Source organism: Carex rostrata, chromosome 18 (assembly GCF_964058835.1).
Source record: "Carex rostrata chromosome 18, lpCarRost1.2, whole genome shotgun sequence".
Taxonomy (NCBI): domain Eukaryota; kingdom Viridiplantae; phylum Streptophyta; class Magnoliopsida; order Poales; family Cyperaceae; genus Carex; species Carex rostrata.
Window position 1 is genome coordinate 2,032,041 of NC_135935.1, and position 70,008 is coordinate 2,102,048.

At 34.9% G+C, this 70,008-nt stretch overlaps 7 protein-coding genes and 1 non-coding gene across 12 annotated transcripts; 4 read left to right on the top strand and 4 right to left on the bottom strand.

Moving 5' to 3' along the window:
• Positions 1-1,172: 1,172 nt before the first annotated feature.
• LOC144569340 (protein EXPORTIN 1A-like) lies at positions 1,173-11,243 on the top strand. Its single transcript, XM_078319638.1, has 32 exons — positions 1,173-1,613; positions 2,631-2,747; positions 3,102-3,194; positions 3,281-3,352; positions 4,212-4,319; positions 4,401-4,483; positions 4,768-4,906; positions 5,000-5,068; positions 5,189-5,266; positions 5,357-5,419; positions 5,518-5,562; positions 5,657-5,764; positions 5,859-5,957; positions 6,644-6,847; positions 6,985-7,044; positions 7,143-7,253; positions 7,363-7,460; positions 7,557-7,665; positions 7,824-7,889; positions 8,022-8,120; positions 8,209-8,289; positions 8,411-8,500; positions 8,619-8,704; positions 8,792-8,872; positions 9,143-9,325; positions 9,416-9,482; positions 9,562-9,672; positions 9,882-9,989; positions 10,083-10,220; positions 10,306-10,443; positions 10,546-10,650; positions 10,758-11,243. The coding sequence occupies exons 1-32, from the start codon at positions 1,518-1,520 to the stop codon at positions 10,878-10,880; spliced, it is 3,228 nt and encodes a 1,075-aa protein (XP_078175764.1). The 5' UTR covers positions 1,173-1,517; the 3' UTR covers positions 10,881-11,243.
• A 1,348-nt stretch (positions 11,244-12,591) lies between these two features.
• LOC144569341 (fatty acid desaturase 4, chloroplastic-like) lies at positions 12,592-14,034 on the bottom strand. Its single transcript, XM_078319639.1, has 2 exons — positions 13,472-14,034; positions 12,592-13,204 (listed from the first exon to the last, which is right to left on the bottom strand). Exons 1-2 carry the CDS (start codon positions 13,862-13,864, stop codon positions 12,722-12,724), a joined length of 876 nt encoding a protein of 291 aa, XP_078175765.1. The 5' UTR covers positions 13,865-14,034; the 3' UTR covers positions 12,592-12,721.
• A 5,976-nt stretch (positions 14,035-20,010) lies between these two features.
• Positions 20,011-20,121, top strand: LOC144570808 (small nucleolar RNA snoR97). Its single transcript, XR_013517032.1, has one exon. It is a non-coding gene; the product is annotated as a small nucleolar RNA snoR97 (small nucleolar RNA).
• A 6,493-nt stretch (positions 20,122-26,614) lies between these two features.
• LOC144569342 (2-oxoglutarate-dependent dioxygenase 21, chloroplastic-like) lies at positions 26,615-28,546 on the top strand. Its single transcript, XM_078319641.1, has 4 exons — positions 26,615-26,819; positions 26,892-27,115; positions 27,409-27,656; positions 27,782-28,546. Exons 2-4 carry the CDS (start codon positions 26,924-26,926, stop codon positions 28,377-28,379), a joined length of 1,038 nt encoding a protein of 345 aa, XP_078175767.1. The 5' UTR covers positions 26,615-26,819; positions 26,892-26,923; the 3' UTR covers positions 28,380-28,546.
• A 384-nt stretch (positions 28,547-28,930) lies between these two features.
• On the bottom strand, positions 28,931-33,995 carry CHL (chloroplastic lipocalin). Of its 2 annotated transcripts, none has more exons than XM_078319642.1 (6): positions 33,676-33,995; positions 33,256-33,370; positions 32,907-33,140; positions 32,108-32,398; positions 31,354-31,642; positions 28,931-29,010 (listed from the first exon to the last, which is right to left on the bottom strand). In XM_078319642.1, exons 1-5 carry the CDS (start codon positions 33,729-33,731, stop codon positions 31,367-31,369), a joined length of 972 nt encoding a protein of 323 aa, XP_078175768.1. In that variant the 5' UTR covers positions 33,732-33,995; the 3' UTR covers positions 28,931-29,010; positions 31,354-31,366. The 2 variants fall into 2 exon arrangements, with proteins under 2 accessions (XP_078175768.1, XP_078175769.1); XM_078319643.1 differs by lacking the exon at positions 28,931-29,010 and having other exon boundaries at positions 31,257-31,642; positions 33,676-33,751; positions 33,834-33,994.
• A 3,654-nt stretch (positions 33,996-37,649) lies between these two features.
• LOC144569321 (glucose-6-phosphate/phosphate translocator 2, chloroplastic-like) lies at positions 37,650-41,090 on the bottom strand. The gene is made up of 5 exons (XM_078319612.1): positions 40,316-41,090; positions 39,709-39,934; positions 38,909-39,131; positions 38,226-38,439; positions 37,650-37,891 (listed from the first exon to the last, which is right to left on the bottom strand). Exons 1-5 carry the CDS (start codon positions 40,814-40,816, stop codon positions 37,880-37,882), a joined length of 1,176 nt encoding a protein of 391 aa, XP_078175738.1. The 5' UTR covers positions 40,817-41,090; the 3' UTR covers positions 37,650-37,879.
• Positions 41,091-48,851: 7,761 nt separating this feature from the next.
• On the top strand, positions 48,852-57,494 carry LOC144569344 (AP-5 complex subunit zeta-1). Its single transcript, XM_078319644.1, has 16 exons — positions 48,852-49,039; positions 49,380-49,520; positions 49,944-50,035; positions 50,174-50,270; positions 50,393-50,436; positions 50,551-50,639; positions 50,786-50,880; positions 52,592-52,738; positions 53,009-53,156; positions 54,789-54,865; positions 54,961-55,032; positions 55,151-55,198; positions 55,319-55,446; positions 56,452-56,611; positions 56,936-57,137; positions 57,242-57,494. Exons 1-16 carry the CDS (start codon positions 48,932-48,934, stop codon positions 57,289-57,291), a joined length of 1,698 nt encoding a protein of 565 aa, XP_078175770.1. The 5' UTR covers positions 48,852-48,931; the 3' UTR covers positions 57,292-57,494.
• A 3,580-nt stretch (positions 57,495-61,074) lies between these two features.
• LOC144569345 (homeobox-leucine zipper protein ROC2-like) lies at positions 61,075-68,067 on the bottom strand. 4 transcript variants are annotated; one of them, XM_078319645.1, is made up of 13 exons: positions 67,803-68,067; positions 67,340-67,507; positions 66,565-66,821; positions 65,814-65,931; positions 65,453-65,641; positions 64,512-64,952; positions 64,278-64,379; positions 63,819-64,019; positions 63,496-63,670; positions 62,865-63,136; positions 62,377-62,472; positions 61,836-62,258; positions 61,075-61,464 (listed from the first exon to the last, which is right to left on the bottom strand). In XM_078319645.1, exons 2-12 carry the CDS (start codon positions 67,439-67,441, stop codon positions 61,881-61,883), a joined length of 2,331 nt encoding a protein of 776 aa, XP_078175771.1. In that variant the 5' UTR covers positions 67,442-67,507; positions 67,803-68,067; the 3' UTR covers positions 61,075-61,464; positions 61,836-61,880. The 4 variants fall into 4 exon arrangements, with proteins under 4 accessions (XP_078175771.1, XP_078175772.1, XP_078175774.1 ...); XM_078319646.1 differs by having other exon boundaries at positions 67,807-67,998; XM_078319648.1 differs by having other exon boundaries at positions 67,340-67,487; positions 67,792-67,930.
• Between the last annotated feature and the right edge of the window lie 1,941 nt (positions 68,068-70,008).

The window sequence follows — 70,008 nt, forward strand, 5'->3', positions numbered from 1 at the left end:
TTTAGACATGTATATAGCGTAAACTAACCACGTGACATTATTAGACAATATTCAAAATTTATGATAATATTAAAACAATATTTTTTATTTGGATTGTACGGTCTAAGATTATACGATATTTTCATATCTTATTTTGGCCATTTGATACTTATTAGAAGCTAAAAAAATTAAGATATCTACGATATATTTCAACCTTATATATTTACGAACTGTAAAGGTACGAATAATGGTTTGTCTGCTTTAGTTCGGCCAATGGGGAAAAAGTAGGTTTACAACAGTTTTTCTTTTTCATGATTGCCATGAAAAAAATTCCACACTCCACATTTTATGGGAAAAATATTATTTTTGTTTTATAGCTAATAAGTGATCACATGTGATATGGTCGGATGGAAATGAAATTTGTTGTTTCTTTTAGAAAAAAAAATGAAAAATATGTTTTTTTTACTAATTAAATAATCAGATGAGAAAAAACATGTTTCTAAACAAAAAAAAAATAGCATATTCTCTTTAGGCCAGATGGCTCCCAAAATTAGTATTGGGAGAAACTTTTTTCTTCAGCACAATTAAACACAATGCTTGATTTTTCATGATTTCTAAATAGAAAAAAAAATTGTTACTCATCAAAATATATGTCTGGTAACAAAATGACAACGCGCGAATAACTGGTTAGACTTAAAGCCGACCCAAATTTATTTCTCTAGCATACTAAAAGCATGCAATTTTGCTTTTTAAATCATTGACTATCAAATCATGTTGAGATAATGCAATCTTTTTTATTCTATAATTATTTTTCATCACTTTTGAAATTCGATATATTTTTTGAAAGAATTTCTACCATAAATTTTAAGGAAAAAGTTAATATCTACACTTTTATCGAGACCTGATTTTTTTTTTTTTGAAAAAATTGTTTATATTCAACAAACACAACCTTTATTATAAAAACTTTAAATTAGATTTTAAATTTAAAAATGAATAGGTCAAAACAGTACCGGACTTCTAGTATTTTTTAATATAAAGCTGAAATTGGGCCTTTTAGAGTTTTTGAAAAAAAATGGTTGAATCTCTTTTCCCTCTTTTCCCTTGAACAAGAGATCCGACCGACCGCAAAGCGTGAAAGGAACGCGATGTCTATAAACAGCTTGAGCGGAAATGACTGAAACACCCTCCCACTGCTCTGTCTTTCAAATCATCCAGGACGCGGTCAAACTATTTCTATTCTCGTACTTTCCTCTCTGGTGGCATTTTCGTAATTTGTATGGAATCACGATCCCTATTTACGTTCCTATTTGAGACACTTCCCGATTTATTTCTTCGCCTCCTCGCCACCGAAAGTGACGACGAATCGATAGAAAGAAATTAGAGAGAGAGAGAAAGAAGAGAGAGAAAGTGAGGGAGACACGAATCTTCTATTGTAAGACAGATAAAAAAGAAAGAGAACTAGGGTTTAGGTGAAGTATCCCTAAACCTTAATTTCGTGTTCTAGAAGCTTCCACTAGGGTTTCGTTTTTTTGCGTTCCATGGCGGAGAAATTGAGGGATTTGAGCCAGCCAATAGATGTGCCCTTACTGGATGCCACCGTAGCGGCTTTCTATGGAACGGGATCTAAGGAGGAGGTGAGGAGATTGATTCTTATGTAATGGTGTGGTTTTGGGTTTTGTCTACTAGAGTACTAACTTCTAAAGTGTTTCTGCCGACGTTGGGTTTTGGTCTGAAAGATTACGGGCGGGAAATCCGGTTTAGTTGGGATTCATTTGCTTTTTTTGCCCATTGAAGTTTAAGTTTTTAGTTAGTGCTCATTTTATTTCTTCCTGTAAGACGAGGATTACGTTGTTGTTGGTTATTTGATTTGTAATGTGGTTTATACTGCGGTGTTAGGGTTTTTGTATAGATTGAATTGGATGGTGTTTTAGGATTCTGCAAGTGTTGCTTGCTTTGGGTTTGAGAAATGAGTTTTTTTTTGTTTTTTTCTGCCTAGAGTACCCATTAACGTGTAACAGTAGTATCAATTTAGTCTTTAATGGTATTTGGATTGTTAGCGTTTGACATCATCCATCTAATTATTTCTCAGGAAAGGAAAAAATATGGATTATTTGGGAAGTAATGTTTTCATTAATTCCTTTCCTCTTGGACTTAATCTTTTGTCAAATGCTTTTATCTAAGGAATACCTATCTGTTCATCTAATTTGACATTTTGGTTGCCATGTGGATCTTAACTAATGTCCCGTCTCTGAATTTGTAATTCCTCTGGAGCTAGAGATGGTTTCCTACTAGTTAGTTTTTCATGTCTATTACTGATTTTTGCAAAGCATTCCTAAATTTGCTTGGGCCAAAAGAATTCACTGCACTATGCCTTTAGACTGTGATTGCATGTGGCCACAACTGTGTGTGATGGTGCAGGTCACTTTTCCTGGTCCCAACACTCACAAGGACAGGCCATACATGGTTGTGCACAGTTTTGACTTCTTGGTATAGTTCCGTGAAATCTATTTTTCCAGGCATATGAGGTTTCTTTTCGTTTTCCCCCTTCTTCCCAAAAGATGGAAGACATACTATTAGTTTCTGGCATTAAGATGAACTTTTTATTATTTTTTATTTTTGTTCCTGTATTGATACATTGTACACTGTGGCAGAGAGCGGCTGCAGATCAGATATTGCGGGAGCTGCAAAACAATCCAGATACATGGCTTCAAGTTGTACACATTTTGCAGAACTCCCAGAGCCTTAACACCAAGTTTTTTGCCCTCCAGGTAATCACCCACCTCTCTCATTATGTATTATACATGACTCACACAAAGATATTAAAGAATGCCTACTACCTGATAATTGTTTTCTATGGAGTGCCTCGGTCTAACATTTGTTAGGTTGTACTGGTTAGTAACATTAGGTGCAATGTTTAAATTAATATGAGGAAACTGAGTTGTGTTATTTTTTTTGGGCTTCACATAGATGTTTCTGAATTGCCAAAATAGAATGCGATGTACTAAATAATCCCCATTTTCTGAATTCCCTGTCATGGTTTTATAGCTTTATTTTTGTTCAGATTTTTATTCGAATTCTTACCTCATAAATTGAACTATAATCCTCCTCTATTTCTCCTCTAGGTCCTAGAAAGTGTAATCAAGTACAGATGGAATGCCTTGCCGGTTGAACAAAGAGATGGAATAAAAAATTATATTTCTGACCTTATTGTACAGGTAATATTGACTATTCATTTATCTCTGTATGTGGGAAAATATTCTTCCTTTCTTTTTTTGATGTAATTTGTTGATTTTCTTACCAGCTTTCAAGCAACGAAGTATCATATAGAAGGGAAAGGCTTTATGTCAACAAACTCAATGTCATACTGGTCCAGGTAAAATTTTTAAATGTCAGCTTCATGCACACTACTATGTAGTGTGTTATAAATTGGTGTGTACATGTTGGTACTTGCCTGGTTTTGCTCTGGAGTATATGTTGCATATAAGTAGATCAATGAATCTTATCCTGTGAAAATTAATGAGAACATATTTAAGAGAGCACAATTGGTCTTGTTTCCTAAATCTCTATCACTATCTGGTACAACAATAATAGGGAGAGAGAAATAAAATGGAAATATGAGTTCTGTGGGGCCCAAACTATTATCGAAGTAACTTTTTTTTTTTTTTAAAAACGAGACATGATATCTCACACCGGGAACACTGTAATGTCCAATGCAAGACAATGCATCAATTTGTACAACGACCTTAGCAAGTTGATGGGCAAGAGATTCCCTATGAAGGGGGGACACATGTACATGTGTCCACTTGGCATCTGGCATATCACATAAACAACGTAATTTATCACATGTGAATCCTTATTGGATAGGCATCCAACATGGTGAGGGGTAGGCTGGAGCACGCGTATATGGTGTTGATTTGGTTGGTTGTAGCATGCTTTTTTTTTTATAGGGGCTGATCAATCATATATCCTTGCTACATTTGGTTATGAATTATTACCAGTGAAGTCTGGCTATAAGCTATTAGAGGCTTTTCCTAGTTGTTCTAGACTTGTGCCAAGTAATAGCTCAAGTAAAAACCAGAAGCATCATCAAATAAGTAAATTATTATCAAAACAGACAGATACATTATCACTTGTTAACATGTGGTTTATGGTAAGAATCAAACAGAATTTCTTGAAACCATTTGTTAATTTTTGAAGTTGTTTATTTTTGTTGTTGTATGGTTGTATTTCAGGTCTTAAAGCACGAGTGGCCGGCAAGGTGGAAAACCTTCATTCCTGATCTCGTCTCAGCCGCCAAAAGTAGCGAGACTATTTGTGAAAATTGCATGGCCATATTGAAGGCAAATACCTATATATGTTATTTCTTGAACTTCTTGAGATACGACATATAGTTAAACTGACTGCATATTTAAAAATTTCAGCTCTTGAGTGAAGAAGTTTTCGATTTCTCAAGAGGTGAGATGACACAAGTAAAGATCAAGGAGCTCAAACAGTCTCTAAACAGGTAATAATTGGAGATTTGAAGTTGTCTAATTATATTTTTGATCTGTCCCTGTGAAATTTGGAATGAAAAGTTTGCACTCGATAGTTTGCGAAAAAGTGCTTACATTAAAACCAACACTTGTTAAGCGAGTTCAAATATTTATCATTTAGTTACAATAGGTACAAACTTAGATTTAGTAGGGTTTAGAAATGTTGAATTATGCTTGTAGTTCAATGCCTTCGCTGAGTTTCCATTCTTTTTAAACACGTTTCATTGAATTTTATTATTAAATTGTCCATTTACAGTGAATTTCAGTTGATTCATGAGTTATGTCTCTATGTTCTATCGGCATCCCAGAGATCAGAATTGATTCGTGCTACTTTAGCTACACTACATGCTTTTCTCTCATGGATTCCTCTCGGTTACATATTTGAATCACCACTGGTATGATCTCGTTACAATTAATAATCTCATATAGTTTTAAATTTTTTTTTTTTTCTGAAGAGTAGATCTTAATTGATACTCTGTTTGTAATAGCTGGAGACACTACTGAAGTTTTTCCCTGTGGCTTCTTACCGTAATCTTACTCTTCAATGTCTAACAGAGGTACAAGCTCAAAGTAATTGTTGAGAATGCATATTTATTATGATTATATTCAATCAGTATATTTGTTTGAAAATGCACCATTCAATGTGGCAGTTCTGATAATTCCTTTTTTATTTGTAGGTGGCTGCCCTTCAGTTTGGGGACTTCTATGACATGCAGTATGTCAAGATGTATAATATTTTCATGGCGCAATTACAGGTAATTACATGCAATGTGCTTAAGCTAATATTTTTGCTATCTTGATTTTACTTGCATTAGCTGATAGTGCTTCTTGCAATGTGCTTGTAGAATATTCTTCCTCCTGGAACGAACATACCAGATGCCTATGCTAATGGCTCCAGCGAGGAGCAAGTAATCTCTCTCTCTTTGCTTGCTTGCTCTCTGTGGTCAGTTATTTTTGTTAGCATTTATTAGCTAGCTAACAAACATTTTATTGTTCTCCTTTTCAGGCATTTATCAATAACCTCGCATTGTTCTTTACCTCATTTTTTAAGGCAAGTACTCTTTGAAAGTTTCCTAGTAATTATATACATAATGTTTCATTAGCAGTTGTCTGTACATTCTATAATTTGAAACTTGTATGCACAGGTTCACATACGTGTGCTAGAGACTGCACCTGAAAACCGAGCTGCATTACTTGTGGGTGTTGAATACCTAATTGGAATATCATATGTTGATGATACTGAGGTTTTCAAGGTATTAGTCATACATCAGAAAACTAAATTCTTATTTTTGTAATCGTACCTCGGTGTATTAACTTGTGTGTGTGTGTGTTTTTTAATAATCATAGGTTTGCCTTGATTATTGGAACTTATTCGTTCTGGAGCTTTTTGAAGCCCATCATCATCAGATTGATCCTGTTGCTGCTGTCAGCATGATGGGGCTTCAGGTATCTCTCTTTTCATTTTTTATTATTACAATTACAATTAATATAAAGCCAGAACAAATTCTACACTGATTTTGCTGCCTCTGGTATTAATATACACTACAGTTTGTCAGCAATCTTCTTCTTTACCATTATTCGATTCATATTGTATCATGCACATTTTTGCTGTACCACCATAGATGAGCCTTTAATATAATGTTCTGTGAACAGAATCCAATAAAAGAATGGTTGCCTTCCAAAAGTTTGATTTTAAAATTGCAAGTTATTTTTGGTGACTGTCAAGTTAATTGATTGTCAACGGATGCCAACCCATCAAAAATATGGATGCATTAACTACAAAACCTCCAGTAGATGGTATGCTTGGATGGGATTGAGTTAGCGCTAACCCAAGAATAGCACTCACCCGAAGTGCTATTCCATATCTGTGCACCCCACACAAAGCTCTCTCTCTTTTGGGTTGGTAGCTATTTAGCGATTGGGAGGTTAGCTCGGTTTAGTGTCTATTCTGGCTAACCCAGTGTCTCATCCAAATGCACCCTAGGAAATAGGCAGAAAGGAAATAAAACCAAAGCTATACTGTTGATTTTAGCAGCGCTTATCCGTAAATATTGGATCAATTCAACTGCTCCCTGTAATAGTAAATTTTGGCAATTATTTATCTATTTCGTGTTATGTTTTATGCATTGTAGCCTACAGCAATACCTGGAATTGTAGATGGAATTGGTTCAGCAACTACCCAACGTAGGCAGCTTTATGCAGGCCCCCTCTCTAAACTAAGAATGCTTATGATTTGCCGCATGGCAAAGCCTGAAGAGGTGCTCATTGTTGAGGATGAGAATGGAAACATTGTTAGAGAGACAATGAAGGATCTTGATATTCTCGTTCAATACAAGGTTTATTTACCTTCTGCTTTGTTTTCCTTGTTATTTTTGGTCTCATTTGAAACTTATTTGAATTTATGTGAAGTTTCTTGTAACTTCTATATTGGTTTTTATATTTGCTTATTCATGCGATGCAACCCATATGGTAGATCATGAGGGAAACACTTATATACTTGGCACATCTGGACCATGAGGATACAGAGCAGCAGGTATGATCTGACGTAAAAATGTTTTATGTCATCATTTGATGCTAGGATGTATTATAATTATTTGTTTAATTGATCATCATACGTTGAATATAATTTAGATGTTAAAAAAGTTGAGCAAACAACTGAATGGAGAGGATTGGAGCTGGAACAATCTGAATACCTTATGCTGGGCTATTGGGTCAATTTCTGGTTCGATGATGGAAGAACAGGTCTTGTATTACTTTTAGTCTTGTTTGTGCAATGGTGATATCTTTTAGCTGAATCTACTTATTAAATCCCTTTTTACTGCTCTGAAGTGTTGCTTTCTTAATTTATTAGGAGAACCGATTTCTGGTTATGGTAATTCGTGATCTATTGAATCTCTGTGAAATTACAAAGGGCAAGGATAACAAAGCTGTTATTGCAAGTAACATCATGTACACACTTTTTCTCATCTCCCTTTTACAAGTTGTTTATTGAATGTTGTTAGTATTTGCCCGTAGTACTTCCATTTACCTGGTTTAAATGATCAGGTATGTGGTGGGTCAGTATCCACGGTTTCTCAGGGCCCACTGGAAGTTTCTAAAGACCGTGGTCAACAAATTGTTTGAGTTTATGCATGAAACACATCCAGGGGTTCAGGTATACCTTGTTCATCTGCTTCTTTTCTCTATGCTTTTGAGTCCTAATTGTTTCTTTGGTTTCAACTTGAAACGGGCATATGTACTTGTTTTGCATCTTTGTTGTATTAGAATTGTTTTATCATTATGGATTCTAATATCTAATTGTTGAATATACAGGATATGGCATGTGATACTTTCCTCAAAATTGTCCAAAAGTGCAAGCGGAAGTTTGTGACAACTCAGGTACCTTTTTGTCCAACCAAATGCACACTGCACAATGTATTCGTTGAGATATTTGTTGAACATGAGTTAAGTGTATTTTGCCAATTTATAGCTGCTTCTGTGGAATGTCCTGACATCTGTTTTTATGATCAGGTTGGCGAAAATGAACCGTTTGTATCTGAGCTACTGAACAGCCTTCCAACAACAATTGCTGATCTGGAGCCACACCAAATTCATACCTTTTACGAATCAGTATGCTTATTTGAGTCCAGATACATGTTTTGTTTACTTCCAATTTGAGGCTTTTGCCCCTAATTCTTCAAACAAATATGTGTTTTAGGTGGGCCATATGATTCAGGCTGAGCCTGATGCTGGTAAGAGGGATGAGTATCTCAAAAGGTTGATGGATCTTCCGAATCAGGTAAAATTACTATGTTTTTATGACTGGAGATAGCAGTAATAGTAAATAATATGCTACTCATTTTTTTTGTCCGTCTTAAAAATAGATCTGTAACTTTGGGCCTGTCTGATGTGTTTTGTAGAAATGGGCTGAGATAATTGGGCAAGCTAGCCACAGCATTGATGTTTTGAAGAACCATGATGTCATTAGAACTGTACTTAATATTTTGCAGGTAAATTGAATGACTTTTAAAATAGTTATAGTAGCAGCGACAATTTTTTTCACAACACAGGTGCCTGTAGTTGGTAGCTAGTGCTAAGTATATTGTGTTATTACTTTGTTACTTCCAGACAAACACCAGTGTGGCTACTTCTCTCGGGCCATTTTTCTTTCCGCAAATTTCTGTGATTTTTTTGGACATGCTCACCGTTTACAGGTACTTTTGAATTTGATTCTTCTCAAAAGTACATTTTTAGTATTATGCATTTCCAACTATAATAACTCTATTTGTGAATAAAATCAGAATGTACAGCGAGCTTGTGTCAAACACAATTGCTGAAGGAGGACCTTATGCTTCAAAAACTTCTTTTGTAAAACTTTTAAGGTAGGAAATTTGTGCTATAACCTGCTTTACATTGTCTCAATTATGATTATTTCCGCAGCGCGCATTTCTTGTTTTTATTTTGGCAATTGTAGATGGTTTATGTCTTTTCATTAGATCTGTTACATTCATGGTAAATTGATACAGTTCAACATGGGATCCGTCTTTTATTCATCCTCAGAAGCAGTTTAAAAAATTTGGAACTTTCATAAGTTTTTGTTGTCTGTGTATTACATCTTTTTTAAATTAAAGCTTGAACTATTGTAATAACAGATCTGTGAAGCGGGAGACACTAAAATTAATTGAGACATTTCTAGAGAAAGCTGAAGATCAGCCGCAAATTGGGAAGCAATTTGTTCCTCCCATGATGGAACCAGTTCTCGCTGACTACAGTAGAAATGTACCTGATGCGAGAGAATCTGAAGTCTTGTCCTTATACGCCACTATTATAAACAAGTGAAGTTCATTAATTTTCAGCACCTATCTTGTCAATTTCTTAACATCATCTGTTCTACTCTCTTAAATTTTATTGTTTCTACTTGACAGATACAAGGGCGCAATGATGGAGGATGTGCGTGGCATTTTTGAAGCTGTTTTCCAGTGTACATTGGAGGTATGGGTAATCCACTGTTATGGGAAGGACTGATGAGATTTTTTTTCCACAGCTACTAATAATTTAACATTTCCTACAGATGATTACTAAAAATTTTGAGGATTACCCAGAGCATCGCCTCAAGTTCTTCTCTTTGCTTCGGGCCATCGGAACTCACTGTTTCCAAGCTCTAATCCAGCTTTCCAGTGAGGTTGGTTTCTTAATTTTTTTGTGGTCATGTTTGGTGGAGGGATAAGGGATAACTCTTATCATCCCCCTCTTACATGGGATGAGAGTTATCTGTTTACCCCTCTGCCAAACATAAGTGTACATAATTTTCTATTTATTTGTTATTCTTTCGAGCTTGGTCTGCCTCTCATCTCTGATTCGGCTCGTATATTTCATTTTTATCTCTGACAGCAATTAAAGCTTGTGATGGATTCAATAAATTGGGCCTATAGGCATACAGAGAGAAACATTGCTGAGACTGGCCTCAGTCTTTTACTTGAATTGCTGAAGAACTTTCAGGTAATGTTTTGCATTTATACTATAGTTCTTTATAAAAAAACCGTTCTTGTCTATTGGATTAACTGGGATCCTTTTGTCTTAAAAATACTGCAGATGTCTGAGTTCTGCAATCAGTTCTATAGGACTTACTTCCTAAACATTGAACAAGAAATCTTTGCTGTCCTGACCGACACATTTCACAAGCCGGGCTTTAAGCTTCATGTTTTGGTCCTACAACATTTGTTCTGCCTGGTAAAATTTCCAACACTCACATAATTTTATTTTCTTCGTTCCTTTTTTTTGTTACGAAAGCACCATTACCTTTTTATATTGTTAGGTGGATTCGGGTCGGTTAACGGAGCCACTATGGGACGCTTCAGCAGTGCCTCTCCCTTACCCCAACAACACGATGTATGTTCGTGATTGCACCATTAAGCTGTTGGGTTCTTCTTTTCCTAACATGACACCAGCTGAGGTACAAATCCTTGTTCATTTCCTTTTTTTTGTACTGAGGTACTTTATATAGGTCTGAATAAAATTAATGATGTATAGCTGTTTGTGTTTCTATTCTTGTCAGGTGACTCGTTTTATAGATGGGCTTTTTGAGTCAAAGACCGATCTATCAACTTTTAAGAACCACATTAGGGACTTCCTTGTGCAATCCAAGGAATTTTCAGCTCAAGTAATGTTATATTTACAATATTTTGGTTGCTTAAGGTTCTTATTTTGTAACGTGGCCAGTCGTACTCATTCTAGTATTCTGCTACTTTTTTTTTTATATTGTGGCAGGATAATAAAGATTTGTATGCAGAGGAAGCGGCAGCACAGCGAGAGAGGGAGAGACAAAGGATGTTATCCATCCCCGGCCTCATTGCTCCCAGTGAGTTGCAAGACGAGATGGTGGATTCATAACCTTATGTAAGATGAATTTCTGTTTTATTATCCACGTGATTTCAGGAATTTTTTTTTGCCCTTTTTGGGGATCCTTTTCTTTTAGTTTGTAGTGAGGAATAGTGCGAGAGAAATGAGAGACATGTGGCACAAAATGCTGTCAGGAAGGGCTGATACAGCTACTTGTGATACCTTTGTGGTTGAAGTAGTGTTGGAGGGCCTCTGTGCTAATTGTATTTTGTTCTGAGTTATGTTAGTAGTATAGATGGAGCACCTATATTTTTGTGTGTTGGTAGGAAGAGGCTTATATTTGTTGACCGCATATCTGAATAGTTGATGTTATCTTCTGTGATTCATGCTGCGAGGATGTGATGTGCTCTGCAATAATTATTTTGATATTTTGTTGTACTCCATACGTCGATTAATGGTTCTAATTGCTTAAAGTATCGTGGTTAATTCTTGTATTTTACACAAATTTTAAGATAAAAATTGGGTAGTATATAATTAATATTTTACACATTTATTTGGTATTTGTTGATAAAAGTTTGTTTATTAACATTTATATAACTTAATAGTTTGGACAAGTTGAGAACAGTTGTTGGACGGACATAGTATTGTCAAGCGATTAATTAAAAATAATCGATCATAATTGGAAATAATTAGTCAATTAGTCAGGAAAATTTATGACAGTTTAGTTACCGTTAATGACTAATCAGCCGATTAATCGGCCTAAAGGGGCGTTTTTTACAACACTGGGTAATAGTTGAGAATTGATACCTCCAAATAAACGTAACACAGTTTAAGCATGTCAATCTTGCCGGACTGCTTTCCTGGGGTAATACAAATGAGTTAAAAATCGTCAAAGGTTTTTCGTCAGAATGGTCATGTTCTAAAACCTTTATGGTGCAGATGGGGGTGAAAACAGAGCGGATAATGCTAATATCATTTTTGCATCCGCCTTTCAACGGATACGGATAGTAAATGGATATTAAAATTTAAAACAAAATCCGTTTTAAACGGATACGGATGCATAGCGAATAAATTATGAATACGGATATGAAACGCATAATTGTCGGATAATTGAGTTATACACTTTAAAGATACAAATAAAAAATATGATAAATAAAAAAAAGTTATAATTAACTAATAAAAAATAATATAAAAGAAAAAAGAGCCTTGTTGTTGTCTTGAAACAAGTTCTAAAATAACAGAGACTAAAAACATACTACAATCACGAATTAAAGTCTTAAATGAAAAACAGTAGAGAGTGAAGAAATAGAGGTAAAAAGAAAAGAAAATAGTACTATTATAGCACCATCATCAGTGAAAATAAATTAAATTTGAAACCAGATCGTATTATCATTTATCCCACAACTAAGATTAAAATGAATATGGGATAATTATATAACAACTTATATCCAAAGTAGCAATTTTGGATACGAATATATTCGGATATTCTCTCCGTTTACACCTTTATGAAACCATCCATATTCGTATCCGTTATTATTTCATCATATACAAAAAATATCCGTATCCGTAATTATTTGTATCTGTTTAATTCAGATTCGGATAATCTTCGGATACAGAGCAAATACGAAGCGGATTATTCGTATTGATTTACACCCCTAGGTGCAGAGCATGAAATTTATTTATTATTATTATTATTTTTCAAGTTGGAGTCAAACCAAGAACCATCCTATGAATCTCGATCCGGATTTTGAAACTATGAATCTCTCACACAAAAAATTGACTTTTTTTGTCAGTACATTAAAGGGTAAGGCTGGTTCTCGAGCATCAAAAAGTTTCTGGAAAAGAATATCCCAAAGAAGTACAACCGTGCAATAAAATGGTATTCTTATACATCATTTTTTAAAAGAATAGTAATCCTCACCAATTCGATCAATATCTGCCACTCTCCATTCTTTCTTAGGTTCACTCCACGACCTGGGCCTCACTCCCAGCTTGAAAAACAAAACCATCTCCAAAGTCTCAAAAACCTTCAAATCATCCAAGAAATCATTCCAAACCCCACTAACAATGCAGTAATCTGAATTGTACGGCGACCGGTGGTGAGTTGCATGCTCTGCGCGGGACACAAGCACACCTGCATCCTGCAGTGCAGCAACAACCGGAGGGAGCTTCCTCTTCTTTTCGTGAGCCCAAGAATGGAACTGCTGGCTCAACATTATACACCCGGCACATGCCCCGACGAAAGCATGAGCAGTTGCATTGTTGCCAATTAGGAAGTCGATCGGTGTGACTACGAAAGCCACAGAGCGGGCTAGTGCATGCAGGTTGTTGCAGACTTGCCGACGGGTAATGGTGTACGGGTACTTGTGATGACCCTGCGTTGTAAGGCTGGCATATCATTAATTATTTATTTGAAAGTATGGAGCCCAGAGTAGAAAATGTTATCTCAAATTATCAATTTTTACTTGAATACAGATAGTCTGTGTTGTATGTATGAGCTTGCAAGCTTCCGTTATAAAAGAAGACACATTAGAACAACATGATACTCTTAAGACTATTTTCCTTAATTAATAAGTGATTACCAATCAGCTCGAATTGGTTGTTTGATTCATAATTCAAGATCTGTTTACTTGATTATTTACCTGGAAGGCATCAATCTGAGAGCCAAAGAAAGGAGTGGATGCATCTCCATAGTTGTCAATGGCCCAATGGTAGAAGCCGGAACCGAGATCAGCCATGAGGTATCCAAATAGAGCTGCGATGACTGGCTCAAAAACAGCAACAGGTGATGGTGTCATGGCAACCAATGAGATTGATTTATAGAGGGGAGATAAGATGGCCACTGAACCGGCCGCAACCCACGCACGGTGTTGCCATGTGGATTGAAGGCTGATTGGGTCGGCTGGTTTGGCTTTAATATCTGCAAGAGGGGTAACCGTAGTGGTGGTGGTGCTTACCGCTCGGCATGTAATGACTGAGAAGGAATTTGGTCGGATTTCGAGGCGTGGCATGATGGTGTAATTTTGGGATATCATGTTCAAGCTGTTCAAGCTTTGTGGCGTTGCAAGGATAGAAGGAAGGAGGCGGACAAGGATAGAAAGATAAAGAGAGAGAGAGAGAGAGAGAGAGAGGTGCAAAAAGGATCCGTGAAACAGAGAGATGGAAAAGTTTGGGTTTGTGACTGTGGTTTGGCAAGCAAAGCAAAGTGTATTTGTGTGTGTGTCTGTTTGTGTGTGCTGGTGGTGAAGCGGGAAAGATTGTTGTTTGTGGTGCAGTCGGAGAATACGTGGGAGAATGAAAGCGCGCATTCATTAGAAAAAAAAGAAAAAAAGAAAAAAAGGTGTGGTGTTTAGGGATCTGTATTTTATATATGGCTGCGCCAGAAGTCCGAAGTCTGATTTTGTTACTCGTGATTTATGAAACACTAAAAAAGTTGGAGAATTTCTTTCATCATGCACGAGATTCAGAAGATGAGTTATAACTTATAATTAAAGACAGAAACATTAAATATAGTTACTCACCAAAGATAATTAATGTAAAATAAAATTTGAATTTTTTTTCCTTCTCATTGTCGAACTTCTTTTTGAAACAATTACAGTGTAAATTTTTGCTTATGTAAACACTGCATCGATTCAATGACTGATCAGCTCGAAAACATTAATTTCTTACAACTGAGAGAGAAAAATCCGAAATTTTTATTAATAGAAAATATAATTAAAAAATATCCAGATTAGGGGACGCTTTTCGTTATTTTTCAGATATAAGGAAAACGTATTTAAATATCGCGGCCAATGGCCGTTGTGGATTATAACGGCCATACTTAGTGCCTATAACTACACTAACCATGGTAATTGAACCAGAGTAATTGAACCAGAGAAAAAAATCGGAAAAAAAACCCTGTCCGTTATGGATAGAAACGGCCAGGCGGAAAAAAAAAAAAATTCTGAAAATGCTGTCCGTGATGAATAGCAACGGCCAGCAAAAAAAAAAAAAAAAAAAGAGTCCGTGATGGTTTGTAACGGGCAGGGGGCGGAAGAAAAAAAAAAAAATAGCGGGCCGTGATAGATAGCACCGGCCTGTCGGCAAAACAGTTAAAGATCCGGACGTAATTCTCTCTGAAGGGCGAAGTTCTGGACGTAATTCTTTCTGAAGGCCAGGACAAAACAGTTCTCTGAACGTAATTTTTCATGACGTCCATACAGCATATAAATTAGCATCAGCAGCTTGATATGTATCATAACTTCTTAATCTTCTCTTAACCTCCACTGAATACATTATCTTCTCTGAAAAAAAAAGAAAGTAACCCTCTTAGATATTTTTCAATTATGAAAAATAATTAATTTATTGTAGAAAGTGTTGTGGAGTTTTGCATCGTGAAATATATATATTAGATAATCATTCCCTCCGTTGCACCATCAACAGGTTAGTTTGCAGTTATTTATTGATAGTACGGTAGCAGAGACACAACCACAAGCTGTATATACCCAATACAGTGTTCCACAAACGGGTCCCAGTCTATTCCAACCCTATCAAACACAACCAACACAGAGGGAAGACCTTTATCGTGACCCTTATCCTAATGTAAACGAGTTGTCATTGCCTGTTCAGGCAGATATGGGTCAGGCAGAATACAATAATGACAACAGTCCATGGGTTGAACCACCAAGGGTTGGTAATTCTTGTCCTGACGACGACGTGCCTCAAAGTGATGACGAAGATGACGCTGACTCGTGTGAGGATGATGCTGATTGGGAAAATGAAGCTGATTCAGAAGGGGATGTCCCGGTTGATACCCCGAGACAATCGCAAAAACCCCGTGTTCGGGCTCAACATTTTCCCATATCTGATCGTGGTATGAGTCACCCTGTGGCAACTTTCAATGACACCTCAGCATTTCGAGAAGCAGATGTCAGCTACTTTGGTAGGACCAAACCCCTCTGTGATCCATTTGCTGTAGGTCAAGAGTACTCTTCGAAAGAGGCTCTAAAACATAAAATATATTCTTATCACATAAAAAACAATATCGAAATAAAAACTACTGGTAGCAATAGAACCAGCCTTACAGTCCAATGCAAGGACTGGCGGTGTGAATGGCGTTTATATGCCGTGTCTGGATTTTTTTCATCTAAGTGGGAAATTAGAACAATTTCAGGACCACATACGTGCAATGCCGATGCTTCTCATACTGATCATGCACAATTAACTGCAGAAATGATCGCCGATGTTATACGAGAAGATATTAGGGAAAATGTTACCTTGACCATTAAAAGTGTTAAAGGGCTAGTCCGTAAAGAATACCCGGGAATCATTCCCAAATATAACAGGTTGTGGCGTGGCCGAGAGCTGGCAATCGCACAATTATTCGGTAGTTGGTCAGGAGCGTACAACCTTCTCACCCCACTGTTGGATGCAATCAAAAGAGCCGTTCCTGGCACAAAATATGGAGTTGCGCATGAACCTACAGGAGATCCAACAGAAAGGTTGTTTAAGGCAGCTGTGTGGGCTTACGGTCCGTGCATTGCTGCAGTTCCTCATCTCAGGCCAATTATTAGTATTGATGCATGTTTCTTGTCTGGTCGGTACCAAGGGAGATTATTGATGGCATGCGGTTATGATGCGGAAAACCAGTTGCTTCCCCTGGCTTTTGCATTAGTCGATGAAGAGAGATTCGAGACGTGGGGATGGTTCATGAGGTGGTTGCGTTTTGAGGTTATCGGTCCTAAGTTCATGAGTGTTGTTTCTGACCGGCACATGGGAATCAAGAAAGTATTCACCGATCAATATGGTGGTTGGTACGAGGATGGTGGCGAGTGCGTTCACAGATTGTGTTCTCAACATGACAGGAACAGAATCTCCCGAAGAATCAGCAAAAAGCATGGTCCCGAACAAGTCGAGTATGTAAGCCCGAGTATACTGTTGTACTTGCTCTTCTGTAGGCTCACCCGGCTGTAAGTGTGGCATGACCTGAAATTGATTGCGTAGTTCCTTCAATTCTATAGAATATCCAGAAGTCGTGCGAACAACTTGTTCGTTCGGCCCCGTTCTCTTCTTCTTTTTAAGCAGCCGAGCTGCAAGCCCAACTCCAAGAAGCCGTTCCACTAATTCAGACGCTTGTACGTCTGCAAAACCAGTCACCGGAGCCCCTTTTATTGGTAATCCCCATAAACATGAAACATCTTGCAGTGTGACTGTCATCTCTCCCACTGGAAGATGGAACGTATGTGTCTCTGGTCTCCACCGCTCAATAAGGCCAGCGAGGAGGAATTTGTCAATATTTATTTCTTTCATTCTAGCAACTTGAAACAAACCAAGCCTCTGCACGTATGGTTCACAGAGCTTGTGAAATGGAATCACAGCCCGATGGTGTCGAACATCCAACCCGTTATAAGTCTGTCATTGTTATACAATTTGATTAAAAACAATATCGTAATTCAAGCATTTATCTCATAGCAAAAGTTATATGAAATTTGAATTTTATATGATTCATCGAGTAACTTACAGGATCAGATAATAATGATATTTTATGCTGTGCATGCGGCATCCATAACAGATTGCTAAAATTTTCTGCCATCCTGCATGAATAACATTTTAAATAATTTATATTCAAGTGTACATTTTTGAGGTACATAATACGATGAATTTTCTACATAATATTTGTTAAATTGTAATAAAACCTAAAATATAAATCTAGAACTAATTGAATAAAATGAAAACATAAAGTTAATGCAAGTTTGGTACAATTTGACAAAATTAAAACTAATTTGTAAATTTAAACTTAATCGGATACTAATTAAAATATTAAACCTAAATAGTGTGTGCTAATTTATGAAATTAAACTTAAATACAAAATTGATGCTTAATTACAAAATTAAATCTATTTGAGAAATTACTAATTTCTACAATCAAATTGGTTACAATTCCACCTAATTGGTTTCAATTCCACCTAATTGGTTACAATTCCACCTAATTGGTTTCAATTCCACCTAATTGGTTACAATTCCATCTAATTAACAATATTTTTCAAAAAATTACTAATTGGTTGTAATTTCACCTAATTAAACTTAATAATTGTCTTCACAACTAATCAAATTAACAAATTATTGAGATATTACTAATTTAAGTAAAAAAAAAAAAAACTTACTTGAGAAAGAGAGAGGACGAAATGGAGGGAAGACCTGGCCGTTGCTTTCTATAACGTCCTTTGTACGTTGTTGTGATCTCCTTCCTCAGTTAGGACCACCGATTTTTTTTTTTTCTCTTTTGGTGCTGTCGGCGGAGACAGAGACAGAGAGAGCGAGCGAAAGGGGAGCGAGAGAGAGCGTGAGAGAACGAGGGAGGTGAATTAAAGAATGGGCTATGGCCGTTGCTATCTATCACGGCCCGCTATTTTTTTTTTTTTTCTTCCGCCCCTGCCCGTTACAAACCATCACGGACATGAATTTTTTATTTTTTTTTTATCTTTTCCCTGGCCGTTGCTGTTAATCGCGGACAGCCTTTTTTTTTTTTTTTTTTTTTTTTTCTTTTCTGGCCGTTGCTATTAATCACGGACAACAATTTTTTATTTTTTTTCGCCTGGCCGTTTCTATTCACAACGGACAGGGTTTTTTTTCCGGTTTTTTTCTCTGGTTCAATTAGCATGGTTAATGTAGTTAGAATGGTTAATAAGGCACTAAGTATGGCCATTATAAGCCACAACGGCCATTGGCCGCGATATTTAAAAACGTTTTCCTTATATCTGAAAAATCCCGAAAAGCGTCCCCTAATCTGGATATTTTTTTATTATATTTTCTATTAATAAAAATTTCGGGAGAAAAATGGACGAATTTTTGACCGCTAGGCCCTCGAGTTTGATTGTATCATGTCATTTCTAAATGTTAGAAGGCCTTATTCTGATCTATTTAAGGCCCTTTATTATTGGCCCAGCCCAAATTAATGTATGTTGAATATATATATCAATAACCTAGGGTTTCTCAGTTTCTGTCTTCCAAAACCCTTCCTCTAATCTGACTGTAGTTCAGTAGTTATGTCGGATCCAATATTTCTAGGGTTTCACTGACATTGCTTGCTTCTCTACCTCCACCATGGCCTTCCTCAGTCCGTCACCTAATCTCCGGCTCTCCTCCAATGCGCATTTTCTCCGTTTTCTCTTTCTGCGTGAGCCAAAAATACAGTCCGTCCGTTATCTCTCCTAAACCCATTGCTTTTGCTGGAAGTGGGTTTTTTCCTTTGGACCTTCTTCTAGAAGAAATGTAAGGTTAGGGTTAGCGGTTTTTTTTTTGTAATGCCGTGGGAAGGGGAGAGTAGATGGGCGAGAGCTCTATACCAGATCAGATAAAACATCTCACTAAGGAGGCACCTGATCCACCCAATAAATGGCTTTTGATTTCTGGTTCGTAATTTGGATCTCTGTTTTTGAATTGTATATCGCTGTCAAGATATAGGTTTTCACAGGTGCCTTTCTATATTTTTGGTTGTATTAAATAGTGTTTTGTCAAATCTGACTTTTCTAAACCCTAAATCCTAAATCCTAAACCCTAAACCCGTCACCCGTCAATTTCTGGTTGGAAGTAGCCAGAAAAATCAATTCATGGCTATTACAGTAGTAACCTGCTCATTGAATTGATTTTTCTGCTACTTCCAACCAGAAATTGGAGCAAGTGATTTACATGCTGGGACTTGTTCCAATGTGTAATAAGTTCGTTTTTAACATTGAAGGAAACAGAACTAAAGCCTAATTTTGCTGCCTTGAAATCAGTAATCCTTATTCTATATGTGCATCAATGGAATCATTAACTGACAGTGATTGATTCTTAATTTTTTATCCTCATTATTTTTCGCTGTATGCTTAGCTATACTTCTATACACATGACGAGCCATATTATGGGAACTTAGCAAATAGAAAAATACATTACTTCTAGAAGAATTTTAGCTATACTTCTATACACATGACGAGCCATTTTGATTGAAGAATTGAGTTCATGGGTTATATGTCAGTGGGACTACAGGAACTCATATAGAGAATGTAGTGTTGCTGTCACCTCAGTCTCTTCAGTATAAAGAGACTCCGGTTGAATAACAACGCAAAAATAAGACTTGCTTTCTATTTCATATGTAAGTTTGATACTGCTATGATTTTAGACTTGTGTGCTGGTAAAAATTGAGTTCCAAATGTCCTTGTGATATATTAAAATGTCATTGTGGTTTACAGAAGCTCATAGATCTAACAGTGCTGTCATCACCTCGGTCTCTTTTATTATATGGGGAATTTGAGTTGAATAACAACACAACATAAGATCCTATTTTCATTTACATCTGAGTGCTTGGTTTCATTCATATGATTACAATTTCTGAACTCATTATGAGAAGGGATTTTTTTTTACTTATTTTGCATGCTTGAGCTGTTTTAAATTAATTTTCTTAACAGTGGTATTATTAAGAACTGTCTATGCTTTTCAATATCAAGTTTTTTGTACACTCATTTCTAATAGGTGCTTAGAGCTAGTTTTATGGTAAATTTTTACTGGTTTTAACTTTACCTGTTATCATTCTATTCTTTTTTGTGCCACTCAACTTTTGTTTATTTGATTTTTGAGTACTTTATCTAATTTGTTTTAATCAGGTAATTGTCTTCATTTTTACACAAATTTCAAACTATCAGCTTTAAATTTATACAGTCATAAACTTAATAAGTACACATTCTTTTAATAATTATATAATATTGATTTGGGGGAAGTTTTATAATTTTCACAACTAATTACACAACTTATTTAACTGAAAATTTATAAAAAATTGGGAGATTTATAGCTGAATAGATCTATTTTTCTTTTTCCAAAATGTATCACCGGATTTAAATCTGACTTAGTATTTGTCTTGTGTGAACCATTTGATTGATACATGGGCTATAAGCTTCTCAATGGGGACGACTGAGGACATCTACTCCTGACAGCCCATCTGCGCATTAGAAAATTATATCCGGACAAATTGTTAACACTATTTTGCAAGATTTAATGCTAATAATAGGGGTAAGTATTATGTAATCCTTTCACAAGAAAATTACATTGCAACAATTATGTAACCATTTGGTACTTGGGAACAAGCAGCTCAAGTTTTGAGAAAATGATGAGGTTAGCCACACCTTGATTGCTTATCCTGGGCCGGCCACAATGTAATACAATCAAGCTGAACATATTTGTAGTTAAATGCTATTTTCTGCTGATCAGTCTGGAATGACAAATGTTTTATGACTGAATGAAAGTTCAGTTGAATCATTTTCAGGTTTGGTTTAAACATGCTTATGTTTACTGGCACATTGCTGATTTGGTTAGCTTGTTAAAGTCTCAGATACCAGTACGTAGCAATGAACTGTGACTGTAAGGAATCAGGGTAAGCTTCTGGCAAGATAGCCAACTAGTATTAGTTGACATTTCTAGCATTTTCACAGTGAACTTCTGACAAGGGGATGTTAATTGAACATTTCTAGCATCCTTCATGGTGCTAGTTTTCTTGCTTGGTGAAGACTCTGGCATACCTCTGGAATTACGTTTTGTACATTAGTACTAACGAATATCAAAACAGTATGTAGACCTCTTGGAGATCCAAATTGTTTCATATTTTATTTCTAATTTATACTTCCCTTTTTTTGATAAAAGGCTGTAAACCCGTTTCATTCATCAACGAAACTAGTTAACTGATTTATCGTTCTCTTCCGACTCTATAAAATTCTCTCTAATTTAATTCATACAATTATTGCTCTAGGTGTATTTTCTTATTTCTTGTCTGTCCAACCAAAATCAAAGAAGATGGCGAGATGCTCAAGAGAACAGATTTTTTGTTGCATAGGACGTTTTTATTTGAGATACGGAAACAATTGTGCTGATTTCGATGGTACTTTGATCGAAATGAAATCTGCTGAAGGATTTCAGGGAATAATCATGTATAGTACAAGTGTACAACTAAAAAAAATCGTATTGCATGACGGAAACTTGAATAGGATTTCTATCATTTTGTTGAGATCCCATTAATTGTGGATTTAAATACAGTAATCATAGAGTACATATTTTGACAAAATAATTTGTACTCTCTTATTTATATCAGGTATGAATTAAAAACTGCCATGTCAAAATGTATAAAATAGTTATTACATTTTTTGAAATCCTGGCGTGTTGTTTCTCTCTTTATGGTTTGACACGTACTAGGTGCTTCTTTGCATGTGGAGCTGACACGTAGCTAGATTATAGCCACGAGATTTTGTGTGTGTGTGTGCGCGCAAGAAACCCGTAGCTAGTTTATAGCCACGAGTTGCCCTCTACGATCTGGTATTTCTCTTTTATATGTTTTTATTTTGATAGTTGATTAGTCATTTAGTTGTATATTATACGCATGTTGAGTCCCAGGGGTGAAATCGGATCGAATACGGATCGGATAGTGGTAAAATCATATTTGTATCCGTTTTTATTTTCCGGATACGGATACGAATACGGATCGGATATTAATCGGATATGAATATAATCAAATATTAGTCGAATACAAATACAAATATGGATATAAATCGAATTCCTAATTCGGATATATATATTACAACAAGATTGTATAATATCAGTGGAGTGAATTAAATTTTTTAATTGTAAAACAATAAGTATCTACATTTGAAATCAGAACAAAACTAATTAACTAATGTGTTATTTAATAAAATAAAATGACTCATCATAAATAAATAAATTACATCAAAAATCAATTAAAATATATCCGAAAATTGAAAAATTCAAATATCCGAAAAGCCAACATATCCGAATCCGTATCCGTATCCGCTTCCGAAATTAAAACCGAATTTGTATCTGTATCTGCAAATTATCCGTATCCGACTATCCAAATCCAAAAAATTCGAATACCGATCCAAATTCGGTCGGATAATATCCGAACTATTTTCACCCCTAATGTTGACTCGTGTATGTCTGGTGCATTAAATTCTGGATACAGCAGAGCAGACGGAAAGGGCCGGGCTGTACCTTCTCTGCCTCTCTGAACAATACCCTTTAGATATATATAACGGATAACCTCATGTTTAAATGATCTAGTTTAATACTAGTTCATATATAAAATTTATATCAGTAACAGTTTCATCAATCAACTAATAGAGTTCATTCATATGTTAAACAACAGCAACAACAACAATAGTACACATCGAGAACCATGTCTAGCACAATATTTTGACTATGATATGTCTCGTGTTTTGCCAATTCAAAATTTAGCACCTGCCACTTAAGAGTTTGTTTGCTTGTCACAGATTATACGAGATGTGATTTGATAGGAATGGAAGTCCACTTTTGAAAAGTGAGAACTCATAGATATGGATACATAGAAAATTGATTATGAAAATGTGATGAAATGAGAGAAAGGGGAGGTAGCACAATTGGTTAGGAAAATGTCCTAGAGTTGTTATACTCAAAGGTCGAGAGTTCGATTCCCCCTCACGAACCTTGGTAGCTACTACTAAGTTTTCAAAAAAAAAGAAAATGTGATGAAATGAGTGTTTGGTTGTATCATGAGATTAGTTGTAGATCTTGATTTATTAAAAAACATATATATATTCTTATTTAAAGTTGTTGTCTATTTAAACTAAGAAAAAAATTGTTATATATTTAAAATAAGAAAAAAGTTGTTAAAAACTAATTATATTAATATGATGTAAAAATGCATAGTAAATAATGTTGAAAATTTGAATAAAGAGTATTAAAAATGTTGCAAAAAAGAACCCGTTGTACATGTTTGATTGAAAGTATTAAAGAGCATCAATGAATAGAGGAGGGATCCACTTGCAACATTTTACAATAATTTAGTTGTACAATTTTTAAAGTTCAAATAGTCAATCTAAACCGTTAAACATGATCTCTATATTAAAATGTGCTTGAAGATCAAATTTTACATTTTAAAGCTTTTTACTATTTATTAAGTATTTTAGAAAACAAATGTTTTTAGACAATTCTGGACCACTGAAAAACAATAGTTTTGTATTAAATACTTAATAAATAGTAAAAATATTCAAAAAAATGTAAAATTTGATCTCAAGAACTTGCAAAAATGCAATGGTGTGAATAATTTATGAATGTCGATCTTTCAACGTATTGATTAATATAGAAATAAAATAATATTTTTACGTGCATATAGAGAAAATAAAATAGATCAGATTTAATTTTTTTAATATAAACACAACTAAAATTGTAGAAATAAAAACAAGTCCAGACATCAAATTTTAGCTGAACGCATGGTATTCTAACTGTTCTTTATCTACTGCCTATCTACATGTTTTTTTGTCTATGTACTAACCCTCTTATTTCCGTTCAAGATGTGATTACTTCACAAGATGCCATGGTGAGGTTTAGAAGACACCTCCATGGCATCCTCTTGTTTGAATAGCAGGAAATTCTGAGTCTGATTCAGACTATTACCCTTACTAATAATACTGATATACCTTAATTTATGGAAATGAGATCCAAAGAAACAATTAATTACCACTTGCTCTCTTTATTGTTTTCTGGGTTTTAGATGAGTACTTGTGTCTAATGCCATGCTATGGTGGAAAAATTCAGTTCTACATAAAGTAAAAATATTCATGTGATTGACTTTAAAAACAAAATTCTTACTAAAAATGTGTTGAAGAAAAAGAGATGGCAAGAGATACAAATTGCCAATTTTGCATGAACAATGAGGAGGAAACAATAGTTCACATTTTCCTTAAATGTCATACTTATCTCAAAATTGATTTTGGATGGGTAACTTCCAATTTTACTATTCTGATTGGCTCTCTTTGGATGATATTGAAACACTTGCACTGTCTTTGATTCTAACCTAAAGGCAAGCCATGCTCATGGTGGTCAGTGCTGTGTTTTGAACTATATGGAAAATTAGGAATTTTGTATGCTTTGACAAATAATCTTACTAACTTGCTTTTTATTGGAATATTGGTTAGAAAATAAGAAGAGAAAAGAGGTGCACCACACTCACCTTTGGATTCCTGAAGACATGGACATGGTACCACTCCAGTTCATGCATGCCCCCTCTGACTGTACCAGCACTTGAGATGGGAGGTGGCACTAGTGCTCCACTGGTATCAATGTTGCTTGCCAACTAGTTCACATGAATGTTACACATTTTACTTGACCTTAAGTTGTTATGCTTATGCTTGTAATAATCATGGGATGTGCTCATATTTTTCTGTTTTTGTACATGTTAGTGCCATACTGATGCCTGCTGCCACTGTTCTGGTACAGCTGTTATTCTGGAGGCTTTTGTTTAAGGTTAGGTATAATTGTGTTTTTCCATGGTCAATGATGAATTTAAATAAATAAGCATAAATCTTGATACTGCTCTTGATGGTACAATCAAGGGTTCAGTATCTGATTCATGAAGCTGGGTGTGCTTCTGACTTCTGAGACAAGTAGGCACTCTGGTTTCTTTGAGTAGTTTTACATTTTTGCAAATTTTTGTTGAACTAGTTTCCGCAAGTTTTCTTTTATATGCAATGGGAGGGCATTTTTGTCTATTTTTTTAAAAAAAAAAAGGTCCAGCTACACTACTTATATAAGCATATCAGGTATATGCTTATAAATCGCATATATATTTTTGAAGTTCAAACAATTGATCCGAACCATTCTAAAAGATATTAAATGTCCTTGGAGACAAAATTTTACATTTTTTTGGAAAACTTTTACTATTATTTTAGAATTTTTGAAAATGAAGATTTTTCAGAAAAATAATACATTAAGATTAACTAAAATAATCTTATACGAAGTTCTCACGAAGGAGATTGGTTTGACAAATGATTGGTTTGAATTTGTGGTTTGGAATTTGAAAATGGACATGTAACTTATAAATATATGTTTTGATATGCTTATATAAGCAGCGTATCATTCAATAAAATCTATATAAAATTTATAAATTAATTACTAGAATGATTAATGTACAGATAAATCCCAGCTAAAGGAACCTTTTCGGACCTTTCTTAACACTCTGTTTGGATGGAGAGTAGGGGAAGGAATGGGAGGTAAAGAATAGAAGGGAATAAAAAAGAAGATTAACATATTTAACTTTTTCGTATTTTGATGATTAATGAGAGCAAATAAATTTAACTTTTTTTTTCTGTCTTATTTTTTGTTTGGTTGATTAAAATTTAGAAGGTTAATAAGAAATTCGATGACTGTTATAGATTTTAGGAAAAAAAATATTGTATGATAATTATATATATCAGATATAGGGTTGAACATTTGTGTTATTTGTTCTAAAAATATTTGTAATAAAATTTCTTATCATCCGTTACACTCTAATTTGGAGGAGAAACCAATTATATTAATTATAATGATACAAGATTAAACCTTTCACATCCTGTACCCTTCATCTCCAACATAATTTTATCAACCAAATACGATTCAACGGAAAGTTTTTGTTCCTTTCCATTTCCTCTCTCCCTCTACTCTCCATCCAACCAAGGTGTAAATATACAGGAACTTTTAAAATTCGTGTCTGATTAAAATAAACGATCCGCTTCCCATTTTATACGTGACTGGATCTGCATTCATTTCATAGCCGGTCCACTCAATTCGTCTCTGTAAACCCAACTTTTACGAGTCCGGTTCCTCTCCAATCACAAAGTGGACGTTAAAGAGAGTCCGACCCCAAGGACAGCCCTTCAATCCACGAAGAGCGATTCAGATCCTCGTTTCCTCTCCCTCGGTGACGTGTGCCATGTCTGTAATATCCGGACTTCACTGTTCAGACTTCAGAGAGCCGGGGCCGTGGTGTACAGTTTTCGTTCCATGCGCATAGCTGTTAGAGTTGCACGCACTCAAAAGTTAATTATCGAACTTGTCAAAATGCTGCTGTAAATTGCAGTTGTTCCTCGCAGCCTTTTGTGGACCGCCCACACGCACCAGTTCACCACACACACAGCCATGTAAACATCAGTTGTTAGGGTTGGAGCGCAACCTATTTATAAAGGTACCCCTGAACCATCAAAACACATTTATTCACTAATTAAAACCAACATAACTCATAGGCTTCTCGTTCTAGCCAGCACATCAACAATACTTGCATATATTCTCATGTCAAGCTTGCGGTCTCTGTTCTTGGTGCACCTACCTTGTTCCTGCAGCAAGGCTACCACTCGCTATGCAGCTATTTGTATGTCTCGTTCAGCTGTGCCGGTGATAGACATGCGGGGACTGCACGGGCTGTTGAGGTCCAGCACCGTAAGTGATATCGGGAAGGCATGCCACGACAAGGGCTATTTTCAGGTATGATTATTATGACTTACAAATCGATTTTTGTTTTAATCATTCAGCTGTTTAATTTTTTTTTGGAAGAGCTTAAAGCACATTTTGTTTCACATATCCACAGTGAAAAGATATTGAACAGATAAAATGTCATATTAATTATCTTTTAACATGAGTACATCAGTTTTTTATTTCACTGGAAGATATATGTGCAAATCATCTCACCAAGAAAAAAAAAAACCTGCCAGGGTGCATGACAAGCTTGTCGGAGCACATATTCAATTCTGAACTTAAATATGTTATTCGGTGTATAGCTAACAAACCATAGCATAGCTTCATCGACACTAGATGGCGCTCTAGACGTTGCAGCTGCTTTCTTTGATTTGGCAACTGACAAAAAGCTCAAACTGATGTCAGTTGACAGTACGAGTCCAGTACGGTTTAGTTTGATCAAGGAAGTTGTCATGGGTCAAGAGCAAATTCAAAGGTTGTTTCTAAAGCATTATGCGCATCCATTGGAGGAATGGATCCATATGTGGCCCTCAGAGCCTCTGGACTACAGGTAGGTAGATCCCCCCCTCTATATACTTCACTATGTCTTGATTTGTTTTCTTTTTCAATATGGCATCTTACCAAATTATATATGCACGTTTTGAATTTTTCTTATTTAAATAACATAATGCATAGGACAAAGATTGGAACCTATTCCGTCGAAGTACGAAAAGTAGCCCTGCAAGTGATGGAAGCAATTGTGGAAAGCCTTGGTTTGGGTCGCGACTACTTGAAAGATCAATTGCAAGATGGTTTACAAGTAATGGCTTTACATGCATACCCACCATGTGCAAGTACAGATCCTTGTCCATCAGTCGGTATTGCACCTCACTCAGATTACTCGATAATAACCATTGTACTCCAAAAGTCTCCCGGATTAGAAGAACTTGATCCAAAAACAAACATATGGCAATTACTCCCACATCAGTACGGTTCATTATTTATTCATGTAGGCAATCATCTAGAAGTCATTAGCAACGGGCTTTACAAAAGTGCAGTTCATAAAGTTTCTGTAAACGACCGACACAAGACTAGAGTATCTATAGCAAGTCTACATAGCTTGTCTATGGATGAGAAGGTTTGTGTGCCTGATAACCTGGTAACTGAGCACACCCCCAAGGGCTATAAAGAGAGTAGTCTGAGGGATTTTCTAAGGTTCCTTTCAATTAATCAAGATTCCGGTTTACAAGGTAATGCTTATATAGACATGCTTAAGATTAAGCAAGCTGACTAACTGGAGGCGAGCATGTAAAATTTGAATTTCTTTATTTTATAAGCTTTGCTTCTTTTGCTTAATTTTTTTTCTTTTGCATGGTAGTTTGTTATTTCTCTGGCTTTACTTGTTTTGGGTAGGTGATGTTAGGGTATGGATTGAGAAACAATAGCTCAGACGCTCAGGTATCCGCTTTAATTTTCTTGGTATTAAAGTAGCTCATTCATTGAGGATTTAAATTCCTGAGGCGGACTCATTAAATACTCTGGTTGGTGCTTTAACGGAGTCCATAGATGTGGGTGCTCCTTATTCACCGCCTAGCTAGCCTATCATTTTAATTACAAACTACAATGTTATCCTGTTAGTAATCTCCACTGTCATTTAGGCTTTTTGGTCCTGAGATCACTTGCCAAATGGAGATGCACCAGAATTTGAACGTTAACCTAATTATAGTTGCTTTCAACTTGGTATACTCTAACTAAATATCAACATAAAATAAGTGCAAATATGGTATATTTTCAGTGTCGATCTGAATAGAAATATTAAATGTACTCTTGAGTGCAAATTAAGAGCTTACATTGTTTTGAGGGCTGTACTTGGCTGCATAGGTGTGCAAAATAGGTGACCCAACCAAGCTACATCTCTTCATATCCTGTTAACCAATTAAGCAACTAATGTTGCAATGGTTGCTCCCAAAACAAAAGAAGAAGAATAGAAATAAAAAGTAAGAAGAAAGAAAGAGGCCATTAAAAACAGTTACAAACAATTACAATTTTCATAATGATAGCAAATGATATTGTAAATAATATATATAATGGTTTAATGAAACTTAAAAATCCAGAAAATTCTATGAAATATTCATACAAAATTGCCATAATAAATGTGATAATAGGCAAATCTAATGTGAATATATTGATGTCGATTCACTGACTGGTTGAACTTTGAAGGTTTTTCTCATTCCTTCCTTGTTTTACATATAAAGAAAGGGTTGGTATCCATCGAGTCTCATTTATTATTTCATTTAGCACCATTAATGTATCCCCTAGAAAATTCAAGTCATTTAATGAATGGTAAAAGTTGAAATTCAATCATTTTTCATGTGCACGAGATAAAAGTCACATTCGGAATGTTGGATTTCAATAGTAGAAGTTACTTTTTGATGATCGTCAGATTACCAGGTCAATCCATTCTCAATGGATCCCAACCCTTAAAAAAGAAAATAGAACCTTTACAGTATACACATCCATTCTCCACTGAGAGGGTGTATCCTTTGCAGCACACACCGGGCAGTACATTTGAGTCACTGATCTGAGAATATCAATTCTCAGCATCCATAGAGAGTATCGATCTATTCTCAGCTCACCTGCACAAGGCATGGGAGGTGGAAAAATGGGTGAGGTTCAGTTAGGTGGTTTTAATTCCTTTCTGCTTTCCATGGACAATAATCCAGGTGATCTTTTGTCGGCTTCAGCCTCCCCTAATTGCCTGACAAACTTTATTTTGTACGGTTCTTGATTGTTCCAACACCACTTCTGATAGAAATTTTGAAGGCCAATAAAAGAAAGACTGAATTTAGTTCTCCACAAATTAGAATACAAAACCAGCGGGCCTAAATCTATTCTCTCTTTCTAACCGCTGTAGGACTTACCATCAGACTCCAAGCAACTGAGGTTGGAAGTAGCAGAACCAAATTGACAGGTCAACTGAACTCCTACTAACCAAGCAAGATTGACTCATATGAGAGCTAGCGGGTCAGGTTCAGGTACAATGTTCGATGACCATTATGATTCCGGTTTGGTTCAGTTTAACTTGCTATAACCTCACCAACCCAGCTGAAAAGGGCCCACCATTGCTAATGGAAATAGTCAATACAAAGGCAGAAAAGTTGGAAACAGTTAACACCCAGAACTCATAGTTCCCCCTCAACAAAGAGCAAGGCTGTTAACACTGAGTTACAGCCAGATTTGTTATATATTAAATAATAAATAATAAATTAATTAAAATTCTGTTCTGAACTTGTGTGGGTTGGGTCCCATTGACCTATGACCTATCAGATCTAATATAGATCGGGTTATCTCTGTGGTAGCAGGTCAAGTCTGACCATTATTCAGTTGAATATTGTTGGCCTGACCCAAATCCATCCCGACCTGAACTGTTGCCACATGCAGAAGCAATATAACTAAAATTTCAGTACTTGTTAATATTCTCATTTTTTTTTTTTTGTGCCTCGCATGCAAGTGTTTCATGGTTTCGCAGCCTTTAAACAACGGTTGCTTGCAGCTAACTATGTCTAATAATTAACTATTATTTAAACTGTTGTCCTATGTGCTTGAGCTGACTTGCAAGTTTAGGGCAATGGCATTTTTTGCAAGTTCTTTGAAGACACTGAAGAAAAAAGATAAGGAATTGTTGAAAATATGACCACAACACAACAAAAATGTTTGAAAATGCCATCTAAACTTCAAGATGAACAAGAATTTAAACAATTGATATTTGTTCAAACGACGTTTCTTTTAGTCAATTAATTACCATGTCGAGTTAGCACTGTGAGTAGTTCTAGTGGTTTAAAAGGTAAGTACTTGAAGGTTCAAACTCCAAAGTCCAGCAGAAGTTAGCCAAGAGGGTTAAAATGGTCATCAACTTTGGAGTAGCCAAAAAGAAAGGAAGAAACAGAAGAAAAGTAAGGAAGGGAGAAAGAAGGAAAGAAAAAAAAATATATATATATATATATTCATGCATAACTATTCAATGGAGAAACTTAATGTATCAGCAACAAAGCACACCAAATCAGCAATATAGACTCATATGTATTTTTCCCCCTCTTTTCTTTCCTAAGCATTTTTTTATCTTTATGAGCCCCCTCATTCCAGCAAGAAATCCAACAAATATATGCAGTGATTAGCACCAAGAAATGCAATTTATTTATAAACAGCAATATACTCCATAGTTTTACAATTTCAATAATGTACGAGAGGGAGTAAGAGAGAGATTATACAAGAGATGAGGGGTTACTTGAAGTAGAGCTCAAGAAGTTTCTTTAAAGTGTCAAAAACACTCGTTAAAGGGTTAAACTCGACCGATTTATTCAATTTCAAATCAGGAAATTGGTTTGTCAGAGCTTCGTTCATCCCGGGCATTGACATCATTTGTGCTAACTGGCTTGATGATACATCACAATCCTGAGGTGTGTCTTTTATCTCACTCGGGTCATACCCAAAATTCGCCAAGTATGTCTTGTACTTTTCTATAAATTCTGGGCCTGGGTTAGGCGTCCTTGAGTAAATCTGTTCTAAAATAACACTAAATATTAATGAGCCTAAATTTTTCTTCCATACAAATGAAGAAGTAATTTTTTCCAGATAACCACTAGCAAATTTGGTAAACAGGAAATAAAATATATATCCTACAAAACCTCAATAGTCCTATTATAACCCTGAAAGAAAAGGCTTGAATACCACCACAATAAATCAGACATATCAATAAATCCCTAGAAATTCATAAGTTATCATCTATACCTCAAAAATGGAAGGAATCTTGGGTATAATGTTTTTATACAAGCGACCAGGGGGACATGCGTGATGCTACCATTTGTTACCAGCACATTACAAGGTGTATACATAACATTACCAGTGAGACATATACTCATTTTAAGGTGCATACATAACAAGGGTTTATACAAGAATTCCTAAAATGGACAATGTTTGTACAAGGAACTGCATGCATCACAAGGTCAAAACAAATGTTTTTACCTGAACAAAGTTCTTATCTTTTGCCCCAGAAACAAGTGCGAAGTTATCATAATCAGTTGCAATAACATCATAAGGCAATTTGGGTATAAAGGGAAGAGTTGGAAACTTAAGGTAGCACTTCTCTCTTATCATCTCTTGTTTCTCCAAATCAGTCTCCTGTTTAGCCTTATCTTCCTCCAAAAGGCACTGTACCTTTCCCCTTATACCAGTTATGTACCCATCAGGCCCACCATGAATGCAAAATGTGTCGACTTGGATTGATGGGGTTTTTGCATCATATGTGTACACGCCCTGGATTCATGCAAATCTGCCTTTATTTGATGCTAATTTTTATCAGGGTTAATTGATGCTTAAATGTAGAAAATAAAGGATTATGTACAATAAGTTGGACAGTCACTAGTCATTTGATACCAAATTGTGTTCAAGCAGGGTGCAATTGAGATTTCTATGTGCAATCAATTGAGGATAGATTGGTAAATTTGATTTAACAATTTCAAATCAGCTGCACAATGGGTCAAGGCCAGTCAAGGATTGATTGAATGATAAAGGGCAAATTGACCTAAATAAGCGGATTAAAATAGAAGCTTAACTGTGCAACTTAGGGCCAATAGAAGCAAAACTAACTGAGACTCCATAAGACGGGTGATAGTTCATTGAGAGGAATAATGAAAAATGTGGGGCTATTGCATAATGCTTGACACCATACCAGTCTCCCAGCAACACTGGTACTTTATGGTAAATACCATAACCTGCCATGACCACCAAGATAACAGTAGAACACAGAAATATATGATTTTACCTGAGTGCAGTGGCAATCCTCTTGGCCTTGACCTGCAAATCCACGCTTAATGGAGGCCACCTCAAACCACCTACCAGAGTATCTGACTGGGTCGAAATTTTTAGCTGTCATGCCTCGCATTGATTTCATGCTTGCTTCATCAGAAGGATTGTCAATATTTAGAATTGGGGGATTGGCTGTGGCAGTTGCTATTTGGCATATGTTGTGGTCAGGTGCAGGTTCAGCATGGAGCACCTAGTGGGCAAAAAAATGAGCAGACATTATGATTTTGGTTCTGATGCTAGTGTTTTCTTCATTAATTACTTATTAAGTTGGGGCTTATCATCTAACATACTTATTTTTAGTTTACCTGACTTGGTGAGAAGGTCAGCAAAAGAGACGCTGAAAGATAAGAGACCAATTTTCTAGATGGAACAGCTGCATTGCTACATTTTATCTCTTTCAGGGAGCATTGTGAAAATTTCCTGAGAGAAAAAGAAAGAGTAGATAGACTTTCTAAAATGCAAGTAATTCATCCGTTCACCATAATTGCGAAATATTAGCAACCAGAAGTGAGATTAACCCTTAACAGCACTGTTGACTGTTGAGAATGCAATCCAATTTAACACTACCTGAAAACCCATTCACTAGTCACAACACAAAATTCAGTCTAGGAGCAAGAATTGAGCCTCTTTCGTTAATAAGCAGCACATATATTTGAGACAAATTTGTGTTAATTCTGAATTTACAACATAAAGAAAACCAAGGATAAAATTAGGGCTCCTTCAACCTGACAGAAGAAGCAGGAAGTGGATAGGGGAAGCACGAGAGTTGCAAGAGAGACATTCCAGCATAGGAGAAACGACCTATATGGTTATATCCTCTCTGTATCTCTCAAAGTCAACTAATAGCACTCAATTTCAGTAAGAAAAAAAATGTAGAGCAAACAAGTTTGAGAAGGAGAGCGCTCCTGCTGGATTTTGGGACGAACGAAGCGGTCTCTTTCTTCAAGTCCGATTTTACTATGGTAATTTGTCGGTTGATCGCTAGACTAGTGTAATTTCTGTCACACCGATTTCATTGCCATTCTGGTATTGGTCCCAGGGTGCTTTCCTATCCAGCGTTGGAATGCCAAGGCCACCCGATTTCATTTGTTCGGATAGATTTAATGCAACCATCTGATCCGAAAGGATTAAGGATTCTTTGCAAAGGTCCAGCTTCAGTTTATTCGGCTCCCTATTATAATGCCAGGTGATTATGCAATTGAACTTTCATTTATTAATTATATAATGATACATATGAAATTCAAAAATAATTTGTGAAGTTTAAAGTTCTTGGTATGAATATGATATGGATATAAATAAGTGTTGTAAATAACGGTATGCGGTTATCGGACGGACATGATACCGCTAAGCGATTAATTGAGAATAATCAGAAATAATCAGTTATAATAAAAAATAATCGGTTGATTAATTGAAAAAATCAGTGACGGTTTAGTTACCGTCAACGACTAATCGGCCTAAACGGACATTTTTTACAATACTGATGTGAATAAAGTTCGTGATATAAGGTATGTGATAGGCCCATGTAAACAAGGGCCTAAGGAAAGCGGATTCGGGCCATGAATAACCCGGCCAAGGGCTCTCTTAGGAGGCCAGGTCGGGACCAAGAATAAGGCTCTTATCCCCACAGAGACAGCACAGCCCGAGACGAGAAGGCCCAGGCATGAGCCGATAAAGGCCCACCTCGGCATGGCCAACCCATGACGCCCCCAGGAGCGCCATGAGAGACAGTTACGCAACCCAAAACCGTCCTCGTACGGTCCCTGACAACTCTGACAACACGGAATGGTTGTCGGAGAATCACTTATATAAGCCTCAAATCCCGAGGTATTCTAGGTTGGACCCAAAGACAATAGAAGGTACGAAGAGGTTAGAGTAAGAGTACCTTGGCAATTACCCTAAGTCACTCCGCTGAGGCTCGACCCGATTTTCTCAAACCGGTACGAGTCCCGAAACAACCAAACCGTACGGTCTCGTCCTCCGGGACTTGATTCGTATCAGTATGATACAAAAAATAATTATTTTTTAGAAGGCGCATAGTAATTTGATATATGTCATGTCTAAATAATTAAGAACATATTTATAATTTTAATTTTTTAACTTCAATAATAGTTTGTAAATATTTAAAAATAATAATAGAAAAATCATAACAAGAAATTGGAGGTCAACACAATCAAAATAAACAAAAGTGGTTAGACTTGAGGAAACGAACGAAAAATTGTTATCAGCCACTTTTTGTCAAGTAGGTTACGTGCACTCGTGTTAGTGTTACACTTGTCAGCGTTTCTCATATAGTTGAATGCGTCAAACAAGGCGAATACATTGATTTATAATTGGTAAGCGAGTAGAACCGGGTGTTTTTCTACTTTTACGAGAGATGTGTTTACATAAGAAAATTTTATTTATTCAAATTAATTTAGTATAAAGTTAAGCGGTCAAAAAATATTCAAAAAATAAATATATCAAAATTAATTTATTAACCTTTTAATTTTTGCCAATTGACTGTATACTAAATTAATTCGAATGTTTAAAATTTTTATATGTAAATGCATCACTCGTAAGGTAGGTGGATTTCAACATTTCGGATTCGTCATTTGAAACTGATTTGACGGATATCAGACTTGAATTCACCAAGAAAATTGGTGAACTTAAGAACACCCTAGTTCTACTCTTGGTAAGCTAACTATGGCTTGGAGAAAATGGGAAACTTTCAGAACTCTTTTCTTAGGCACTTCAACAAGCATGTGCAATGCATTGTGGTTTTTGGGATCCGTATCCTCCCAGGTACCTGACTCAACACAATTGTAACGGATGGCTCGGATTTATTTTCAGCCGGTGCTGGTGCGGGGACAGTATTATTTGTGCTTTAAGATTCGTATCAAGTTAAAAAAAAAACAATATTAGACCTAGGGCTGCTAATGATTAAGATTTGGCTCAAACTCGACTCGACACGTCAGTTGTAGCCCAATGATTTGGCTCTTAACTCGGCTCATTTTTGAAAGAAAAAGCTCGGCTCGACTCGGCTCACGAGCTGACTCATATTTTTAATACATGTATATCTTCATTTGCTATGAGGCCTACCTTCATGCTCATGTTTAATTAATTTACATGTATAGACAATTTTTTTCAAATTTGTATTACATGTATATCTTCATTTGCCATCAGGCCTACCTTCAAATTTTTTCAGATTTCAAATTTTTCAGATTTCAATTTTTTTTCTTATTTCGAAATTTTCAGATTTCAAAATTTTTCAGATTTCAAATTTTTTTCAGATTTCAAATTTTTTCAGATTTCAAATTTTTCAGATTTCAAATTTTTCAGATTTCAAAATTTTCAGATTTCAAAATTTTCAGATTTCAAATTTTTTCAGATTTCAAATTTTTTCAGATTTCAAATTTTTTTCAGATTTCAAATTTTTTCAGATTTCAAAATTTTCAGATTTCAAATTTTTCAGATTTCAAATTTTTCAGATTTCAAATTTTTTCAGATTTCAAATTTTTTCAGATTTCAAATTTTTCAGATTTCAAATTTTTTCAGATTTCAAATTTTTCAATTTCAAATTTTTCAAAATTTTTCATATTTCAAATTTTTCAAAAATTTTCATATTTCAATTTTTTTTCAGATTTCAAATTTCAAAGTTTTCAACATGTAATATGAGCCGGCATTTTGAAATTATTTTAAAAAAATGATATTTTTTTCAAATTTCTTTAGATCATTTCTTTAAAAAATAATCAAAGTTTTTCAACATGTAATTTAAAGTCACAAGAATATCTCTATCCCACTTCAATCATTTCTTTAAAATAATTAAATGATCATTTTTTTAACATGTAATATGAGCCGGCTCACGAGCTGACTCGCGAGCTCACGAGCTGACTCGCGAGCTCGCGAGTCGAGCCGAGCTTTTTTCTTTCAAAAGTGAGCTGAGTCGAGTTGAGGCATTTTTTAGTTTCGAGTCCGATTCATTATGAAATATTGAGCCGCTCAACTCATTGATTCGCGAGCCGGCTCGACTCATTAGCAGCGCTAATTAGACCTTCTGATTCTAGTTTACTGTCCGGTAGCCCTCATGTGAATTCGTGGTTCAGAACAAAACCTTCTCGTTAGTCCTTAATTAGTATTCGGTGACATCTGTAACAATTGTCCATTTGTCCTATAATAATTAATAGCCAAACCAACGGCTAGCGTTCAAGGAGAAAAGTAGGAACTGAGTATTATATTGGTCTACAATCTAGGCTTATACCATGAATTCTATCAGGTTTATCAATAATTGGCACTTGGCACTCTGTGAGGTACCCGACAAAGACTAGTACTATTGTACTGAATAATCTTTGATGGCCTCTTATCTCCGTAACCCCTGAACAAAAAGATGCTGCGCGCATTATTAGTTATATTTCCCAGTTACACGTTGATTACTTTCTTCCATTGTACAATTCCACCACAAGGTAAATTTTGCCAATGTAATTAACTAATTCATCTATCACAGACGTACCAGAAGATTTATGTGTTTGTCTGGCGTGTCATTGTCAGTTCTTGCGAAAGCGTACAGCTGTGCTGCTACTATTGTATGTCAACTTCTGTCAGATCACTTGCACATGCACCTTAAAACAGTTCCCATAGTCCCCTTGGTTGTTATTATTCATTTCACAAAGGATAAAGGTAAATCCATCAGCTATTCATGGTATAAGAAAAAAGGATCCGTCAATGCGGAATTGCGGATAGTAGATAGATGATATTCTTAGCTGTTATTGCCAAAATTACATACACTCTGATTTTAAACAAAACATGCTTGTTTCAAAAACCATGAAAAAGCCACGGATATTTTATTGCCTCTCAAATTAGATAACTAAATGAACCTACAAAAACTCTCCAGCAACAAACCAACTTTTGACCTTTCCAATTCAAAGACTACCTATCAAAACAATGGACACTCCCTCATTGCTTGGCCTACATAAAGAACATAACATAATTAGTGTACATTATACTTGCTAAAATATGAAGAATTTAGAGTTAAAAAAAAATGGATAACAGAGCAACTAAAGCATTAGTTAGTCTATACCAAATCCACGCAAGATATTGGTTTTATTCGTAGTCAAGGATTAATATGGACACTAATAGGAGTCTATTGTACAGACTTGAAAACCAGCATGCACAGAGACAAACAGCAACAAGCAATTCTTAGACTACTTATGACAGTATCTATTATGTAAAACACTAAATTCAAGTTCAGAAGACAAGTAAAAATAATAATTAAAAAGTGGAAGCTGAGAGAAAAATGTACCTGGGAGTACAGGAAGGTACCAAAGATAGCGATAGCAGCACCGAGGGCATTTACGGGCTGGACGGGGGTGTGGAAGATGATTATCGACGAGACAATCACCGAGATGCGCTTCATGGTGTTTCCTATGCTGAACGTCAACGGTGATATCTCATCCAGAGACATGTAGGACACTTGGTTATAGAGGTGGTAAAAGATACTTTGTGCTGCCAACCACCTACATCATCATGAGATCGGTTTACACTTGTTAAATACGATTTTGATACACATTTAAAAAGTAAACCTACTTGGTATGACACAATCTAGCTGTGGAGCAGTTCATGTGCCACAAGTTGAAGCAAAAAAGTCAAAAGTTAGTGGCCTTTCATTAGATAAGAGTTTGGATTATCTTTAGATGGGAGAAGTCTGTGAAACATTTGCTAAAGGCTCTTTTATTCTGAACCATTTTATGGAGCTATCAGCTAACCAATCCAAGATTTTTCAAAAGTCAGGAAATTGACAATACTACCTTTCCGCGCACGTGACAAACTGCATGAGCTCCTTAATAACTCAGAAAAAACAGCAAGAAAAAAGGCAAAAAGAGACAACAGTGGTCCTATCCAACACAACACAACACATTGCAACTTACCAGTCAAAAATGAAAAAGTAAATTTCCAACAATAGAAGTCATTTGAGAAAGTGCTTACCATACAAAATTAGGCCCGATGTCAGTGATGGCCTGCTGCCACCCAGCAGCCCACAATTTGGGCCCCTCCATTGCAATTGCAAATGGAGTGAGAATAATGAGCGACAAAATAGAAAGACATGCATAATAATTCATGCCGCTCACACTTTTACCCTTCATGCCCTTCTTCGAGAATATGTTCCTGAAGACAAAGGCTAGGTTGGAAATCATGGCCCCCATGAAACCTAAGAAAAGTAAACAATAACCATTGTTAGCTCTCCAGGAAATGTGGAGAAAGACAAATTGTGCCCTTTACCTACCTAAACTGACTAGACTGCAAACTTGTTATAAACTGGTCAACAAATGGGCAGCATCAGGAATGCAGCATGTGATTGATAATGACATTTAGAAGACAAAGGGATTAATCATGAGGAAACTCAATAAATTTCATACAAAGAAAACTTTATTTAAGGTAATTAAGCTCCAGTGTTCCTCTCCATTTCAGAATTTGTTGTCACCATGAATACCAAATGAAATATTGTATCAGGCAAGTTGTCAAACTAAAGATATTTTCTTACTCAACCTAAACCTTGGTGATAATGAAACTAGTAATTAGAGGACAAGAAGGCATGTGATACAGAAAGATGCTACACAAAGGGGCACAACATCATACCTACAGAAATAAATGTATTCTGATATGTATCATGTATACTAAAGCATCATGTGGAAATGTTTGAATTTCCAAACCACATTGCCAAATATTTAGACAAACAGGAGGATTCAAATGGTTACAATGGTATCAAAAGTTCCCCAAATATTTACCTGTCATATTGAAATTTAACTCTGTCATGGCGGCCAGGCCACAGCCGCCTATGATTGGTAACAGCGAAAGGTAGACTGGTACAGGGAACGTCTCTCCAAGGAAGAACCTGGACACAACCACGCTGAAAGCTGGTTCAGCGCTCTTGATTATGTGGGTGAAGGATACCGCCACTTTAGACATGCTAACTGTAGCTGCCACATGGCCAATAGTGTGCGCCACAGCAACCTATTAGATCAACAAACGAAACCCAATTAGTAAGATCCAACAAAAAAATTGTGAGAATTAAGAAATTTTATAATCATAAAACTTCAAAATTCAATAAAAGGTCTAATCCTAATGTTCCCTCAAGGATCATATCATAGTTTCACTCTAGGAAGCCAGATTACCAAAATCAGATTAGAAAAAAAAATGAAATAGAATTGCCACAATCACCAAACTCAAACAAACTAACCCATCAGTGTTAGAAAACTGAATCAGATTATCAATCGGAAGTCTAATGATCCTAACATCCAAATTAATTCTCTATCAGTTACCCCAATTTAACTAAAATGAAATACCAAAAACATGCAAGAAAATAAATACATTATAAAAAGATCTAAAACATACCGGGGCGAGTGCCTTCCAGAAATCCAAATCAGTTTTGGGCGCCTCAGCAATCCTCGTCGCCCACGAAACCAGCATGATCAAAGAACCCATGGCCAGGGAAAGAGTGGATGTAAGCCATGGGTAGGGGAACGCGTTCAGTACCTTCTTGTTATAGATATTGAACACCACGTTCAAGGCCCACCAGGTGGCGAAATAGATTCCTATCTTCAACTTTGGTGCCGCAGAGGAGACGGGAGGCTTCTCCTCTTCATCCTTCTGCAGCGCCTTGCAACGGAAATCCCGCAGAATTGACCGGGATTGGGCGCCAGGGTTGATGCTGCGCTCAGCGGAGATGTAAAGCGGTTTGAGAGAGAGGACCGGCTTGTCGGTGTTGCTGAGGGTCGAAGAATTGAGGGATTGTACGACGACCCGATTTGGTTGTCGTTTCGAATTCGATCCCGTTGTGAGGCGAAGACCGCCTGTGCTGGTGGCGGCAGAAGAGCTCCTGATCATGGACATCATTTTGTACTGCGGCTTCAAAGATTGAAGGAGGTGTCGGTAGATTCGATCTGACTTTCAGAGGGAAAAAGGCTGCAGCTTTATTGGTGAGATTCTTAAAAGGTTTTGGAAAGGTGGTGGCTCCGGAGATCAGTTGATTCTTAGAAATGGCAGAAATAGCATAAGATTACAGATGGGTTATAATTAGGAAGACCAAATTAGGGGTTTATTAAGAGAGAAGAAAACTCGGTGATCGGCGATCGCAATAGGAGGAGAGGTAAGAGGGCTTTGGTTGGGTGGAATTAGTGGTTGGTTTAGTAAGTATTTAAAGGGAACAGACTAAAAAAATGTTAAAAGGTTTGGTAGAAATGTAGAATATTCCGAAACTGTGCGCCTGTACCTTGTTAATTCTTCATTTTGCATAGATACCCCTGATAATAGGAGTACTATTGTATGTGTCAATTTTAATTTAATTTAAAATCAACGGTTTTGATAAAGCATTTCATAGTTAATAACTTTTTCTTGATTTATTGACAGTATTTTATAATAAAAATATTGACAGTATTGCATAAGAGCCCTAGAAATATTTTTATATTGTTTTACTTTATTATTATGTTGCATGATCTTAATAGATAATTATGCGATAAGAAAACGTATTTGATATACTACAACGATAGTTGGTAAAATATAACTTTACGTATAAAATCAATGCAATAGAAAAGCATATTTGACATACTACAATGATGGTTGGTAAAATATAACTTTACGTATAAAATCAATGTAATAGAAAAGCATGTTCAATATACTACAACAATGGTTGATAAAATATAACTTTACGATTAAAAGAAGTTCAGCAAATCGACAAATATGGTTAATCAATCTCCAAAATTTTGTGACCAAACACACAATATTTAATTTCAATGGGCGTATAGAAAATAACTATCTATTTACGCTTTGACGTTTATCATGCCATTATTGTTCCAAATAATATGATTTTCTTATCTACATATCGCATTGCGTGAGCTCGTTAGCTTGCTTGTTCATGCCAATGTACATTTGTTACACTTGTAAAAATCAACAAGCAATTCATACATACAATTACACTTGTTTTCTATTTTACTTTACTTCCTCCCTATATTGCATGAACTTATCGACTTCATTCCTTGTTTATAAAATAGAAATACATGTTTAGCTGTTCGTAAATAGATAGTTGGTAAGAGATAACATGACAGAAGATGGAAGTTGAACAAATCGACAAATACATATTTGTACTAATCATAACAATTCATATTTTTTTTTGTCATAGTCAAGCATGACAATTTAATATTACTGGTATAGTTAAAATGAAAAAATAAAATCATTTTTGGATACCTTCACATCTTCCATGCCATCATTGTCTCACATTGTATCTAATTATGTACGGCTTGATTAATACCATGGCAACGAGATTTGCCATGTAGTTCGCACATTATTTGTTCTTAAATGATTTAAAAAAAATTCCCCTTAATTTTGAAAAATTATTTATGAGTTATATATTTACCAAATTTATGAATAATTCATGAATTATTTTATAATTGCTTGCAAAATTCATTTTAAATTATTCCTAAAGTTGTAGAATTTAAATTCTGAACTTATCACCATGCTTAGAATGAACTAATCAATTCAATTATATTTACAAAATGATTAGAACTTTGAAAATAAAAATATCTTCATTTTACAAATAGGTCCTTATGTCCATAGAATCATCACTCTTAAAATAAAGTTCATATATATCTTCTTTATAAATTATATAATTTTGGTATCAAATTTCTGTTATTTGAAAATTAATTGTCCATCCATTGAGTTTGAAAAAATAAATATTCAATTTTATCGACTTGATTAATGGAAAATGATTTTAAATTACACTAAATTTATTCCACAACTCTTCTAAAATACAAATAACATATCTAGGGGCAAACTTAAAAATTGGGTCATGGTTAGACAAATAAATGAGTTGGACTGTAAAGAAAATTAATTTGGTCCAAAACTAAGTAAATTTGTTAACATGAAATAAACTATAGCCCAAAAATACATTAGATAATATTGTTTTTTTAAATTCAGAATAACAGTTGCCTGCCCTTTAGCTTATTAGGTCTGCCCCTGAACATATCTATACTTTTATTGTATAATTTATTTTGATAATCATCTATCGATTGTTCCTATTTTGAAATAAATATAAATTGTCATATACACTTTATATGCACATGCATATATAAATCCAGCACATATGATATTTGAATAATATACGGGGTATATAGTATATAATTAGTTGAAGCTATAAATATCAACTGATATGTATGGAACTTGCTACGCGTGGCATAGAGGCCCTCCGTGCAACGACTCAATATTCGACTTTTCAAAATCCTAACGGTCGATCCGAACCGTTTATCTTGTTCATATTAATATCTGTTTGGAGACCAAATTTTACATTTTTTGAATTTTTTTTTACTATTTTTTAGATTTATTGAAAATCGCTGTTTTTTTATGGTCCAGATTTGCTGAAAATAGCGATTTTCAATAAATCTAAAAAAATAGTAAAAAAATTCCAAAAAATGTAAAATTTGGTCTCCAAATACATATTAATATGGAGAACAAGATGAACGGTTCGGATCGACTGTTAGGATTTTGAAAAGTCAAATGTTGAGCTGTTGCACGGAGGACCTCTATGCTACGCGTAGCATGCTAGCATATATGTATATATAATTATATATAGATCTTGCAATTTGCAAACCGGGAGCCTACTCGTGCCCAGTATTAAATTTAGAAATATTAATTTTGGAGAGGGCGTAAGTGTAAACATACAGCTATTCCTATTCCAGACTTTCTGAGCACCGAAAAAGTGGCGGCTTTCTAACAGCCCAGAAGTCGACCATACGGTTGAGATACTCGAGACGTATAACCATACGCCTTTTCTTTGTTTTCCTATTTTTTTTTTCCTTTTCAGGTTCAAGGTTTGAAGAGGGATAAAACTTGATGTGGCATAATATTTTATCATCCAAATGCTTCAAACTTTGCGTTGCGTGGACATTTTTTTTTTCCGAATGCAGCGGAGAAATGTCATTTTCCGACTGGAATTGTGTATTTGTGTGTAAGCGTCGGCTGACCACTTTAATTATTATTGATTCGTACGGTTAAGGATATTAAAATTTAACACCTACGTCACTTTACCAGATATATATATATATATAGCAAAATTAGGGTGTGATGTGCTCACCAAGAGGAAAAGACTATCGGATTAATTTCAAATTACGAATCTAAACCGTTGAAATTCAAGTACTTGTACATGTAAAAAATTTGATGTTTCGAATATTTTTAACACATGATTAAGTGGTCAAAACAATGAACATTTTGTAAGTTAACTTTTTAATTATTTTATGTATTAATTTTTCATTATTTTTTTTATCGCTTGATCATGTACTAAATAAATTCAAAGCTAAAAAAATTTTACATGCACATATATTACTCACAAAGTACTTGAATTTCAACGATTTGAATTCATAATTCGAAGTCAATCCGATAAGTTTTTAGAGATGTACTCATCAATTTTTCTGAGTGAGCACACCACATCTTAGTTTTGCTACAGGGACAAACACTAAGGGCCTGTTCGGATGTAATCCCGAAAATACTGTTCACATGGGAAAAAAAAAATTCACTCAGGCCCTGTTCGGCTGCACAGTGGGAATGAGAATAGGAACGGGAATAGAAAAGGTTTGAACTAAAATTTACTGTTCACGTGGGAAAAAAAAATTCAGTTTGAGTCAATTTTCATTTTCCTACGCGAACAGTAAACTTTAGTTTGCAGCCGAACAGGCCCTCAGACTGAATTTTTTTTTCCCACGTAAACAGTAAATTTCAGTTCAAACTTTTTATATTTCCGTTCAAACTTTTTATATTTCCGTTCCTATTCTCATTCCCACTGTGCAGCCGAACAGGGCCTAAACGAATATTAGATTTATGCATAATACCTCGCGGACACATGTAAGATTGAAGAACAGACAAAAATAAAATATATTAAACTTTCAGAAGCAAATTCGATGTCCATCAAATATCTTCGTTCTGAAGTAAATCAGGGGCCGCCACGTTCACTTGAATTTGGTAGCGGAAGTGAAAGGAAAGAGAGAAACCGATTTTTGAATAAATACCTCAAGAAAAAAATATCAAATCAACTCTCGTTTTTAAAAAAAATGAAAAATATCTTGACCGTTCCACGGATTGAAATATATTTTTTTTTTTCTCGAGAAAAATAGTAGATTTGAATCCACCGTTTGGGGGTGGTTTGTTATATAAATTTTTTTTAGAGATGTTTAATGTGTATGGAATGAATATTTTAAAATTAGACACTAACAGTAATTTGATTTCACTGCTTTTATGATTTTTCTTTCTTTTCTTCTCTTTTTGGATATTCATATTCTTTAATTTTGTAAATAGAATATATGACAAATAAAATATATATGTGTGAAACTAGAGCTAAACCTTAGATATTGTATAGAACCCACGTACTAAGAAAATATACTCTTGTTCTATTTCATAAAATATTGACAATTTTATGTCATCTTTCATAAATCATAAAAAATAATATATTTTTTAAATATTAAAAATTGGTATTCTACATGTATTTATCTATGACATCTATTGTAAATAGGCCAAGCTAGGACAAGAGATAAGACAAGAGAGACGATATCTTCATTGAGAAGGCAAAAAATAATTATGAAATTTTAAACGGCCATAAAACGATGTTCAAGTGTTTCTGATTAAGTTTTTCATTTCTAATTTTCGATCTAAGTAACTCTATAAATTGGTTATATAATTAACTTGTAGAATACCAACTTTTACTATTTTTAAAATTTCTTTATTATTTTATATGATTTATGAAAGATGGCACAAAATAGCTTAAAAATAAAAGAAAATTGCCAATATTTTATGAAAGAGAACAACAATATATTTTCTTGGTACATGGGTTTTATACAATATCTAAGATTCGGCTCTAGTTTCACACATATGTACTTTATTTGTCATATATTCTATTTATAAAATCAAAGAATATGAATATAAAAAAAAAATCATAAAAGCAGTGAAACCAAATTATTGTTAGCGTTTAATTTTAAAATATCCATTTTATACACACTAAATATTTCTAAAAAATATATATATATATATATATAGCAAACCGCTCCACTGTGGATAGTCAGCTAAAAAAAATTAAAAAAAATATAGCAAACTGTCCCACCATGGGACGATCAGCAAAATATATATATATATAGCAAATCGTCCACTATGGGGCGGTTAGGGTATTTTTCAATTTTTTTGAAAACCGAGGAGAGATTTGATAATAATTTTTTTGGAGGGTATTTAAAAAAATGGAGAGAAAAAAAAATAAAGGAGAAAGATGCGCATTCAATTTTTTTTTCGGGCTTTAATTTTTAGAAACAAGAAAAAAATAAATGTAAGAAAATATTAATAATTTTTTCAAAATTTATTTCGTTCTAATTTAGAGAATAACAAACTTAATTCTTTCTCATTTCTTACTTTTACTTCTATTCCCTATTTTCTTTTCTTCTTTCCAACTCTCATAATCTTCTCAAAATAAAAATAAAAAATAACGAAGAGGAGAAAATTGGGGTGGGAAGGATAATCGAATTGTTCAGCTCATGCTTGCTTGCTTTTGTTAATTAAATTTTTGAAACAAAAAATCGAGAAATAAGGAGAGATACCAAATTACCAACACATATGGACGAGCAATATTACTTCGATTTCTAACTCAATTTGAAAGATAGCTTCACTTCTTATTTTTTCATTCTCTTTGAAATTCTAGTTATCCCTCCACAAGAGATGTGGGAGGGAATGAAAAATTTACATAAATTATGTGTTCAAGTTAAGAAAGGAAAAAAATAAAAATAAGAATTTTTTTTCAACTATTTAAGCAAGAGAAGGGTTCAAATGCTTCATATCTTTCCAGTCATATTGTGCTTCAAATTTTTTATCTCTGAACTATTCAAAAACAATGATTATTGTTTTAATTATTTTATCTCTGTTTAAATGGATTATTCAAAAACAATGATTTTTGTAAAATATAATAAAACAAGAGAAAATGTAACGTCCCCCGGGCTACAGTCCCTCGAAAATCCCCGTGTATAAAAGCCTTCCCTTTTTAGCTTAGTTCTGACGCGCTTTCAACTGCCACAATTGCCATAATTTCAAGTACAATATGTATGTTTACAGGATAATATGTGTATGTTCACATGATACTATGTGTATGTTCACAGAAGGTGGTCCCCAATAGCTGTCATGCGTTTTCAACAGCTGTCACGCGTTTTCAACAGCTTTCACGCGTTTTCATCTGGGACCACGCAGTTTCATCTGCAGAACATCCATTGAACTTGTTTATAGGATTGTTTTCATAGTATTACAGGATCTAATGAACTTGTTTATAGGATTAGTGTAAAAAGTCCCGGGATTTTCGGGGGACTGAGGGCCGGAGACTGTTAGCTGCTTCCATAAAACAATTAAAAAAAACATTTTATTATGGAGATTATATTGATCGGTTATGATCAATTGTTTGGACACTAAAAACTGAGTAAGAGATGTGAAGCACGATCGCTTGTGGAGCCACATTCAATTAGGAGTAGGCGACTGTCTAATATTAAATTTTGAAAAAAATTATCGGATGTTCGGATCCATATCAATTTCGTTTTAATTTGAATTTTGTCTACCTTTAATGCTCTCAACTCTCACTGAAATTGATAAAGTCGTAATAAATTTGTCGGAGTTTTTCATCAAGATGTTTTGAAAATAGAAGAAAAGGAAGAGAAGACGAAGGGTTTATGAACCTGTTATTTTTTGTTACAAAGAAACAAGTTAAATTCTTTTACAAAGAAATATGTTGATTTTTAATGTAAAACATACATTAAATTATTTTATGAGATTCAACTGTTTAAAAATGACCTGAACTTCAAAAGAATGGTCATATGAACTATGTTCGGATGAACTATATTTCAAAGTAAAATTTAATATTTTAATATTTTACATTATTTTCTACAAAAATATTTTAATTAACCTTTTATCTTAACATAACTTTTCGAGAAAATTGAAATTTCCAATCAAATTCGATCTTCCTACCGATTCTCTCTATTTCAATTTTATGGTCAATTTATCTATTCTGTTTCCGATGAAAATTAATAATTAAATTTTAATAAAAAATATATAATAAAAAAATTATATAAAAATAATATTTTTTTCTATCTCTAATAAAAATCTGACTATGCTGCTGAACACGATGAAACATGAGATATTTTAACCCTCATTAAATAAATATGTTTTTTTTCCTTTAAAATGAGATGCGGGGGAGGTAAATTAATTTAGTTATCTTTCTAAAATTTGTATGGGTAAATTAAAATCTGTACTAATCTATATTGTTCATGAATCTAAATGGTTCATATAAATTAAAATTCCATGTGTTTGATCCGCATCAAAATTCATACAAACGAATTTAAATATACACTTGTATCTAAACCGTCCTCAATTTCCAATCAAACGGCTAAAACTGAATCTGTCTGATGTGCATCCGAACTCTCCCCTCCTCGAGTTCCAATCCTAAAGTAACTCAGAGTTTGTGTTTAAATCTGAACCGTCCGATCAGAATCTATACGAATATTAAAGGATTCCGTGAATTCGAACTCAGACAGGATCGGTGCGGATTATGATCAGACAGACGGTCAGGATCCAAACTCAAATTTTGGACGGTCCGGAGTCCGGACCCGCTCTCCCCTCCGCAGCACACCGGAAGAGTATCCTCTGCGGAGTCAATCGCTGCGGAGCTATGCGGATCTTTTAATCTTATCCGTTCGTTTCAGATCGGACGGACCAGATCAGATTTTAAATTTTTTGAGAATATATATATATTTTTTTCAATTCGGACAAGATCTGATGTGGTCCGTCCAATCCGAAACGAACGGACCAGATTAAAAACATTTGCTAATGGTGATTGGCGAAACATTTGAGTTTGGCTCCGCAGAGGATACGCTTGCCAGCACACCTTCGATTAGAAACATTTGCTAATGGTGATTGGCGAAAAAAAGAGAAAAGTGAAGTAATCGATCGAAAATGGCGAAAAGCGATGGAGATTTCGAGTTCTACCTTCGATCACTCTCCTCCCAAACGCGTGACTCCACCAGCCCAGATCCCTCCTCGGATCCTTACCTTCTTCCCTCTGTCCGTAGACTCCCTCTCTCTCTCTCTCTTCGAAAACTTGGCAGTGGCTGATTTCTTTCTCTCTGTATCGCTTGCTGTCACTCACCCATTAGCGTAATAAAGTACTTTGGGGAATTTTTTTGATATAGCTACTATAGGGTTGGCCTTTGAATATATTTTACCTTATGTTGTATATTTTTCTATGCTCTACTGTGTTAGAACCAGCTGGAGCTAGTGCATGCTTTGTACCTTATGGATTGGTGCCTGATTTTATGTTATTATAAACCCAGCTTTTGTGGTACTGGTGATTGCCCAAGTAAGACTTGACCGCAAATAATGTCGCCATTTCTACTTAAAATAGGTTACAAAGATATATGAAATGTGCAAAGAGGGGGGATCAGATGAGCTGGTCACTCGTGCATTTAATCAAATGAGCAAGCTTTACCAGAGATGCATTTCTGTGTCCAATCAATCACAGACCTCCAATGTTGTTCTTCTTGTGGTAATTTTTTTTATCTTTAAAATCTTTCACTTCGCAGGCACACCTGTAAATATCTTGCAAAAGAGCCTCAAAAAAAATTATTTTAGGACTCTGGTTTGAAGTATTAACACAGCCTTTGTTTAGTGGTTCGAGTTGATTTTTGAAGGCTAGTGCCAATAGTATATTCTCTCCTCTTGTTAACTTCGTACTGAGAAACATGAGAACCTCCAAAATTTTTGGGTTATTTAGAGTAATAAATGGGTAAATAGGGTACACAAGAGACAATTGCAAATGATTCTTTTGTGTTACATTGTTGTTTCTTTTGGAAACTATGGAAACAGATAAATGTTAAGTATACTATATTTTCAAAAACAAGAGAGGAAAAAAATTTATTAACTTCAATTGTCACTCTTAGTGAATTTGAATCCTCCTTTTCTGATACAGACTATGCTTCAATTTTTTATGGATTTTGGAGATGTTGTGTTGCATGATACTGAAAGTAGCCTGCGAAGCTTCTTTCGATCTTGCTTAAGTAGGTATGAAATTTGTGCTTGATAATATTACCTTTTGTACTAGTGTTAAGCTTATGGCTGATTGTGACCATATAAACTAGTTTGAAGTGTAGCATGATAAATGAGAAAAAGTGTTTTTTACATTCTATTCCTTTTATTCAGAGAATTCGCTGATCCTGTGGCGGCAGGGCGCTTGCTTGAATTTCTTAATGTCAATAAAACAAAGATTCTCAAATCTTTTCCAGCCTTACTTCCCCAGGTTTCTTCTCTTTTGCAGTTTTTAAAAGTCTGCTTTGTTTACTAGGGAAGAAAGGCATGCTTAGAATTTCATGGCTTCTAAACTTTTTGAAAAATGTTTATTTTGTGGCTGTTCAATTACAGTTCTTTCCCCTGCTTTTGAAACTGATTGCATGGAATGGTGAGAGGTATGCTCTTTTTTTATACCCCCCTCCCTACAGGTTCATACTGTTTTTTTTTTTTTAAAGCTTGGTAGATGCATTAATACTGTTTTTGATGGATTATTTTCTTGCTTATTTCAGCCTAGAGAAGCCATTTTTGTCCATTCTTCCATTGATGATTTCAGCAGGGTCATTTCTTCCTCTTTTTTCATCACTTCTAGATCTGCCCTGTGAGATTTCGTTATATACTCAGAAAACATTATTTTTCAATTCTTTAATTTGGTGACAGTTTTCACACTATCCATAATTAAAAAAAAAAGTAGTGGGAAAGAAGAGTATAATTGATTTAGGCACATTTTGAATTTATTTTAAACAGTATTGGTGGTTGCATTAGAGAAGGTAGAGAAGAAAAACTCAGGAACTTTAATTGGAAGCAATATTGCCTCCATTCAGAAGAGTGCAGCTACAGAGGTACTTTGTTTGGTTTCCTTTTTTTTTTTTTTCAAAAAACAAAAAAAAAAAAGATTCAGAACAATAAACAGCACAAACCATTTAACACAGATATTTGCTAACAGCATCCATTCTAGTTGTGTGATGGTAAAATTCTATTTTGTCAGAAATGGATAATTTTTGCCGCCATGTAACTAATGTCTTACCCTAAGCATGTGATAACCTTAATTGAAGCCAAGCAAATTCAATCAATGGTTGTAGTTTTCTAAGGACTAAGCAATTTGATCGAATCAAGGTTTAAGTATAGTTTAGGGATCTGTAGTGGTGATAAAGTGGTCAATAAACCACTATATTGGCATGTTTTATAAGTATGATACATGTACATAAACACAGAGTCCGACTAGCGTGACATCAGTGGTATTGCAGCCTAAATACCACAAACTCCAAAACCTCTCAAATTGCCTTCAAACTATGAATCCATACTGTTCAAACCGATCTACTTCATGATTGGTGCATTTACATGCAAAATTTATAATTTTTCAAATTTATCTAGTATCAAGTCAAGCGGTCAAATGTGGGAGTTTTTTAAGTTAATTTTAATGCATTTAGTTTTCATAATTTTTTTACCGCCTGACTTGATACTAAAATAATTCGAAAATTTATAAATTTTGCATGTAAATGCATCACTCATAGAGTAGATCAGTTTGAATGGTTTGGATTCGTTCGTTTGAAGCTTATCAGATGAATTTTGGAGCCGGGGCAATACCACCGATGTCACGGTAGCTGGACTCCATAAACACACTCCTCAAAATAATATCAATTATTAGTACAATGCAATGGTAATTATGCCAAGTAAGCACCCTGGTTCTATCTTTTTTGGTGCACTTAAATTTAAAAAATCTTAAAATATTAGTAATGCGTCATTTGTAAATTTGCAAAATTTGCTTCAAATTTGCTAGTTTACATAATTTGCCTCAAATTTACTGATCGGCAATATCAGCCCCTTTAAGACTTGATTAAGCACTGTACTATTACTAAAAGCCTCAAATTATAATCTGACAATACATACATTAACCATCAATTATGCACGATAGATGTACAATTAAGACTAAGGTTCAGTCACTTAATTTTGAAAATAATTTACCCAAATTACTACGGTTGCTTGTTTAGTTTAATATCTTTTAAAAGCATAGTAAATTTGTTTGTTTCAGCAAAAGCAAAAATCTGAAAAAAGACTGCAATTTAGGCCTTTGTTCCAGATGGCTTTTGCATTGAGGAGAAATATAGGGTTGCATCATATATGGACCCCAATAATCATTTTACACCTTGAATAAATTATAATGAAGAAGCCCCAATGAGTTTTACTATAAAATGTTCCATAGGGAAGTAACGTCATGGCTTTAGATTTATCATCCACATTTTACCACTTAACTATGATGCATTACTGCTAAGTATAATACATAACCGCTGAATGGCGAAAGATGTACATTTCTTGCGCTAAGGCTTAAAAAAAATGCGAAACTCTGCTTTATTGCCGCTATTTAGAAGCTTGAACTGAATTAATACAAAAAAGTTGGACATGTCTTCTTTATTGTGCTATTTGCAAAATTCTGACATTTTAGGTGTTAAATGCAATTGGTTACATAACTCGTATGATTTGCATGAAGCTCTATTTATATTTCTTTTAATTTCATTGCATAAGCTCACTTTGTTTTGCTTTTCTTGTTACTAGATTATTCTTGCATTAATGGACGAGGCTTACACCGGATCAGCAATAGAAAATCTAGATGATGGGTCAGGTTTCGATGGTAATGGATCTTTTGATTTGGCAGATCCCACTTTTCTTGAAATTTTGAAAGATGAAAATGACGGCATTGCGGTATGTGCCAATTCTCTTTTAGGATGGTATAGATTCCTTACTGTAACAGACTGATGCTTATTGCACGTTAATTATAATTTAAAAGAGAGTTAGTTTTTTCAACACCTGTCGTGAAACATTCAAACATGATAGCTGGTACAGCTTCTTGTGATTAAGCTGTTGCTAAATCAATAAGTATATTTTCTGTAAACGGTGATCAATATGCTAATTCATGCTATAGTGTTCAAATAACACAAGATGTATATTTATCTCAATGTTCTGAAATTTTAGGAACGCCACTGGACTTCTCCTACAATGGTAGCAACACTTCAAGCAGCTGTGAACAACCCTCAAACAGATAGATTAAAACAAATCCTTCAGATGAGTCCACGCCTTCTTGGCTCGTATTTCTCTATTGCATTGAGAGATATTGATGATTGTAAGTTAGCTAATTGTTCTTTTTATGCTTTTTATTACCGTAGATAAATGTCATTTGACCTCTTAAGTTACAAAAGAAATGCTAGTTATACCCAAGTAAGAGTAAATCAATACAATTTGACCAAGAGGCCTTCTTTCTATCTTTATGTAGTAGATGTGAAATGGTTTTAGGGGTGGCAAATGTATGTCTAGTATAGGGTTTGGGCCTTTGGGTTGTTGAAAACCAGCCTGTTTCAATTTAAGGTCTCTGGTCATTCTGGAAGTGTCACTTTTGGGATTCAAATCACCAATTTTTTTATTAAAAGGAAATAAAAAAATAAATTTACAAAAATTGGAAAAAGTTTTGAATATCTCAGATCATAAGCACCATGAACTATGGCGTCCGGGCCGGAGTCTATGGCATCTACTAAGCAGCGCAAAAGAAAAAAGAAAAATGGACAGCCACAGTCTATGGTGTCCACCCATAAACTGTGCAGTCCAGCGTCTTCTCCACGTGGGAAGGAATTGTGCCTAGTCCAGTGTCTTCTCCACATGGGAAGGAATTGTGCTTAGTCCAGTGTCATCTCCATGTGGGAAGGAATTGTGCCTGGTAGTTGTTACTTTTTTCACTTTTGACTTGGGAGACCCACTACCTGGGCCTAAGCTATGCAATTGATTGATTCTCTTAAGATTCTGTATGCCAACTATTAAAAACCAAAAGGTAGAAGTCTCCTAGATAAAAGAGATAGTGGTATTTCATGAAGACCAAAAGCAACAGAGGGGAAGTTCAAAAGCAACAGCTTCCTTTTTTAGTTTACGGAGGGGAGATGGACACCATAGACTACGGCGTAGGGGTGTCAACGGGTCCGGTAAGTGTTAGGTGGAAGCATTTTCATATCTGTACCTATTACAAATTGTCCTTACCCGTACCCGTACCCGTTTTATTGGATACGGTCCTGGTCGGGTAAACGGATAAAAGGGTGCCATTGACACACCTACTACAGTGTCCATCTTTTTTTGTTTTTTGCGCTGCTTAGTAAATGCGCGTCCGGCTCGGACGCCATAATTTATGGCATTTTGCTTATGATCTGAGATAATCAAAACTTTTTCTGATTTTTATTATTTTTTTATATCCTATTAATAAAATATTTAGTTCAAATCATTAAACCTTTGGGTTTTATTTTTCTGTTTTTGGTGCCTTTTTTTCCAGGTTCAATTCATTTTGGGTTCTATCAGTTCATTTCTCGGGTTGTTTAGATTCAGTTTTTTAGTCACTGTAGTTGGTTTTGAAGTCATTTGGTATTGTCCTGAAAAAAATAATTTCAGTTGTAGCCAAGTTTCCTTTGGGTCACAAATCAGATTACTCTGATGGTTCAGTTGGTTCAGGTCATAGGTCAGTTAGGTTTGGGTCCTAATAAATTTCAGGTTGCTCGGTTTTGGTCAGGTTGAATTAAAGCGTATTTATCTAGGTTGACTTATTCAATTAATTTCTGAAAAATAGTTGTTTGGTACAAATTCATTCTCTCATATTAGGGTGGATATACTAAATATTTTTGGGGTCAGACAGGACACTTCTTTTCTCATCTGATTGATCTGAATTTGTCTCAAAGCATTTATTAGTACTGCAAGTTTAATTGTTCTTGATCTATTGCAGCTCTCTTGTGTGCTCTGATTCCACTTATAATGTCACGCTATGACACCATGTGTCCTGATAAGACTTTCTGCTTTGAGGTTAGCTGCCCCTCCTTCCCAACCCTTTTTTTTTCTGAAAAAAATATCAAGCTCCAACTTTTATCATTCGTGAGAGATGAAAGTGAAAAGTTTAGGTTCAAAAGAGGCTATCTGATTTCATGCTAGCTGTCTTTCAAAGGTGTCCTCATTTCATTGCGCTGCTCAAGGTATGTCAAGTACACTCATCATGTTTCTTGTTGAACTAGCTAATAATTTGTTTTTTTAATCAACTATTTCTAGTATGATAGCCTGACATAACTATCTTTATTCAAATGTCCCATGCAGAAGCCTATTATGGACAGACTGGCTGAAGCTTATGACAGCCCTGCTAAGGTAATTTTTATTTTTTAATTTAATACAAATGTATTGTAGATATGTATTAGGTTTTGTGTGCGTGCAGCTGTGCGCCCATATGTTGTTGTTTGAATTTTTGATAATTTTTTATATGACCAGACAGAATTAGGGCTGCATCTGTGTTGGGCAATAGGGGAGCATGGAGCGGGTGGTACATCACACAAAGATGTGGCTCGGGGACTCTTTGAGAGCTTAGAATTGCTTTTGTATGAAAACTTAGCTACCAGGTTAGTATCTCTGGACACAAATATATATATATATATATATATATAGAGAGAGAGAGAGAGAGAGAGAGAGATGGTCTATGGTGAGTTGCGAAGTAAGAAACTTGTTTTACTTCACGCTCATATCTCCGTTTTCAATCCGAACCACTCAACATGATATCCATATTGAAATGTGTTTGGAGACTAAATTTTACATTTTTTGGAATTTTTTTACTACTTTTTTAGATAGGTAGAAGACTGCTGTTTTTGGATGGATTCTGAACCATAAAAAACAGTGATTTTGAAATATTCTAAAAAATTAGTAAACAATTTTCAAAAAAATGTAAAATTTGGTCTCCTAGGCTCCTAGCACATTTCAATATGGAGATCATGTTGAGCGGTTCGTGTCGTCTCTTTGAAGTTTCAAATATAGAAAATATGGGCGTGAAGTAAAACAAGACCCTTACTTCGCAACTCACCATAGCCCAAATCTATATATATATATATATTATGTACATATATCTAATTAAGACCCACTGCTCATTTAAAACATTAAGCACCAAAAGGGGAGCTTTTGAAATTTATGCTGGATGCTGGCAATTTGTGAAGAGAATGCCCTCGGAATCTACCATTCTTTTCCTTAGTCATTCTTCATGAATCTAAATCTATAGATGTTGACAATTGCTGCCAGCATCAAGGTTAGATTTCAAAATATGGCAATAACTTGGGTAGATTTTAATTGTGATTTTTTCTATGCTTAAATTAAAAAGGGAAAATAAAAGAAAGAGAAATAGATAAATAAAAGAAAGAAATTAGTACCAGACAACACCAGTTTAAACAAAAACATCTGCAGAAAATATCAATTAAGAAAAAAGATGAAGAAAAGGGAAATTTTATAGTATAATAATGCTAGACAAAGAGATTAGATTTCTGATTTTCTGGCACTATGTTCATATTAGATTTAGTATAATTAATACCCTATCGTATATCTAGACTCTAGTAACTTATTATTTACTTTTCCTTGTGAAGCCGGTTGGGTTTGAATCAGGAGTCGGCAATTGACCCAAAGGGGAATACCTCGAGAAAGTCATCGCAAGCTAGATTGCTTTGCTTTGTGGCGACAGCGATTGCTAAACTTGCAACTTGTCATAAAGAATTGCTCCCTCGGGCCCGTGTGTCATTTGGCAAGGTATCTTTTTCATTGGAATATCCATTTTGATGACAGACAATTACAAATTGAATTTCTTTTGAAGTTGAAGGATCTAATATTTGTAGATTTAAAAAAAGAAGAAGGATCTAATACTTTTTAATCTGCAAAGTTTAATATATAGCCTACTTGAAACTCCTAGCAACACCATCAACAAAGAAAGGAAGCAACTATTTAGTCACATTCAATCTCCTTATAATAATATGAATTTTGTACTGTATCATAATCCTTATTGTATGACATTCAACTATTTGTTATTGCTTTGCTTGGTACATTTTGTAAAATAGATTTGGTTTACATTTCTAGGTTGCAAGGTCACCAATAGTTGATAGGAGAGTGTGGAGACGTGCCTGTGATTATTTGGGCTTGATGGATGAACCCGCCCTTTGTCTGTCAGTTCTGGGGCCCAACACAGGAGAAGCAAGTGGGCCAGGTATTGTGGACTGGAGCAAAGGGGATTCCAAAATGGTTGCCCATATTCCATTTTACCTTCTAGCCGAGCAAGAAGGTAACACTTCTGATTTCTTGTAGAATAGAAAAAGAAACCAATATTGTGTTTCTTATTTAGACATACAGAAGTAGAAATTATGATATTTTGTTTGCTCTTTGTAGGTGTACCTTATCACGACTTTTCTTTTGGTGATGTATTTCCAGTAGAATGACAATCTATCAAAGCTTCTTCATTTGCTACAGAAGTTAGATTCAGTGCAATATTGTTTTGGCTCAATTCTTATTTAAAATGGAACAGCCATCTCTTTAAACTCTCCAAGGTTTATCTATAATGTACAGAGCCCTAGTTATGATAATTTTTATCTACAATTTGGGTTTACCAATGTCAAATTTAGTGCCTTTTTTTGCCCCAATTTAATAGGTTCTTCTGTTGGTCTCAATAAATAAATAGAAACTGACTGTATTCCTCCAACTGCTTCATCACCATGCACTCGGTGTTTATCTGATTGTGGATCAAGGACTTCATTTCTTTTGATCAAACAGTCAGATGTGTATGCTATGTCATTAGTTGATCATGCTCCAATTGAAAAATAAGGGTGTTCGATTCATTTGACCAAGGTCCTGCATAGTTAGGTAGTTAAATGTAATACAGCTCAATTTGGTTTGTAGTCCTCAATGTTGTAGAATTGACAATGAAATTCATTAATATTGATATATGGACCTTTTGCATGAAGTATTGAAAAAATTCTACACCCTACCAATTGGCAATTTGTTGTACCACTGCAAATTAATTTTCGCCACAGAACCAGATAACCAGATAAAGCATTTGAGATATGTTTGATGTTTAACAAGGTATAGATCTGTTCAGATGCAAGATACCTCCCATTAAGTACCTGGCTATTGTTATTTTGAAAAGAATCTGATCTGTTTGAAACTGTTCTATCAAATATGTATTGTTTGAAGATTTGATGATATTGTGTTATGTTTTGTTTTATCCTGTTTTACCTAATTCCTTGAACAAAAGTTATCAATATGGAGCACTGATATCTTACAAATGTTGTAGTAAGAAAGAAAACTAATATTCTGATTTTGGTTGAAATTAAGTTAGGTTTGTCGCTAATCAGCTGGCCTATTATCCCAGTATACCTGAGGTCAAAATAAAAGAAATAAGATCAGTAAACAGAAGGTATTTTATTTGACATCAGCATTAGTTGGTATTTGCTTGGACTGCTTGCCCATACTTGTGCAAGTCTTTTGCAATGTAATATAAATCTTGTATGTCACCCTCTTTAGATCTGCATTTTCCCGCTTTTTGATGATCTTTAATTTCATTTCTAAATAAATTAATAAATTGAAGTTATAGAATTGCTGAATATGTTATTTTCGTTGATAAAATTTACTTTAGGGGTGTTATTTAATGTGTTTCTTTTTTCTTTTCAAGCAAAACAGTTTACAAGCTTTAATATAAAACAGTGTGTTGCACTGTTACTTGATCTATTTAAAATTTTGAATAATAGAGCGTAATTTTCAATTTATGTGATGCAAGGGTACAGCTCAATGTGTCAGCAAGTTGGTACACTTGCTAGTTGCTACTATACCAAATGGTTATTGCACTCTTTGGTCCAGATTGGGTGGGGCAGCCATGCGCTTCTTTCTGCTAGTATCTCGTGTTAGCAAAAAGCAGAGTAACTTATTATATGCACGAATAATGAGGAGTAGAGGAAAAATGCATAGATTATATGCGCTAGTTCACAAATGTAATGCAAATACTTGAAGGCTTCCCATAAAGTCGTCTGTATATTGATTGTTACTGTATTTAGGGGAGGGACTGCCCCTTTCTGGATTTTAGAATTGACTGAAAAAAAATAGGCCCAATTCATTTCTGTCCTCCTCTGAAATTTTTTTTTGCCCCTCTCTAAGCCCAAACTTGAATCAGTTAAAACTTACGGGCCAAATCCAATTAAAACAAATGCAGTCGCTGGCCCGCTCGGATGTTTAATAAAAGAAACAAATAACGGGCTCTGCCTCTTCCCAATTGAATGATTGATCAATGATCAGTGTGACGCGAATAAGAAAAATTCAAAAATTGAAGTTCTCCTTCTCTCTCTCAATTGGTTGGTCTCTGATTTGACTCTCCAAAATGGGTTTTGAATAAAAAAATAGCACCGAAGCAGCTTAGTAGCGAAGCTCTGACTGACTGAATCGAAGCAACCACAAAGTGAGAAATTGAGAATCTCGCCTGGCGGACTCAAACTCCAAGTTAGAATATCGCCCTTCTTTTATCTTCTCCGAGTCGAATCCAATAATTTTCTTGAATTCATTAAAGTAGGATAAATTGAATTGAAGTATAATTCACTTGAATTAGGATTTAGGTCTACTTAAAGTAAATTAGGATAAATTATGCTTTGATTGTTATGTTGAATTGTACCCGATTAGTTAATGAGTTTGAACTCTAAACCTCTCTTTGGTAAAAATCCTGCGTCCGCCCCTGACTGCATTAGTAGTTTATTTCATTTGTGATGTAAAGCGTATATTGGGCCGCTCTACAAAAAGCTTCATGTAATTGTGTATGTCACATTGTCACTTCATCCTATATGTTAAATAATGACTATTGGTTTCTAGGAAAGCAGGTAAAGGAAGGTAAATGGTTTTACATCAGAGTACAAGGGTGTACATGGTTGAAATTCTAACCACACAAATTAGCATTTTATGAGAAGGCTAAATTATATAAAATTTAAAAGAAAAAAAAAATTTAATTAAATTTCAACATAGATAAGTAAAATTTCAAAATTATGAGGATGACCAAGTACCGCTAGACACACTGTAGATCCGCCCCCTGCTCATCTAATATTTCTCTCCAAAAAAGAAGGGAAATGTTTTTATTTTATTAATTTATTTTTGAAGAAAAGGGGAAATGTTATAGTAGAGGATGAAGTATAATGGGACCCGAAACGGGTTGTTGGATGCACTAGCCACCATTAAGTCAGAGTCAAAGGAATTGCACGGACCTTATTTATTTTGAGATTCGTGTAATTCAAAAATTGTAAGGTTGAATTTGAAATAACAGGACCTGCAATTTCTTTGGATCGCAACAGATTTATTTCCCAAAGGATGACATGCCTTTTTAGAAGAAATGTTGGCTCACATAGTCACATTTGACCTAAGACCATAACCTCTACTAGGTGACGATGTAGTTTTCTCTAGCTGTACAGTACTAATATATATTTCTTAATATTTCGATTTTGATGATAAAAATTAATAATATATTAACTAATATTATATAAGTATAACAATAGAGCAAATATTAATATATAGTTATTTAGTACGTATAGTGTGTACATATATATATCATCTAAAAATTACAATCTTTGTACTAATCCATTTTAATTAAAGAAATGAAATTAAATTTTGGTTCAGATTATTCGGATAAAAGTAAATTCTTTACAAATTTATGGTTTGTGCAGAGTTCAAGTTTCGATCTATATATTGTGCATCGAACTGAATCAATTCTACATTTCTATTGACTGACAAGCAGTGCGAACGTTATGGGAGAATAATTGTAGTAGTAAGAAGGAGAAAGATAGGTTGTTGCTTTAAAATCAATACCTAATTACTCTGGTTGTTGCAGGGCTAGTTGTTTTTTTTTTTTCTGGTTTTTCTGGCATTGATTAGTTCAGTCAAGCTACCTTTTGTGTTGTTCAATTTGATAAACCCTGTAATGATGTTGCTTTATTAATATAATACCTGGCAGCTACTGTCCGGTTTCTTCAAAAAAAAGAAAAAGAAAAAGAAAGACAAGCAGTGCGAAGAAACTTCCCCAACGATCCAACAAATAACCTTTTATACCAATTATAGATGTATTATCATGATGATAACAATAATAATTGATTTTTTTTAACTCCCTGATCACAGGAATTTATTAACCCATATCTTGAAAAATGGCTCGAAATGTAATAATAGCAAAATGGTCTCAACATGACCCAAAGTAAACAAACAACAAATAACACAAGATACTGAAACAAATGTTAAAGTAGCATTACAGAAACTAGACATCTTCTTCTCAAATTTAAACTTCAAACCTAAACAAAACATCACTTAAATAAAAAAAAAAGAACATTGACAAAGAAGAAATTTGTTACAGTATTATAAATAGAGCGGGTCCTTTGAAACCAAAACAAACTAATACTAGTTTTTAGTGATGATAGGAAAAGTCAATGCCGAACCAACCCCCCTTGCATAGTGGTGGTGGATTATATATGGAGAGCCGTTAAAATTACCTGGTTTCCAAACTAAAAGTAAAACCAAACACCACAAGGCAAGGACAGTTTGAGGTGCGTTCTTGACTTCCCACAAATTAGCTCCAATTGTTCCATCCGTTGTCTTACCTGCCAATAGAAACCATGAGAAAAAAAAAAAACTTTTTAGTATCAACAAATTTTAATGAAAAGCCACTTATGATGTTTGAATGTTTTAAGCAGACTTAATTTGCTGCCAAAGACATGTTCTTTAACCTAGCTTACACATTTGAATGAAAACATAATTCAGAAAATTAATCTAAAAATCTATACACAAAGTTCTCAAAGGATGTTGTATACATTTTCTTAAATAAGAGAAAAACATGATAGCAGCATATTATACTAATTGAGCAAGATAAGCAAAAAAAAATGTGAAGGATAGCAACATAGAAAAGAAGATCATTGTACCAACACCTAGCAAATGAGAATTTAAAATACTAATTTAGACATGAGCAGCTTACCATTTATGCTACATACAAAGATCTCCTTCAAGGCCATAGCAGACGCTAAGGATTAGTACTTTCTCCTGAGACAGCAGATTTAATCCTATCCACTGTGCATGCGATGAGGCTATTAACTGTTGCTACAGACCCAAGTGACAGCTTGGCTGTAGGGACTGAGTCAACCAAGATCTGGAAGGCCACTGTCAGAAGGGATGCACCACCTGAACCCATTTGGCCTACTGCTGGGTCAACAGCTTGGTTGGGCCCATCAGGCAATATGGCAAATCCTGAGGGTAATAGTGCAACATAGTCCGGGTCACCGCCATTTAACACCACATTCATGGCTACAACATCGACTGGTGCATAAATTACATACGAGCCCGATTGATCCGTGCAACTCTCTTGGAGTATCAACATGTTGCTTTGGTTAGAGTTCGCGCTCTAGAAAACAGGAATTTAGTAGACTAAATAATTAAATTATTTTATTAAGATACATTATAAAATTTAAACAAATAATAGTTTAGAGAATTAAAATTAAAGGCTAAAGTTTTGTACTGACATTAACACGAAGGAGAGAAACACAGTTGCCATGATCCCGACCATTTGCAATATGCGCCATTTCTTGAACCACACCACCATTAGAGAGGATGTCCCACTGAATTAATATCCATAAAAACAACATAAGTACCCGATATTATTTGAGTAAATATATCATTGCTTTCTTGTCATCAGAATTTTTAACGCAATAATGTGTTATGAAAACGGTTGTCCTTATATGCATTCCTTTTTATTTAAAGAGCTAAATATAGGAAATCATTTTTAAAAACACTGTAGAGTTCATTTATAATTTTATATGCATCCCTTATAAATTTTGAAAATTATGGTATGAGAACTGTTTTGAAGGGCTTTAATATATTTGGGTTATTTTCTCTCTCAAAATTTTCACTTGTGCATTCAAAGATGAAAAACACCTACTTCAAGCATGTGGATTTCCAAGAAGACAGATAAAATAAGTTTAGTTTATTGATAAAATCTTCCTCAGAATACCTCGCTTCTAGAGCTCTCATCTCTTAGAAAATCAAAGACCCGTTTTGGTGGGACTGGAAGCCAGAAAGAGGTCGCCGCATTAAGAACAATACCAGGTGGCCTTCCAGGGTCATCAACACTTTTTCTAGTCATCACTCGCACATCTTCTGCACCACTGCCAGACAGAGTAGTCCATTGGTGTGCGGTTGAGGCTGTCACTCCGCCACAAAAGCTTATCACCATTCTCTCTGCTAGTTTGAGCATGCTTTTTCTTCCTTCTGGAGTAGTTATCACTGTTTGAATTAAGTTGGAACAACATTTTTTCATTAGCTAAAGTGTTTGCAAGAACTTAGAAGAACTTGTGTTGTAGCCAAACTTTTACGCTCAATGATGAAGTCATACAACGAGCTAAAACAATAGATCAGTTCCTGCCAATGTCTAAAGCCATATAATGAACCTCAATTGATCATTTGAATTTGTCACAAAAAATGGGAAAACTTATAAAAAAATAGTAACATTAAGAAAAAGGCTTGGAAAACAAATTGATAGGCAAAATTAATCCACAAAACCAACACCATGTAAATGATGATAATTATTTATAATTGATACTTAAATTAATTTCGAGCTAGAAATTTTGGGAAAAGAATGATACCGCCAATATCACCAGAAGGAATATTGCTAGCCATGACACTTGCAAGCCGCTCACACTGGCGATCTAAAGTTCCAACCCATCGTTTTGCACCAAATGCAAGGCCTGAATTGACCAAGGGCCTGTATAGGTTGTGCACAGACCTGTCATCAACTTCGACATGTTCAACCCAAGTTACCTATATAAATCGAAAAACATACGGTTAGTCCTAATTTACAAAAGCATTTAGTGCACAGATTGTTCCTTTGTTAACTGTGGGTGCCTGTATAGCTGAAATTATGTCATGATGCCTGTATATGTTAGATAACATGACTAATTAGTCTTACCTTGGAATAGCCATTTGGCATTTCTTGGATCAGGCAACCAGATGGCCTCCTGCGGCACCGGCTAACTGGATTTGAGCGTAGACTATCCAAAGATACATCAACCACTGCCCATGTCCCATCTGCATTTTGCTTGCAATATCTCACAAATAAGCTCTCTCGAGTAGGAACAAGGGGAGATGGTACTTGGAATTCTGCTGACATCTAACCAAATCATAAAATGGGAGAATCACATAATGGCATAAATTAAATTATGAAGATGCATGCGGCGAAAATAAAATATCAGGAATTAATGTATCTACAAAGATAGTAATTGCTTACTACAGTAAATTAAAACATATATATGTACTTGCAAATTATATCAAAAATACATGAAGATCATGCTATGTTGGGGGTCCATGATGAATATACTGCATCAAAAATCATACAAGCACACATGAGAGAAGAGTCCTAAGATGATACCACTTGTAAAGCACCATTGTAGTTCCCAGCTACTCCTGTTGATAGGACTTCTACTGTCATAGCTCTTGAAATGATGCTTGAGAATAACGTCGAGTATTGGTTCTTGATCAAATGATAGAAGAGACAAATAAGCTATTAGCACGGTGAAGAATACTTCTTAAACTTATAAGTTTCCATAGTATTATGAAAAGAATGAGAGTTTATAAAAAAAAATGAAAAGAATGAGAGGCATACCACATCCATTAGTATTTCAACAAGATTAATGTGATTCATTATCACCACTGCAGTTTCCCGAGATGCCTCTGACTTAAAGCCTAATGGTTTCAGCCCAATCCCTCTCGGAAACATCCTTACATACTCCTCTTCATTCAAAGTCTCACTTGAACTGTCTATTCCTTGAGTCCATAGGGGTTCTCCAATTTGAGCCATTCGCAAGAGTTCTTCCATGGCTGCAACAGCTAATTCAATAATCATAGGTTTCTCAATGTCAGACTGGCCCGACACGCTCCTTAATAAATCACCTGCTCCAAAAATTTCATTTCCAATACCCGGTTGAACACCAAAACCTCCAGCTCCGATGTCTAATGGTGACCGAGAGGTTATTGGATTGGAGAATGGATAGGAGATCAACGGTTTTCCAACATACTTTGCTGCTATTCCTGATATCCTATCAATCTTCGGGAAAAAAAAAGTGTATTTGAAATTGTTACTAAAAGAAATGCAAAACAAAACAAGATGAAAGATGGTAATATACTAATATGAGCATAATGTAGCATATAAGATACAACTTCAGTCTCCCGTATATATATCATATCTTGAAAAATCATTGTAAAATAGGACTGACTTAGCCAAAATATCATGCTTTTAAATAATAGTACTTGTGTCTAAATCAAGTAATCAACGGATTGCAATTTTATTCTATGTAAGATTAATAATATTATAATAATCCATCATGGTCTTCCATACATCTATTGTATGTAAAATATGAAGACAATTTGAAGTATAATAATAATAATAATACTACTAATACTACTACTACTACTACTACTAATAATAATAATAATAATAATATTAAAATGTTGATGATGATGATGATATTATTATTATTAAACAATAATAACACCAGCATAACAAAATCATGTGAATTCGATACAAAAAAGAAAAGAAATAAGTACCTCCTCTTTTAAGCGAGCATTCTCCATCCTAAGCTGGTGCTCATCAAAAGACATCTCGCCTAAAGCTGCCGGGCCGCCACAATTAGGACAGGATGCATTAGTTAACACTTCTTTGTACCTCATGTTTTCTGCACGGAGCTTCTCATTCTCAGCACGGAGTTGTGAGTTTTCGCTCCTCTCATGTTGGTTCTATGGCAAAGAAGGAAGTAGTATACTAAAATTATACTAAATATATATTCGATGATGCATTGACATATATAGTAATTGTCTAGAAAGGGAATTTTGTTATGAATAATGTGACATGCATGTGTGCATGTGTGTGTTGTACATACATACACAACCTTATATACTTAATGCATACCTTCATTTGAGTACGCTTGTTTTGAAACCAAAACTTGACTTGGAGAGGCTCCAAATTCAGTTCTCGGCTAAGTTCCTTTCTCTGTTTGTCATCTGGGTGTGGACATTCTTTGAAAAATCTGACAATCAGTAGAAGTAGATATATATATAGTTAATGTCTGGAAATGAACAAGAATTATGAAACGTAGATAACCAAAATGAAACTGTCTTGTGAATTTCATTCAAGATAGCAAGGAAAGGGATAAAAATTAAATTTTTTAAGATAAATATTTTTGTTTTAAACAAGTCTTAAGAGAAATTTGAGAAATTAAGAAGCAAGACAGAGAGATATCATTTTATTTCCTTCAAGGAATAATAAAGGTTGAGTCTCTAATACACTAAAAAAATTACGGACGTCTAGCGATCGATAAATACGACCACCATGACGTCTAGCGAGAATTACGGGTGACTAAACGGGAAACATTCTATTTTTTATTTTTTTATAAGTAATTAATTAAAATTTCAACACTATCAATTCTTGCAATTAAAATCATAAGATTTGTTACTAAAAAAGGGTAATTGATAATATTTTGTTTTCTGATATTGTATTTGATTTATCAGATGGTAAAAAATGATGTGCCGGAGCAGAAATCAATGATAAAAATATTAATTGCTACCTAGGAGATATCAGTTGATTATTTAAGACATGAATTGTATGCCAAAACATGGTGTTAATTTTAATATGAATTCGAAACCTAAAAGAAATAACTTACGCTTCCATTTCTTGGATCTGGTGCTGGGTGTGCCGGTGGTATCGTTTTTTCTTTGGCCGTTGATTTGGGTCTGCTTGATCATCCCCGGAAATGCCTTCAATATTCTCGCTCCCTGATTTGCTTAGCTCAAACTCATCTTCCCTTGCCCGATTCATCATATCGCTTTCTCCAGTACTCGTCACAGTTGTTGGCATTTCCCCTAGTGGCTGGTGTTGGGTTTGCTGTATTTGCAGTTGCTGTGCTTCCAGTAAGTTTGCCTAAAAATCAAGAGACAAAAACGAAATTCAACAAACAAATAGAGAGGAAGAGAGATATGCCGAAGTCAACATTGATAACTTGAAAAAGATAAATATTAGAGGTTATTACAATAAGAAGACTTAAACATGATATATAGTGAATTCTGAGGAAAAAAAAACCCACAGAATCATACATTCTAGTGGTAATGGAGGTTTCGCTCTCCGTTTCCTTGTTTTTTTTTTTTTTTCTATGTATCTGAATTCTAATTTTGTAATTCTTTTGTTCTTAATGGGAGGTACTGACTACTGAGTAGCAAGACTTTGCTTTCTAGCTGTTCAGCGGACGTCTATTAAACCTTGAATTAATAAATCTAATCGCTCTAAAATACTATAATAGATGATTAAAGAAATTTACATCCGAAAAGAGAATAAAGGAAACTTATACAGAACTCTAGAAACAAGAAGGATCGAAGAAAAATAGCATAAATTGAAGAAACATAAAATAAAATGAAAAATTAGAGCCAAATCTTTAGTTTTACAGGGCTAAGAGAGAGAGGAGAAGAGGAGCCGAAGCCTGTATTGGGTGGTCGACCGATCATAGAGGGTACATGCCGTGCTGGTATCATGATCCCGGAAGGCATACTTTGACTAACGTGAACCAAACCCTAATTCTGTCTTCCTTGAATTCTCTTCCTTCAAATGGATTCCTGTAGTCATAAAGCACAAATAGTACTTTTAAGCGCTTTCTAAGAGCTGAAAAGAGTTTCATGCTTAATAAGTCTTATTTTAATAGTGGCAAAAGTACCTTTTGGTTTACTTGAGAAATTATTAAACAAACTAAAGAATGGAGAAGAAGGAAAAGAAGGAGAGAGAGGATAGATAAGAGAGACACAAGAAGTTTTGCGCCAGAGAGCTCAGATAGTAATAGATCTATCGCAAACACATAGATTGGCTGTTTCTTTCTATCTCTATCTCTCTCTCCATATACAACTTAGTACTTACTTGCCTTTAAAGCAAGGTGGATCTACTACGTGCATCTGAGAGAGAGGATCTTTTTTGAGAAAGAGGCCATTAGAAAGGAGGTGAAGAGATCGAGCTTAGCGAAGAGGAAAGGGCAGGAAGGAGAACAGATGGAGAGAATGTGGAGAGAGAGAGGAGTTATTGCTGAGCGTGGAGAGGGGGTGCAATTGCATTTATTGAGAGAGAGAGAGAGAGACAGAGATGGTGTTATTGCTTTGGAGAGAGAAGGGGGCACTTGTCTGTGCTTTAAATTTTGCCACTACGATAGGGTAACATATATACAAGGCTGTAAGCCTGTAACTCTTCAGAACCAAGCTACAGGTAAAATTTACTAAGATGAAAGATATGCTGATGTTGTACCGCTTTAGGTTTTGTGTGTGTTATAGAAATATGTGTGCGTTGACATGCAGTAATTTAAGCAATATAAGTTTGTTTATTAGTATAACGTCATTTATTACCATTGCCGATAACTTGAGTAACGCACAAGTCAATTCAAATTAACTTGGAAAGTCTAATATTTTACTAATTCAACCAAAGTCATACCTTGACTCATTGATATAGATCAATTAGTAGGATTAAGGAAATAAATTTAATGCTTTTATTTTTACTGTAAAAAAAGAAATAACTAGGGTTTTATAGTTTTTTACCACATAAGGGCTCATGCGCGCATGTTTGTAAAAAAAGCAAAGTAATATGAAATAGGTTTTTTTAGTTTTTTTTTTCCTCATAGAAGTTTTAGCCTTATAATATGAAATATAAATTCTGCACCTTGTTAGACTAAATCTTAATCTCCGTATCACTTTACATATTTAAAAAAAAGTACCGGTTGAGAGTAAGATCGTGCACGTGTTTTGTAAATATTGGTGAAAATAGAAAATTAAAATAGGGAGTTAGATAAATAAATGTTATGTAATATTACTTTGTGAGGAGAGTTATAATAGTATATTTTTTTTGTAAAGAAATATATTTTTTAAAGGACAAAACTAAAATTTCAATTTATAGAGGCGTTTAGCACTTCTTTCTCTCTATTTACTTGTGTTCATGTACATATATGTCTCGTGCACGCACAAATACACATATGGTGTGTTTGTGCGTACACCGACAAAACTAGTAGTGAAGAAAATATGACATGATATAACCATGGTACATGACCAAAATGTTTTCATGTGGCATGACTAAAATAATATAGTATGGCCACGTCACGCTTATGATCAAATCACGTGTGGTCACATGTCACTTTTTTTTTCAGTTTTTATGTTAGTTCATAGGAAAAGAATAAAAAAAGATGCTAAAAAGTAGAAAAATATTGCAAAATAAATTAAAATAAATAAACAATGTTGAAAATTTTGGTCACTTAACATGTGATGTGATGTGATGTGATATGATTAGATCAGTTTGCATGACGTGTCATTTTTGATCGAAAATAGACACATCACGTAACTGAGACACATGTTGTGACGTGCCATGCATGATGAAACTATTAATGACGTGAATATATAGTTTCCTTCACTAAGAACAGGGCGATAACACCTTTTTGGCGATCAATCCTAAAAGATCATGTGTTATCAATTTAGGGTTAAATAAAGAAATAGGTAACGGTAAAACAACTTCTTTTTGGTTAGATAGATGGTGTAGTGAACATACCTTAAAGAATCAATTTCCAAACCTTTTTTTTATTGTTACTGATAGGTTTATTTCTGTAGCTGAGGCATTTTCTACTTCTCATTTAAGTCTGTCTTTTCAAAGGCAAATAACTGGTATTTATAGGACTGAATTGATTACCTTGCATCACAAGTTTCAACATTTTACTTTGTCTTCTCATTTGGAAGATAGATTGATATGGCGATGGTCACAAGATGATCATTTCACTGTTCATTCTTTTTATAAATGGTTAGAATATGGTGGTATTCCAAATTCTGAATATGATAGCATTTGGAAATCTCACATCCCTTTAAAAATCAAAATCTTTCTTTGGCTCGTCCGACGTAATAAAATTCTTACTAAGGTTAATTTGGCAAAAAAAGGTTGGCTAGGAAATCTTACTTGTGCATTTTGTGACCAACATGAGAGCGCTGACCATTTATTTATACATTGTTCATATGTGCGCTTGATATGAAATTGGATTGCCACATACAATTCATTCCCCTTTACCTGTAATTCTGTAGATGATTTATGGTTACTTGATGCT

Bases quoted from the DNA above. Each gene is read 5' to 3' on its own strand.
- LOC144569340 (XM_078319638.1), top strand. From the start codon at position 1,518: ATGGCGGAGAAATTGAGGGATTTGAGCCAGCCAATAGATGTGCCCTTA. The intron at 4,484-4,767 runs GTAATAATTGGA...GTCCATTTACAG, and splicing joins CTCAAACAGTCTCTAAACAG to TGAATTTCAGTTGATTCATG. The intron at 8,705-8,791 runs GTACTTTTGAAT...GAATAAAATCAG, and splicing joins GACATGCTCACCGTTTACAG to AATGTACAGCGAGCTTGTGT.
- LOC144569341 (XM_078319639.1), bottom strand. From the start codon at position 13,864: ATGATATCCCAAAATTACACCATCATGCCACGCCTCGAAATCCGACCA. The intron at 13,205-13,471 runs GTAAATAATCAA...CTTACAACGCAG, and splicing joins CTCAGATTGATGCCTTCCAG to GGTCATCACAAGTACCCGTA.
- LOC144569342 (XM_078319641.1), top strand. From the start codon at position 26,924: ATGTCAAGCTTGCGGTCTCTGTTCTTGGTGCACCTACCTTGTTCCTGC. The intron at 27,116-27,408 runs GTATGATTATTA...TTCGGTGTATAG, and splicing joins ACGACAAGGGCTATTTTCAG to CTAACAAACCATAGCATAGC. The intron at 27,657-27,781 runs GTAGGTAGATCC...CATAATGCATAG, and splicing joins TCAGAGCCTCTGGACTACAG to GACAAAGATTGGAACCTATT.
- CHL (XM_078319642.1), bottom strand. From the start codon at position 33,731: ATGTCTCTCTTGCAACTCTCGTGCTTCCCCTATCCACTTCCTGCTTCT. The intron at 33,371-33,675 runs GTTGAAGGAGCC...TTTTTCTCTCAG, and splicing joins CTTCCTGCTTCTTCTGTCAG to GAAATTTTCACAATGCTCCC. The intron at 33,141-33,255 runs GTAAACTAAAAA...TTTGCCCACTAG, and splicing joins TGACCTTCTCACCAAGTCAG to GTGCTCCATGCTGAACCTGC.
- LOC144569321 (XM_078319612.1), bottom strand. From the start codon at position 40,816: ATGATGTCCATGATCAGGAGCTCTTCTGCCGCCACCAGCACAGGCGGT. The intron at 39,132-39,708 runs GTAAATATTTGG...TACTTTTCTTAG, and splicing joins GTTAAATTTCAATATGACAG to GTTTCATGGGGGCCATGATT. The intron at 38,440-38,908 runs GTAAGCACTTTC...ATGATGATGTAG, and splicing joins ATCGGGCCTAATTTTGTATG to GTGGTTGGCAGCACAAAGTA.
- LOC144569344 (XM_078319644.1), top strand. From the start codon at position 48,932: ATGGCGAAAAGCGATGGAGATTTCGAGTTCTACCTTCGATCACTCTCC. The intron at 54,866-54,960 runs GTTAGCTGCCCC...TGAAAAGTTTAG, and splicing joins ATAAGACTTTCTGCTTTGAG to GTTCAAAAGAGGCTATCTGA. The intron at 55,447-56,451 runs GTTAGTATCTCT...TTCCTTGTGAAG, and splicing joins TATGAAAACTTAGCTACCAG to CCGGTTGGGTTTGAATCAGG.
- LOC144569345 (XM_078319645.1), bottom strand. From the start codon at position 67,441: ATGCCTTCCGGGATCATGATACCAGCACGGCATGTACCCTCTATGATC. The intron at 65,642-65,813 runs GTATGCATTAAG...TCTTTGCCATAG, and splicing joins ACAAGCGTACTCAAATGAAG to AACCAACATGAGAGGAGCGA. The intron at 64,953-65,452 runs GTACTTATTTCT...TTTTTCCCGAAG, and splicing joins ATGCTCGCTTAAAAGAGGAG to ATTGATAGGATATCAGGAAT.